Below are 72,089 nucleotides of genomic sequence, written 5' to 3'. Positions count from 1 at the left end.
AGTTTAAGCACTGTGTTGGGAGGTTTTTCTCGAGAAGGTGAACTTCCAAATAAATGTCTCCCCTCATGTGTGCTTTTTTTTTTTTGTGTTGCAAATGGAGAATCCCTGTCCCATTTATTGATCCATTGTCCTGTTGTGCTTTTTGTTTGGGAGTCTATTTGCTCTCTCTTTGGTTGATTACTCCTCAGGATGTAGTGAGTCTCTTCAACCCAAACTTCCTAAGGTAGCCAATGAAAAGAGGAAGAGTCATGTGGAAAACAGTTAGGGCGGCATTGATGTGGACTGTTTGGGAGGAAAGAAATGCAATGATCTTCAATGAGAAGCATAGGTCAAAGGAAGAAATTGTGGAAACTATAAAGATAAAGTTGCAAACTGGATGAAAACAATTGATCTCTTCCAAAGATTTACATTGATTGATATAATAAAGGCATGGAATGAAATGGCACACTCCTCCAAAGAGAAAGAAAGGTGATGGAATGGAAGTCCCCAACTAGCAATGTAATCAAACTAAACTTTGATGCAAGCTCTATTGGTAAACCCAGGATTGGCAGATATTGGTGGTCTGTTCATAGATTCTTCAAGCAAAGTGATGGCTATGTATTTGGGACCTTTAGGGGTAGGTGATTCACTAAAGGTTAAGCTGTTGGCGCTGCTACAAGGTCCAAAATTTGCTAAACAAGCAAATTTCAAAAACATGGAGGTTGAAGGGGGATTCATAACTGGTTGTCTCTTGGACTACCACCATATGTAGTGTTCCTTGGATTTATAGACATACTCTAAGGGAAATAGAAAGCCTGTTAAGAGACCTCAATGCCACTTTTACTTGGATTGGAAGGACTGCAAATAGGATGGTCAACACATTAGCCAAGCAGGGGGTCTATAGGCAGCAGCTGTTTTGGGCTTCATTGTAATTCTCTTTTAGTTATTGCTTTTCAGACTTATGCTTTATTGTAATTCTGTAACTTGTTCTCTCACTTATTAATAAAATTGTTCTTTTCTTGCTGATAAAAAAAGTCATGTGAAAAATGAGAATTAAGTTTCTTTTATTTCAGAGATTTGTAGGCTGAAATACAAAGATATTTGGGTGAAAATTTTCTCTGTCTATTTCTCTATTTTCTTTCTACTTTTCAAGGTAATTGTTTTATTATAGTTCTAACAGTTCTGGTGCTTAATTAGGTGTTGGAGACAGTTCCTAAAGCTGAGGAGAACTACTTTTTCGTTGACAAAAGCTTATGAAGCCTTAGAAATTAACGAAAAATCTGTGAAGTTAATGCCATTTGAGCAGCTTGCTTGGCGGATAGAGTCGCCCACAACCCTTCAGACTGTGAAAGCTTTACTTGATCGATTTGAGAGCCGATTCACTGTCTCGCATGCTACTTCATCTACTTCATCCAGTTTGGAAAACATTGATCACCTACTCAGACGCCTTGGTTCCCCACTCCGCAGGAGTTCACGTGGTAACGCATCCAAGGCCAAAGGGCCAAAGAAAGTGGTGTCCAGTACAGAAGCAGTTAAAAGTCTAGTTAAGTTGTCAAGATATCCAGTGAGAGTAGTGCTCTGTGCTTACATGATTTTGGGCCATCCAGATGCAGTTTTCAGTGGGCAGGGCAAGCGTGAGATTGCACTTTCTGAGTCTGCAGCAAATTTCGTCCAAGAGTTTGAATTGTTGACCAAGATTGTATTGGATAGCCCCACACAGAGCTCTCTTGAGTCTGCCCCTGCATTGCCAGGTCGGCGTACCTTCAGATCCCAGCTTGCAGCTTTTGATGCTGCTTGGTGCTCTTACCTATATTGTTTTGTGGTGTGGAAGGTTAAGGATGCTAGGTCACTAGAGGATGATTTAGTGAGAGTTGCATGCCAGCTAGAGCTCTCTATGATGCAGAAATGCAAGATAACTCCACAAGGAGATAATGGTGACCTTACACATGATATGAAGGCTATTCAAAAGCAGGTTTTACAATTACTCTGCTACCTCCCAGTTTGTTAAATAAGTGTCTGCATATTAAGTTAATCTGGGTATTTTCATGCAATTGGCAATGATAAGGTTATAAAATATATACTAGCACATTGATTTACAACTGTAAGATAATTTTGAACATCCATTCCAGCATATTCTTTTTGATGGTGCAAAGGAAATCTATAGAGTTGATGATTTATCATCTGTATTAGATTACTTTTAGCATTTCAGGAATTTGTGGTTTGGGATCAAGCATTGCCAATCCCCCCTTCCCTGTAGGTGCAAAAAAAGAACAAAAAGAACAAAACTTCTACACCTTGTATACTAGTTGTTATGTTTGATGGTTGAGTGTGTATTCTTCATGTTTGTGATGGTAATCCTGCTCCTTTCTTATTTATTATGAGCACTATGGATTTCACTTTATAGCTCCTTTTTCTGATGCTAGGTCACTGAAGATCAGAGACTTCTGCGAGAAAAAGTACTGCATCTTAGTGGCGATGCTGGAATAGATCGTATGGAAAGTGCTCTTTCTGACACACGGTCTAGATTTTTTGAAGCAAAGGGGAATGGGAGCCAGTCATTGTCACCAATTGTTCATATTCCATCCCCAAGTTTATCCAGCTCTTCAGCTGAGTCTTCCTTTTCTGTTTCAGATGAAGGAAGTAAGCCAGTTGAGGGTGGTGAGAGGCCTGGCCATGTTGTCCGGTCGTTATTTAAGAAGGATGCTTCTTCCCCACCTAAAGAAATTAAATACTCTACTCCTGTCAGAAGTGTGGCAGATTGTCAATCAGGTAGTTCTAGTGAAAATTTGATCATTGAGAATGAACTGCTTGTAAATGAAATCATCCATGAGCACCGTCATGCTTTTGCTGATAGTTTAAATAATGAAGATCAAAATGGTGCCAAGGTTGGTTTATATCTTTCAAATCATGTCCCCTTGATTTTCTTTCTTTATTTATATCAAGTAACTTTTTCATGTAACATGTGAGCATTGAAATTCTAACTTTTTCTAACTTGTTGAGAAGGTAAAAATTAGAGAGACAATGGAGAATGCTTTTTGGGATGGTATCATAGAGTCTATGAAGCAGGATGAGCTCAACTATAGCCGGGTAGTTAACCTCATGAAGGAAGTGAGGGATGAACTGTGTGAGATGGTTCCCCATCCCTGGAGACAAGAGATTCTTCAAGCCATTGATCTTGATATTTTCTTGGAGGTAGCTTTGGATACAACTATCTTGACCATCTACAGCCATTAATATTATGACTGCTTTAATAAAACTATTAATTAACAATTAAGTCATTCTGAAGGTGCTGAAGTCAGGAAATCATGACATGGATTATCTTGGAAAGATCATGGAGTTTGCATTAGCCACTCTGCTGAAGCTTTCTGCTCCAGCTGTTGAGGATGAGATGAAGAAGACTCACAAAAAGTTTATGAAGGAATTAAATGAGATCTCCAATGCTGGAGAAAAATCAAATGCTTTATTTGCCATTGTAATGGTTAAGGGTTTGCGTTTTGTGATGGAGCAGATTCAGGTTAGTTTATTGCTCTGTCTTTCACCTAAACACATTTCAATTGATACTTTGAGAATTTTAAAGAACATGTTGATGTAAGCTTGAAAGTTTGAAAATCGATTCCTCACATTAGATGTATGTATAAAGTCTATTACTTTGTGTTATAGCTATTAATACTGCTGACAACCTGATGCAGATATGAAAGCATGTAATCCATGGAGAAATAAATCAGTTTTCTAATTCCTTAGCCAATTTCAGAATATTTGGGTTGTACTATTATAGAGATATTGGTATTTTTTGAGTTTATTTATCTTATGTTTGTGCTTTGTCAATAATAATGTTTCAGAAAATAATACAATTCTCTGATATGGGGTGATTTTGCTCAACTCCTCTATCTGTATCTTTGTTAAAACCTGTTTTATATTCTGGCAGGAACTCAAGAGAGAAATTAGCAAAGCACGTATAAGAATCATGGAACCTCTCATAAAGGGTCCAGCTGGCTTAGAATACCTGAAGAAGGCATTTGCCAACCATTATGGGTCGCCCTCTGATGCATCAACCTCTATACCATTGACAGCACACTGGCTTTCATCTTTAAAGGTTAGTTCAGAGCAGGAATGGGACGATCATACAAATTCCTTGTCAGCCTTAACAACAATCTCCACAAGTTCTTCTCAAGGACTTCCTTCTGCTGCCCTTAGGACTGGTGGTGGCAGTGTTCTTATACCATCAAACATAAGACAAGAGATATCCTTTCCTCTGGCAACAACTACTGCTGTCACAGGTATTGAATGCAAACTATTTCCACAGTAAAAGATCTTTTTGTACTATGAAGCCACATTTTCCTCGGTAGTGGTGTTTTATTTTTATCAACTTTCTGGAACAGGTAATCCACAATCAGAATGCATGGGAGAAAGGATTGATCTGTTAGTGAGACTTGGCTTGTTAAAGCTAGTAAATGGAATAGAAGGGCTAACGCAGGAGAATCTACCTGAAACCCTTAAGCTCAATCTCTTAAGGCTAAGGGCTGTTCAATCCCAACTTCAAAAGATTGTTGTAATTGCTACTAGGTAGGTCAATGTAACTGTTCTATCTCTTTTTTACCTTTTCCCCAAGTTTAAATTATAGTAAGGTTCTCATTTTCATTTCTTTTCTCTGGGGTTATATGTTCCCATATATCCCACACAATATTTTTCTGACAGCATGTTGAACCTAATTAGTCCACATAATATTTTTCTGACAGCAAGTTGAACCTAATTAGTCCTTGCCAACAACAATTTTGTGCATTCAATTGAGCAGTCATAAACAAATAAGGGGTCATTTACTAAAACACCCCCATAGTTTTAATGGGTTTACTAAAACCTATTCTATAGTTTGTGTTTTACACTTTTACTAAAACACCCCCTATAGATTGCAACCAATTTACTCAATCAACCTTTCATTAGATTGAAGTGGAAAATAACAGTTTTTGCCTTAAGTGTCTGTTGGAACCAATTTAATCTACAAAAAATAAATGGAAATGTCATTATTGCCCTAGTAAAACATGGGCAACAACTCTTTTGGATCATTTTTATTCCCTATTTGAATAAGGAAGACATGCTGTTGCAAACCAATAACCTGGGATGCACTATTTGAAGTGCTAGGGGTACTTTTGGAATAAAATACCATAGGTTCATGCCCTTTAACATTTTCCACTCAGCATAGGTGGTCTTTCAGACAGCAATATAAAAGATTCAACCGAAGGTTGATTAAGTAAATCGGTTGTTGCAAACTATAGGGGGAGTTTTAGTAAAATGTCAACTATAGGTAAGTTTTAGAAAATACGTGAAACTATAGGGGGTGTTTTAGTAAATGACCCATAAATAAACACACACACACACAAAGATATGTTTAGGCTTTGAGGTTTGTCTCAGTTTTGGCTGTGGAGTTCTAAGTGGCGTCAAAGAATGCTGCCTGCCCCCAAATTTTTAAGAGGATACATAGCTATACATTTTGTGGCCATTGCATCCTTGTTTATTTTAGGACTCTGATAGCCTACATACTCTAATCTGGATCTTCTGTGTGATGCAGCATGTTGGTTTTGCGGCAGACTCTCCTTAGTGAGAATTTGGTGAGCAATTCTACTGATATGAAGAAAACAATATCTGAATCTGTCAAACAACTCTCTGATCTCCTGGACCGTGTAGAGGATGTTGGAATTGTAGATATCATTGAAACTATTAGTGGTGTCTTTGAAGGTGGGAACAATGTCCCAGATGCAAAGAATCTCCAACCGAGGAAGGATATAATGGTAACTATGTTAAGTAAAAGCCTAAGAGCTGGAGATGCTGTGTTCATGAAAGTTTCAGATGCAGTTTACCTGGCGATGAGAGGAGTGGTGCTTGGAGGAAGTGGATTACAGGGAAGGAAACTGTCAGAGATGGCTCTCAGTCGGGTAGGTGCTATAGATCTTACCGATAAGGTAATTGAAGCAGGGGAGGTACTTGTCGTGGTAGCAGGAGTATCTGATTATGTTCATAGACCGTGGTATGCCCACCTAATTCAAATTTAACTGTGATCTGTTCCAGAAGAAAGGAATGAAACTTTCCTGTTTATTCCATTGTACAGATATGTACATTATGTGTCTTAGGATAGTTGCATGTGTATAGGGAGATGGTATTTTTTGTGAAATATGATGAACAGTAGCTGTAAATAATATATTTAGACTGAACTAAAGGTTTCTAGGAGTTGGTTGGTTCTTTTTGTGAAATATGATGAACAGAAGCTGTAAATAATATTTAGACTTAAATAAAGGTTTTCCTTGCTCTATCACTGCATTCAGTTTCCTCTTTCAAGAATACTAGTCGTGACCAGCCATGCACGGGCTTTGTTAGAACATATTGTGGCGCAAGGAGTCCTGACCTATTATTATAAGATAGATTTGGGTAATGAAGGACTTGGAAAAACACTCATTTATAAAATGATATGTAAATCTTACATTGCTTAAGAATGGGAAATAAATGTCTTACCTTCATTTATAAAATAAGTATAAAAATTAAATGAGGCCTAGTTCTTACTTTTTGTGCAATGGGTCCAAAGCTTAGCCAAACCCAACTCAGCTTGTGCTTGTGCAATATTTTATTATAAGTATTATTTGTTATTTCATTTAAAATTTTCGAAACTATTACATCTTTTTTATTAGACCCAGAAAGCCCATAAGCCCCACTCGGGCTCGGGTTGGGCTGGCCATGGGCTTACAATCTAAGCCTGGAAGCCCTTATCATTTGGAGTTTGAAACAACAGGGTCTGTAAAAGATGGCACCAGTTTGGCATTAACCGAGTCCATTCAGTCTCTTCTTGTTTATTTATTTAATTATGTTCTTCAGTCTCTTCAAATCCAACATTTATTAGTCATTTACTGCATTCTCATGATTCTCCTTTGTCAAGCCGAGTAACCAACAAAACATCTCCCTTGACAAAATGGGGTAGGGATCTGCTACTAACAAAACGCTATCAACTCCATCCCAATAGGCCACTGTAGCCTCACATTGGGAACATCTCACTTGTCATTCATAAGATGTTTCCAATGTGCGGCTTCAATGGTCAATTGGGACATTGTTGGCACCGTATATTTGGTAGTTAATCTGAAACCGGCAAAATGTTCATGTACGCCTGCAATGGCTTGTTGGGACACTTATTGGACCAGATCCAGACTCGTCCTCAAGGTTGCCAGCATGAAATTTTACAATCAGACCAATTAATGCCCTAAATATTTGGTAGCAAGGTACTGCTACACTTGCACGATCAACCGTGTAAGTGTAACAGGAGAACCAATTTCAGTTCAGTTTTCTTTAGTTATTTTGGCCTCCAGGTTCCTTCAAATAAGGCATATTGAAAATGTTTTCCACTTCATTTTCAGAAATAGATTAGGGAGTCCGAAGATGTCAGTAGAAGCCCCGGGAAGAGTTATCTTTTCTGTTTAACAGCCTGTTCACCTTAGAATCAGTTCAGCCGAAGGTAGGATCCAGTGGCCAGAAGAGCACCACATTGTCGTGTGGTGACCAGTGTGCCCCCAACAGCCCTTGAAAATCTGGAGGGCTGAGTGCTGACCAGGACCTTTGGTCAATGGAACAATGTAGGCAAGGGAAGTTGGCAAAATGAATCCGTAACCTCGAAAAAAGGATTGGCTTTGAGGGGTGTTTATGGGGGTCTTGGTCCTGAACCCGTTGGCTGTTGGCGGATTGCTCGATCTGCTCTCACAGTGAGTGATCAGGGGGCGGTAGTTGATGGCAATGTTAGAGAGTCTGAAGATATCAGTGAAGGCCCCGGGAAGAGTTATCTTTTCCGTAACGTCCATTTTCAGAAATAGATTACAGGTAATTACTACTTCAGATTTAGAAAAAAGTGCAAGAGATGTGTTAAAACTAATAAATTAATACGACCACTGGTGGGAATGAATGAATGAATGAATGAATGAGAGATGAGGATGATTCAAAGGGGGGGGGGGTGATGCACTAGGAAAAAAAATTTAGCTTTTAAGAATTGAATTAGGAGACTCGGGACATCACTAGGAGGGTATTACCCTGGTCAAATAAATGTCCTAACTCCTTGAATTTACTGATACGTATCAGTCCATACGCCCCATACATTTCGATATTGAAACTTGGAGATGAGAGGAAGAAGATCCAATTAGCTTTACTATTGGTGGCGACTGGTTGGGTATCTGTTTGGCAGTGAACAATGTTAGGATTTCGGATCACATTCAAATGGTAATTAGAGCCAATGGGAAGGGCTTACCTTCCATTCCATATGTTTTGTACATGTGGACCCTTCATTGAAGGAATGTGTAATCCATCATATAGATGGCCGAATCATGCTGGATGGTTGGGTGAAATTTCAAAATTTTTTTTCGCGTTTTAGGAATCGAATTCCTAGTTTTAGAAAAACCGCATTTTTCAATAACCATTCTTGCACCAAAACCGGATCAAATTTGAAACCAAAAGGAAGGGAGAAGTATACCTAATACAGAATTCACAGATGTAGCTCCCAATGTGGCATCACGACCAAACTAAATCCCAAAACCAGTTTCCACTAAAGATGGCGCAGCTTTGAATGAAGCTGGTTCAACAATGCTGTTTCAACAAAACTGCAATCCAACTGTATGGATCGAACAAGGGAGGTGAGCATGAATTTTCTCTGCAATTTTCGTGCAAAATTCAGAGAAGGAACTAATCAAAAATCAATCCAAGAAGGGAAGACCGAATTAGGGTTTCTGGCGGCAAGAGTAGAGAGAGAGAACTGAAAGCAAGGAGTGATATGGAACATGGTGTAGCCGTTTCTGGTCACGTACCAATTTTTTGTGATGTATCATTTTTTTTTTGGCTAAGTGCCTTGTCATTTGACCTGCTCCCAGGAGAGGATGGTGGAGCTCCCTGGTGGTGAGCTACCTGGTGACGAGCTCCCTTGTGGTGGAGCTACCTAGTGATGAGCTCCCTAGTGGTGAGCTACCTGGTGACGAGCTCCCTGGTGGTAAGCTACCTTGGAGGACTCGTCATTTGACCTGCTCCTAGGCGGCTTGTAACTCAGGGGATGGTGGAGTTCCCTGGTGTAGCGCAACCTGACTGTCCTCTGCATGAGGTGATCTCCTCTCCTTTGTAGGCGGTGGGAGTTGAGGGACCTATGAGAATTGAATCAGAGGACCCGGGGATATTTTCCCGGCAGGGACTCTCCGATGCCTAAGTTAGCATTTTGATTGTAGGGAGCTTGGAGAGAAATGAGAGAGCTAGAGAGCAGGGATTACCTCCATTTTTTCATTCCCCCCTTTGTCTTTGGGGGTCGGAGTCCTTATATAGCGGTGTCCAGTCAAATTAGGTGTAATTGCCTCTGTCAAGTCAAGCATAACCGCCTCTGTCTCTTTGCCACAGTCGTTACTGCCAGAGCTGAGGTGGCGGGTGTAGGCAGCTGTTACAAGGTACAGCTCTGCCACGCAAGGGACAGCTCTCAGGGCAGGCAAGCACGGTGTCGCCTGGCGAGAGACGTGGGCGCAAGTCTCCGGATCTGTCAGGTACGATTGTCAGGCAAGAGATCTTCCCGCGATACGCCGAGCTGCCCCTAAGTGGCGAACTACCTATGCCGAACTACCTGTAAGTGTCAAGCTCTTCGTAAGACGCAAGGCTGCCTATAAGTGCCAAGTTGCCCCTAAGTGGCGAGCTCTTCGTAAGATGCCAGGCTGCCTGTAAGTGTCAAGCTACCCCTAAGTGGAGAACTACCTAGTTGTCAAGAAGCTGCACTTAGTTGGCATGAGGTGCCAGGTGTCATATTTTCACTAGAGGGTCAAATCCGCCCTCATCATTTGCCCCCCACTCCCAAGCTGAGAGTAACTCGGCGAAGGGAGTAGATTTCTCCTTTTGGCCTGTAAGTCGACGAGCTAGTAAGCACTGATCCAATTTCTTAGGCTCTAGGAGCTGCCTGTATGTGGCGAGCTACCTGTAAGGTGAGGAGGTCTCCGCCAGTTCAGTAGTGTAGCCCTTAGCCTCTGGGGGCAACTTATAGTTCACTTTTGCTGATTTTGCTCATGCTGAGGAAGCGACTAGGTATCTAGCAATAATGTGGCCCGTAGCAACTCGTAGTCCACTCTTCTTAACTTTGCCCATGCCGAAGAGGCGACTGGGTCTTAAGCAGTAATGTGGCCCATAGGCTTTGGGAGCGACTCGTAGTCCACTCTTCTTTGACTTTGCCCGTGTCGAAGAGACGACTGGGTCTTAAGTAGTAATGTGGACCATAGGCTTTGGGAATGACTTGTAGTCCACTCCTTTTTTACTTTGCCTATGCCGAAGAGGCAACTGAAGTAGTAACGTGGCCCGTAGGCTTTGGGAGCAACTCATAGTCCACTCTTTTTTGACTTCGCCCGTGCCGAAGAGGCGATTGGGTCTTAAGCAGTAATGTGGCCCGTAGGCTTTACCTATGAGGTGTCAAGCTACTTGTGAGGTGCCGAGCTGACTAGGTGCCGAGCTACCTGTGAGGTGTCGAGCTGACTAGGTGTCGAGCTACCCGTGATTGCGTTGCATCAGCCTCGTAATGCCGGTCACCCACTCCTATAAGAAGTTACTAGGAGCTCGACCTTTGGGGGCAGCACTACTAATTTTAGGTCACCAGCTCACACGGTAGCCTTGGAAGGCTTGATCAACAAGGGTGTCTATGTAGTCTGTTGGCCACCAACTCCCGCGAAAGCCACGAAGAGTTCATCTTTGTAGAGGGGACCGTGCGGAGAGGACTGATGAGGTTTTATCTGAATTGAAAGTTGGTAGAGCTGCTTAGTCTGTTGGCTCCCTGCATAGTCTTTCAGTTCATAAAAGATGTAAACAATAAAGCAAGAGCTTCAATTTCTAAAAAAGTGAGGACTTTGCTTTCTGAGAGAAGAGGACATAGCTTTTTTGTAGCGTATTTCCACAGACGGCGCCAATTGATGTAACCATTTTTGTTCACGTACCAATTTATTGTGATGTATCAATTTTTTTTTGGCTAAGTGCCTCATCATTTGACCTACTCCCAGGAGAGGATGGTGGAGTTCCCTGGTGGTGAGCTACTTGGTGACGAGCTCCCTGGTGGTGAGCTCCCTGGTGACGAGCTCCCTGGTGATGAGCTCCCTAGTGGTGAGCTACCTAGTGACAAGCTCCCTGGTGGTGAGCTACCTGGTGTAGCGCAACCCGACTGTCCTCTACATGAGGTGATCTCCTCTCCTTTGTAGGCGGCGGGAGCTGAGGGACCTACGAGAACTGAATCAGAGGACCTGGGGATATTTTCCCGGCAGGGACTCTCTAATGCCTAAGTTAGCATTCTAATTGTAGGGAGCTTGGAGAGAAATGAGAGAGCTAGAGAGCAGGGATTACCTCCATTTTTTCATTCCCCCCCCCCTTGTCTTTGGGGGTCGGAGTCCTTATATAGCGGTGTCCAGTCAAATCAGGCATAACCGCCTCTGTCAAGTCATGCATAACCGCCTCTGTTTCTCTGCCGCAGTCGTTACTGCCAGAGCTGAGGTGGCGGGTGCAGGGAACTGTTGTAGGGTCCAGCTCTGCCAGGCAAGGGACAACTCTCAGGGCTGGTAGGCACGGCGCCTTCTAGCAAGAGACGTGGGTGCAGGTCTCCATATTTGTCAGGTACGGTTGTCAAGTAGGAGATCTTCCTACGATACGTCGAACTGCCTCTAAGTGGCAAGCTACCTATGCCGAGCTGCCTGTAACTGTCGAGCTCTTCGTAAGATGCCAGGCTGCCTGTGGAGTGGCAAGCTACTTGTAAGTGCCGAGCTACTCCTAAGTGGCGAGCTACTTATGTCGAGCTATCCCTAAGTGGCGAGTTACCTATGCCGAGCTGCCTGTAGGTGCCGAGCTGCTCCTAAGTGGCGAGCTCTTCGTAAGACACCAAGCTGCCTGTAAGTGCCGAGCTGCCCCTAAGTGGCGAGCTACCTAGTTGTTAAGAAGCTGCACTTAGTTGGCATGAGGTGCCAGGTGTCATATTTTCACTGGAAGGTCAAATCCGCCCTCATCAGAACAGTTCGCCTCCTCTTTTTATAAGCCTTAAGGAGCACCACTCCTAATCGAATTAAGAGGTTCCTAATCCAAGTCTTTATTTGGATTTGGACTCTATCAATGGATAAGACTTATCCTCTTATGAGAATGGATGCTCCCAACCCATATCCAAACCTATATTCACCCAAGTCACATGACAACTTGATTAATCTCATTAATCACGGGTTCTAGTTGTTGGCCCATTTAGGTTCAATTTGTATGGTGTGAGACCCTAACAATGATCTCACATAAGCCCATATGTGTTCAGCCTAACCCCTGTGAAAAGGTCTCACCGAATTCACTACCAAATGCAATGAACCCCTGAGTCCATTAGGAACATCTTACAAAATATCACAACCATGCATTAGGAACATCTTCCAATGAATGACAACATACAAGTATGGTTAGATATTTCTAATGCACGATTGATAGTGGTGTGAGGTTGGTGTGAGCTTTTCTGTGAGGAACAAATCCAGATTCAATGCAGCCTTGGATTAAGCAAGGTTGAGAATACCAATGTGAAAAGCAATATATGGCACATGTATTAGATTTTCAAGGGCTCATTCTATTTTTATTTCGTAAATGGGTTTTGACATTGATTCTTTTTCTCCATCTAGGTACGATGAGTTTGATATTTTATGCAAGTTTATGATATCAGAAAAGCTTAGGGCCATATCACAAAAGAGGTGATCAATCAGGTGGTATTAATCAAAATCTTTGATTGGTTAAAGCTTTTCTGGTACCATGTCTCCCTAGTAAAAAGAAAAGAAAAAGAGGAAAAACTCGGACCACATTGAATGGTTCATGATAGAACATTTCCAGATAGGGCTGGAACTTGGGTGGATTCAGGTAGAAATTTTGTAAAAATTTGAATGGAACAACCTGGAAGCCTGGGCCCAATACATGTAAATTCTTTAAATCGGGGTACCTATCTTGCACCCCTATAAATACTGAGAATTTGGTTATGTGCCCACTTTTGAAGGGTAAATACCCTTCTTAGAGATGTCTTGGCTTAACTCTTAGAATTTCAAAACAGAAAAAATTACATTGCACGTATCAAATCTTTAAACCATGATTGATACAATACATCTCATACAAGGCATGTGTATCAATATTCAAATTACCTAAAATGTGGCATGATGAAATATAAAGAATTTTGGTTTTCCACCCATGCTGATAAGTATGGATCAAATTGTGTCAATTATATATATTGATCGATATGGGACGGTACATATTGATACAATTTTGAAACAAATTTGATATAATGCGATATGCATGAAATGCAGGGATAGGCTGATCTCTTGTTAGATCTATCATGCCTTTGGATTGTATTGATAAATCTATCAATTTTCTCAAAAATAATAAAAAATTAAAAATTAAGGAATCTACAAGTTACAAAAATTGATTTTCTTTTTTTTTGTATTTTTAAATGATTATAATGGAAGGAAAAAGTTGAAAGGTGGATTTATGCATGATCTATCAAATTTATGGATTTATCAGCAACTTATGCTTTTTTAAATTTTAGAAATAAAAAATAGTAAAATATTCTTCTACCAATCTTATGGTTTGCCTTATAGGAATAAAAATATTCTTAAAAATTGATAGTATGGTTTGTCTTAAAAATATTCTTCTACCAATCTTAACGAACTGATTTTTTAAATTGATAGTATGTATGTATATATATTTATATATTGTAAAATATTAATTAATAATTTAATTTGTAGTAAGAAATGACATACCTATTACTTATAGGAATAAAAATATTATTTACCAAATAAGTAATTTAAAAAATTATGCAGCCATTAGGTAAAATATAAGGAACTCAAAATTAAGTTGACTTATTTTTGGTAATTTGCAGAAATGAAAAATAATAATATACAAGATAATTATTCTTTTTTATCTTATTCATAGTAACTTCAACCTTAGATTTAGTAGCAAGTAAATATGAAAATACGCCTAGTATCAATGGACACCTTGTCCCCTTTCTAAGTTATGAAATCATTTCAATGACTTTTTATAATAAAATTGTCAATCACAGATTCCTGTCATACAATAGAACAAAATATCGGTACTTCCAAAATTGCTATTTGTCGAAACAGATAATGAAATTATGTCAAAAAAAGTAGCAGTATTATATTTACACTTCCCAGTTCCATGAAGAGAAGAATTTGTATTTCAAGATCATTGTAGTTTGGACATGTTACAGATAAAAGCCAATTCAACTACCTCCATGTCGGAAAAGAAGTGCTGAGCGATAAATGGCTGCTACATGAAGGAAAAAGATGAGTGCTATAAGGAGATCATCCAAGAGACCTATGAATCCCAGGATCCCTGTAGAATACCACCAATGTCAGATGTTATATAGAATCATTGATTAATTATCCAGGCAGTGAACAAGTTACAACAGTGGTAGAAGTAAAATACCTTCTGGAATGATGTCTATGGGACTCAAGATGTAGATAACACTTAAAAGCAACTGCAGAGAAGAGGCACACATTAAAATTTATGTTGAATGCAAAATGTGTAAAGATAACTATCAAGTCTATCATTGACTTTATGTCAAATAACTACTAACTTGTTCAGTAGTATATTAATAGTTTAAAACTGAAACTCTGGATTCTTAACAAACAGAAAATGAAGTGCAAAGTATGATGTCATTCTAATAGCCCAAGTTTCTAAGAGGTTTGAAACGTATGTCATAATGGATCAGAGCATATGTATGGGATGGGATACTAGCGTAGGGGATTATCTTTTTAGGCCTAAATAACTTCTTTTTTTACTTTTGTTCTTTTAATGAGCAAAAGGAACTAAGCATTTACTACATAATGTATTATTAAAATACAAACCTGACCCCAATTTATATGAAAGACAATTAGACAAACAAATCAAAACAACATATGGGCTGAATATATGATCAAGTAAACAACTAACCTTGATTGTGGGTCCCCCAATACTCCCCTAGGCATGCTTTCGCACCTGCATGCTCCGTGCATCGGCCTGTGGGCTCCCCATTCAACTCGTCTTGAAACACGGACCAAGGAGTTTGACATGCATGTGAGTCAATGGACGAGTAAACCTATAAGGCACAAGGAAGATGATTGACGGGATCCCCTCGTGGGTTGCACCACCGACCGACCTAGATCTTTTGAGAAATGTTTGAGTGAGAGAATACCTGTCGGGACCCGAAAGATGGTGAACTATGTCTATGTGAGGCGAAGCCAGAGGAAACTTTGGTGGAGGCCCACAGCAATACTAACGTGAAATCGTCATCTGATTTGGGTATAGAGGCAAAAGACTAATCAAATCGTCTATTAACTGGTTCCTCTAAAGTTTCCCTCAGGATAGTTGGAGCCCAGGTGCGAGTTCTATCAGGTAAAGCCAATGACTAGAGACATCAGGGCGCAACGCCCTCGACCTATTCTCAAATTTTAACTAGGTAGGACGATGCAACTACTCTATTGAGTCATGCCACAGAACCGAGAGCTCCAAGTGGGCCATTTTTGTTAAGCAAAACTAGTGATGCGAGATGAACCAAAAGTTGGGTTACACGCCAACCTAGAACCCACAAAGGGTGTTGGTCGATTAAGATAGCAGGACAGTAGCCATGGAAGTCATAATCTGCTAAGGAGTGTGCAACAACTTACCTGCCGAATCAACTATCCCTAAAAATGGATGGCACTAAAGCACGCGACCCATGCTCGGACGTCGGGGTGATTACCAAGCCCCGATGAGTAGGAGGGCACGGCAGTAGCCATAAAACCTGGGGCGTGAGCCTGAGCGGAGTGGCCATTGGTGCAAATCTTGGTGGTAGTAGCAAATATTCAAATGAGAACTTTGAAGGCCGAAGAGGGGAAAGGTTCCATGTGAACAACACTTGCACATGGGTTAGTCGATCCTAAGAGACAAGGGAAGCCCTTCAACGCGAGCTTCAAAAGGGAATCGAGTTAAAATTCCCGAATTGGGATGCAACGATTTACGACAATGTTAGGGACTCCGAAGATGTCAGTGGAGGCCCCGGGAAGAGTTATCTTTTCTGTCTAACAACCTACCCACCCTAGAATCGGCTTAGTCGAAGGTAGGGTCCAGTGACCGGAAGAGCACCACATGTCGCGTGGTGACCGGTGTGCCCCCAACAGCCCTTGAAAATTTGGAGGACCGAGTGTTGACCGTGCCCGGTCGTACTCATAACCGCATCAAGTCTCCAAGGTGAACAACCTTTGGTCAATGGAACAATGTAGGCAAGGGAAGTCGGCAAAATGAATCTGTAACCTCGAGAAAAGGATTGGGTTTGAGGGTTGGGCATGGAGGTCGCGGTCATGAACCCCTGGCTGTCGGAAAATTGCTCGATCTACTCTCACAACGAGAGCAAGTCACCATGTGTTGACTGGGGGGCGGACCAGGAACGGCTCCTTCGGGGGCCTTCCCCAAGCATTGAACAACCGGCTCAAAACTAGTACAAACAAGGGGAATCTTAGTGTTTAATTGAAACAAAGCATTGCAGTGGTCCCTACAGATGCTAACACAATGTGATTTCTACCCATTGCTCTGAATGTCAAAGTAAAGAATTCAACCAAGCGCGGGTAAACGACAAGAATAACTATGACTCTCTTAAGGTAGCCAAATGCCTTGTCATCTAATTAGTGATGTGCATGAATGGATTAATGAGATTCCACTATCCCTGTCTACTATCCAACGAAGCCACAACCAAGGGAACGGGCTTGGCAGAATCAACAGGGAAAGAAGACCCTGTTGAGCTTGGCTCTAGTCCGACTTTGTGACTTGAGAGGTGTAGGATAAGTGGGGCCCTCAGGTACAAGTGCAATACCACTACTTTCAACGCTATTTTACTCATTCCGTTAAGTTGGAGGCGGGGCATCGCCCCTCCTTTTGGACCCAAGGCTCTCGCCTCAGTGGGCCGATCTAGGCGGACGACATTGTCGAGTGGGGAGTTTGGCTGGGGCAGCACATCTGTTAAAAGATAACGCAGGTGTCCTTAGATGAGCTCAACGAGAATAGAAATCTCATGTGGAAAAAAAAGGGTAAAAGCTCATTTGATTCTGATTTCCAGTATAAATATCAACCGTGAAAGTGCGGCCTATCAATCCTTTAGACCTTCGAAATTTGAAGCTAGAGGTGTAAGAAAAGTTACTGTTTTGAAATGGTAGAATACTGATATGTTTCATTCTATTACCAATTGGCATATTTATACAGTAAGCTGCTACAAAAGAAAAGAAAATAGAAAGAAGAAAAAATAGAAAGAGAAAATAAAAAGTACAAAAATAGAAAGAAAAACTTTCTAAATCAATCACTCCACAATCCTAGGAATATATACAATTTTATTTTTAAATCTGAACCAGTAACCCCACGTTTTCCAACACTCCCCCTCAAGCTGGTGAATTGAGATCCTCCATTCCCAACTTGGCTATAATTCTCCGAAAGTCTACTATTGAGCCCTTTAGTAAGTACATCGACCAGTTGTCCTTTTGTAGACACATAGGGAGTGCAAATCAACTTGCTGTCCAGTTTCTCTTTTATAAAGTGTCGGTCAATTTCGATGTGCTTCGTCCTGTCATGTTGAACAGGATTGTGAGCAATATTGATGGCTGACTTGTTGTCACAATATAGTTTCATAGGCTCTTCTTGTGGAATCTTCAGGTCTTCTAAAATTATCTTCAACCAGAGTAATTCACACACTCCTTGTGCCATAGCCCTAAATTCTGGCTCAGCACTTGACCGAGCCACTACATTTTGTTTCTTACTCCTCCAAGTGACTAAGTTTCCTCCTAAGAATGTACAGTAACCAGAAGTGGACCGTCTATCTACTAGAAATCCTGCATAATCGGCATCTGTATATGCTTCAAGAGTCAGTCGTCCATTTCTTCTGAATAAAATTCCTTTTCCTGGATTGGCTTTCAAATAGTGCAGAATTCGATGAGCAGCCTGCAGATGAACTTCTTTAGGATTATGCATAAACTGACTTATTACACTTACAACATATGCAATATCCGGTCGTGTATGTGCAAGATAAATGAGTTTTCCAACTAGTCTTTGGAACATCTCCTTGTCTACACTTGCATTCTCGTTGGCTTCTCCAAGTTTATGATTGGGATCTATGGGCGTGGAAGCTGGTTTACATTCATATTTCCTGTTTCTCTCAAAAGATCAACAACATACTTTTGTTGAGAGATAAAGATGCCTTGTTTAGAATGTGCAACTTCAATTCCCAGAAAATACTTTAGTCTCCCCAAGTCTTTTATCACAAATTCTTTGGCAAGACAGTTTTTCAATGCTTCCTTCTCCTTTTTATCATTCCCAGTAACAATTATATCATCCACAGACTAATAGTGCAATAACTCCCCCTGAGGCTGTGTGTTTGATAAACAATGTGTGGTCACCTTGACTTTGCTTGTAACCTGTACTCAGCATTACCTTCGTAAACCTTCCAAACCATGCTCTTGGAGATTGTTTGAGACCGTATAGTGCTTTCTTCAACCGACAAACTTTGTTCCCTTTAATGCCTTCTCCAAAACCCGGTGGAATGTCCATGTATATCTCCTCTTCTAGATCACCATGGAGAAAAACATTTTTTACATCAAATTGTTGCAAATCCCAATTATAGTTACCAGCCAATGACAATAACACCCTTACTGTATTCATTTTAGCTACTGGGGCAAAAGTCTCCTGATAATCTACCCCATAAGTTTGTGTATATCCCTTGGCTACCAAGCGTGCTTTGTACCTTTCTAATGATCCATCAGATTTGTACTTAATTGTGAACACCCATTTACAACCTACCGTCTTCATGTTTCTTGGTAGATCCACAACTTCCCATGTGTTGTTTTTTTCTAATGCCTCCATTTCCACTCTCATGGATTTTCTCCACTCCTTATTAGAAAGTGCCTTGGCTAGAGTATTAGGAATCGAAATGGTGTTAAGGCTGGCTAGAAAACTTATGGGATTTAGAGAATCTTTGGAATGATACATATTTGGTTAAAGGGTACAATGGGCATTTGGTACATTCTCTGGTTCCTTTTCTCAGTGCAATAGGTAGGTCATACTCATACTCAGACTGTGAAGATGTAGGTTCAGGTTCCGAGCATCCCTCAGCTCTAGGATTAGGAGTTGAATCTTGGACTTGCACAGGTTGAGGATCTGGATTTTTCCTCCTAGAGTAAACCTGCATATATCTCACATTATCATGCACATCATTCGTGGGGTTAACAGTGTCCGAATTTGGTTCAATGGTCGGGTTGTTTGACTCTTGTTGAGACTCGGGAATGTGGGGCTCAGAGGAATGTGACTCAGAGGGATGTGATTCTTGACGGTTGAATGTCTGTGAGGAGGGTAATACATCTAGGGAAAGTAGATCCGAGGCCTTATCTTCCATTAATGAGGGCTCCCCCTGAAGATAAGGTTGAGTGAAAAAAGATTTTCCTTCCTCAAATGTGACATCGATGGAGGTGTAGAATTTTCTGGTGGCTGGATGATAACATTTATAACCTTTCTGAGTTGGGGAATATCCCAAGAAGACACTTGATTGCTCATGGGTCTAATTTTCCCTTATTATGGACATGAACAAAGACAGTGCAGCCAAAAATTCTTGGTGTGAGATTATTTGAGGCTCGAATATCATGGTAAAATTGAGAAAGGACTTGTATTGGGCTTCGGTTGTCAAGAACTTTAGATGGTAGTCTATTTATGGTGTAGGCAGCAATAAGGACAGCTTCCCCCCAATATTGTTTTGGCACCTAATTTTGAAAGAGAAAGGCTCAGGTGGTTTGCAAAAGATGGCCATTTTTAATCTCAACTACCCCATTCTGTTGGGGAGTGCTAACACAGGAGGATTCATGCACAATGCCTTCTTTTTTAAAAAATGGGGACAAATTCTGATTAAAATAATCTGTAGCATTATCAGATCGAAACCTTTTAATTTTCAAATCAAACTGAGTTTGGACCATGTTATGAAAGTTGGGAAGAATCGTACCCACATCAGATTTAGACTTAAGAAGAAAAATCCATGTAACCCTAGTGCAATCATCAATAAAGGTGACGAACCATCTGGAACCAGTAATGTTGGGAATTTGAGAAGGGCCCCATATATCCAAATGAATCAAATAAAAAGGAGTTGAAGATCTTTTATTGCTGATTGGGAAAGAAACCTTTTTATGCTTAGCAAGTTCACAAACATCACAATGAAAGGTTTCAACATCAATTCCTTTAAACAAGGAAGGAAGCATTGTTTTTAAAATAGGAAATGAAGGACGACCAAAACGGAAATGATGACGTCAAATTAAATCTTTATTGGAGGTAGATAAGAATGACTCGTGTGTGACATGCATAACAGTATGAGATGATTTGTTGGTTGCTTCAAGGTAGTAGAGTCCATCTCTTTCCTTAGCAAGTCCAATCTTCTTCCTCGAAACCTGGTCCTGAAATACACAGTAAGAAGGGAAGAACACAACATTGCAGTTCACATACATCTTGGGTGAGTTTATGTATAGAGATAAGGCTAGTGGATAACTTAGGAACATAAAGCACATTTTTAAGTAATAGGGATGGGGTAATTTGAATATTCCCAATCCCTGCCACTGTGGTGAAAGAATCATCAACAACAAAAATTTTTCTATTATTAGGACAGAGTGTATAGGTGAGAAAATGTAGTGAAGAGGGTGTCATGTGGTCAGTAGCTCCAGAATCAAGAATCCATGGAAAAACACTAGCCGAGGCATGTTATCCTAGAGATAAAGACTCACCTAAGAGAGCAAGAGAGGTAAAACCACTTCCTGATTTCAAGGATTTCAGGAAGCACCTTAGCCTTTCAATTTCTTCATCATTAAGGGGTTGTGGAGACATTATGGGCCTGTTGAACTCCTATTCAAACTCCTCGATTTCCCCATTCCTTACTGGATGTGGGAGGTTTCCCATGAAGTTTCCAGCACCGATCTTTTGTGTGTCTGGGCTTCTTGCAATAGGTGCACCAGAGGTTATAGTTAGAGTCACGGGTGGTTGCGTCACGAGCCAAGTTGTGATTGTTCTCACCCTTTGAACCACTGTAACTTCCTCCCCTTGCCACCATGGCTGAGCCTTTGAGATCTTTAGGCTCAAGCATGATTCCACAACGGCTTTCCTCAGCTCTGACGAGGGGTATGACTTCATTCAGTGGAGGCACTTCTTCTTTGCCAAGAATTTGTATTCGGACCTAATCAAATTCAGCATTTAGTTCGACAAAAAAAATCATACACCCTATCTCTTTCAATAAAATTCTTCAAGATCATAGCATCATCTACGCACTTTGTCTCAAGAACCTGATAATGATCAAGCTCATGCCATAAATTTTGCAACAGATTTGCATACTCTGTAACACTCCTGCTCCCTTGTTTGGCCGCCACAGTCTTCACTTTGACCTCATAGACACGAGCAACGTCATGGGCTTTGGAATAGGTTTGTCGGACAGCATCCCAAATAGCCTTTGCAGATGGAAGAAACATACAAGTATCACTGATCTCGGGTGTCATTGAACTCCACAACCATGACATAATCATGGAGTCCTCTTCGTCCCAAGCATCAAAATTTGGCTTGCCCAACCTTGGTCATGTTCCAAGGTGATGACTAATTTTTCCTTTTCCCTTCAAATAGGTATGCACTAGTTGTGACCACTTCAAGTAATTCTGGCCATTCAGTCTATATGTTGTCTGAATATTATTCTGCAAATCACCAGTGTGAGGATGAGAATTTGTTGCTCCATCGATTTGGACGAGAGCACTTGTTGCAGTCATGTCGGACATTGTTAATAGAGGAAAAATAAGGCCATTAGGAAAGGAGAATAAAAGAACACTTCTGGTTACAAATCAACACTGAAGGCCAGAAGAGAAAAACACAAAAAATTGGCAATGAAGGCCGAAAAAAATCTCAAGGTTGACAAACCTAGAGCTTTGATACCATGTTTTGAAATGGTAGAATACTGATATGTTTCATTCTATTGCCAATTGGCATATTTATACAGTAAGCTGCTGCAATAAATAGAAAGAAAGAAAAATAGAAAGAAAGGAAAATGGAAAGAAAATAAAATAGAAAGAAGAAAAAATAGAAAGAAGAAAATAGAAATTACAAAAATAGAAAGAAAAACTTTCTAAATCAATCATTCCACAATCCTAGGAATATATACAATTCTATTTTCAGATCTGAACCAGTAACCCACGTTTTCCAACAGTTACCATAGGGATAACTGCCTTGTGGTAGCCAAGCTTTCATAGTGACGTTGCTTTTTGTTCATCCGATGTCGGCTCTTCCTATCATTGTGAAGCAGAATTTGCCAAGTGTTGGATTGTTTACCCATCAATAGGGAACGTGAGCTGGATTTAGACCATTGTGAGACGGGTTAGTTTTACCCTATTGATGATATTGTCATGATAGTAATTCAACCTAGTACAAGAGGAACTGTTGATTCACACAATTGGTCACCGCACTTGGTTGAAAGGCTAGTGGCGCGAAGCTACTATGTGCCGGTTTATGACTAAATGCCTCTAAGTCATAATCCTGGCTAAACACACAATGCGTGCGCGAACCTTTCCCTTTTCCCTTGCAAACTATCAAGAAGAAAATTTTGTGATCTTGAAATTTGAACAAGCTCTTCATTCTGGATGCCAAAGATATAGCTTTCCTAATGAACTGTTGGAAGAGTCCATGGACCATCCAACAAAGAAAGTGTGCACATTACACAAACTTAGAAGTCATTCTCAATCTACAGCCCTCTCAAATCCTAACAAGAAGCCCATTCAACAGGTCTCAAGCATTACTACCCTTGTTCAATAACCCCTCCAATTGATCCTTAAAAACAACAGTCACCTCACCCCACTCCTCCCTGAAAGGCTGACCTACTCCAGAGGGCCCTAATTTTAACTAGGTAGCACCCAACAAAATTCAGCTTCTCTTGACCCTCAGATAAAAAGCCCCAAATCATTGTTAATTTTTTTTTCCTATTCGTTTTGTTTTGTTCATTGGTTATGGTGGCAGGATTAATTCTGCCAATTTCAGCCAAGAGTTCATGTACGTGAATGAATGAAATGGCTCATGCCCAGATCAGTTCAGTTTCTCAATTCCAAATTCTCTCTTTTCTCTTCTCTATTCTCTTCCTTGATTAAATCATCATAGCTTTATTCTTTGTATGTAGTTTCACAAGATTTATTTGGGGTTTCTTCTTCCGGCTTATTAACATGGATAATTGGGATCCACAGTCCCCTAGTGATGTTATTGCAAAGTGGCTTGTTCTACGGCAAAGCAAGAAAGCAAAAGTGTTTTGGAGCTGTACTCCTTTTTCAGTAGTATGGGAGATTTGGAAAGAAAGAATTAGAAGGATATTTAAAGGAAAAAGCAAGAAACAAAGAGACGATGATTTTGAACATAAGCTTCTAACTGCTATATTTATTGGGTCTTGATATTACCAGAACTTAAAGAAGTAAATAGGAAGTCATTTGGGGCAGGTGCTTGGTCAAGGTGACCATTCTTGGCTCAGCTCGCAAATTTCCAGGCTTGGGATTTGGGGAAATACTCAATGGTTGCATTAAATATTTAATGTTGTTCCAAGTCCCACATTGCTCAAGAATGGAAATGAAGGCTTTGCCTTCATCTATAAAAGGATAGGTAACCCTAGAGGTGTAAATTGAGCCGTGTTGGGCCGGCACAGCATGGCCCACATCCAGCCCATGCAAAGTGTGGGTCGTGGCTCCCTACCCCAGGATAATTTGGGGGTCGGCCCAACACGGCCCACGGCCTGAGCCCACACAGGCCCATGCCATGCTATGGGTCAGACCGGTCTGTGGGCCGAGCCTTGGGCCAGGCCAGGCCAAGCTATAGAAGGTCTATTTTTATATGAATTTTGACATATACAATAGTTAAATAAAATAGTATAATAAAGTTGAAAACAAAATTTTATACATATTAAAATTTGTGCTTGAGGCGCAAGGCGACGCACACGCCTTTTTGAAAAGTGCAAGGCACAAAAAAGGTGCAGGGGTCAATTTGTGCTTGAGGCGCAAGGCGACGTGCACGCCTTTTTGAAGCAAGGCACAAAAATATAAAAAAAATTGCTATATATAAAAAAAATGTCAAAAAACTCAAAAAATGCCAAAAATTCAAAAAATTTTAAACATAATATAAATAAAAAATATAAACTTAAATTTTAAAATAATGTTTTAAAAGACCTATTATCTAAAATTAAAATACATAAACATAAGATGTAAAGCATATTCAATTGAGAATTTAAAAATAAAACAAAACATATAAAACATTTTCAAGCATGTAAAACCTCTATTCTCTTTTTTCATTCAATTGCATTACTTCAAGTAGCTAATGTAATGTAAGACATATTACATTCCTAATTCTACGAGCCGCCTTTGTGCCATGCACCTCGAGGCAAGCCCAAATAAGTTCACGTTAGGTCTTAAATTCTTAGTTTTCACACAAAAAATAATGATTTTATAATTTTAAATGCTTTTTAAGAATACATTTTAGTAGGATGAATGAATGAACAACATTACCAAAAGGTGCACGCCTGTGAGCCTTTTGAACAACATTTTATTAGGCTGAGGCACACCAGGCGTGTGCCTTTTGAAAGGGTTGTGCCTAGGACCTAAGCTAGGCATGCCTTTTAAATCACTGAGCTTGCCGACATGCAAGCCACAGGCAGCACAGCCCGCTCAGTTGTGTCATGTCGTGCTGGCCCATGGACCTAAAACCCTAAGCCCAGCACAGCCCGCGTATTGCTATGTTGGGCCATGCAAGCCCAACTCAATTTTGTGTCGGCCGCGGGTGGCATGGCTCGATTTACAGCTCTTGGTAACCCAAACCAAATCAAGTCTAACAATTAAATGAGGTTTGTGCCTTGTTTTTTGTGCCATAGACCTAAAGCCTAGCCAAGCCCAATTTAATTTTGGCTTGTGTAATTTTTTGTATGTGTTACATTTAATTTAAATTTTTAAATTTAAATAATTAAATATTTATTTGATGTCAAAGGCCCAAAGTCATTACTTGTTAGGCCCAGAAAGCCCATAAGCGCAGCCCGTGCTCATGTAGGATAGGGCTTGGGCATACAATCTAGGCCCGAGTCAGCTTAAAGCCCTTACCAATGGTGCTAAGCCCGGCCCATGATCACCCCCATGCTTGGTCTTTGTTAGAGTTGGAAAATGTTGAAAGGGATAAATTCATGTTATGTTGTTTTTGTGTTATTATGTTTTTTTCTGATTTGAGGGTGATTGTGTATTACCATTTGTGGATGTAACCTTTACTTTTTTTCATTTTAATGAAATTTTCTTTTTTTATTTACTAAGAAAAAAAGATTGTTCTAAGTAGAACAACAAGAGTATGTACAACAAAATAGTTAAAGATCATATAATATTTGAACTTTTTTACTTAAAATCAATTTAAAAATAAAGCAAATAAATGCAACTTCTATAAATAACATCAAAACACCTTCATGACAGTGACTGAAAAAACTAAAAGAAAGGTCATTACTGAATCCTGGTTGCATCTGAAAATTATAACCATAATGTATATACTAAAATTATTTCAATTTCCTAGAAATTTGTAAAAAAATGTATACAATAAAAGCTTGTAGATAATAAGTTTACCTCATTTTCAATCTGCATCTACCACACATAGGGGTGCAAGTTGGGCAGGCTTGGGTTGGGAATTTGTTAAAATTTGAAGGGGCCCAGCCTGTGGGCTAGGGTCCAATGCAGTTCAAATTCTTCAAATTGGACACCTGACTTTGCACCCGTAACCATACAATTAAGAAAGAAAAGTTAAGGAACTGAATAATCAAGAAACTTCCTAAAGACCAACAAATTTGCACCATTAAAGGAATGCATGTGAAAAAATTGCATTCAACCACCTTTTTAACAAAACCAGCGGTGCCTTTGCACACTTGAATCACCGGTAATTCCAATCTTTCTCACGTGTGTCATCAACCAGTTTATCTTCACTGAAAATCTTCTATTTGCTAACAAACAAGATCTAAATCCAATTGTAACATATGCAACTTTGCCTTTAATCTCCAGCATAAGATTCACCATCTCAATGCTTTAAATTGGATCAAGTTTCCCAACCAATTTCAGTATCAATCATGAATTGTCTCAGTCTGAATTACTTAAAAATACATGGGATGTACTTCCTCAAGAATCTCTTTTGCAAGAACAAGCATCTTTGCATCTTTGACCTTAACTTGTTCAACTTGCTCAGCTACATCTTCTTGGACATTAACCTCAAAGCTTGTCAAAAGTGTTTGGCTACTACTTTAGCAATTCCAATTTGTTCTTGCCCTGTACCATGAATTTCAACATCTAGAACTTCTTTAGGTTCAAAAATAGGCTTAAGTTCACCAGGACTTCCAAATGGATCATTGTTTTTTTATGATGATCTATAACCATTTTCTCAACTTCAAAGGTCTGAGTTTACACACAAATTTAAACTTCCTCATCATAGTTTGCTTTAAATTTTGTTATCTATCATAGAAGAATGGAGAGAGAAGAGATGAAGAGGGTAGTGAAGTAAAAATGCCAACTCCAATGTTATATGAAGAAACTTTAAAATATAACAGTATACAAGAATGCCCTTGTGCCACATACCCACCTACCAAAAAAAAAGTGGGTGGTAGATGCCAATCATACCCAATTTGTTACACAATTCATTATGGCACATATTTGTATTGCCTTTAGTAAACAGTCAGCCAATTGCTCTATAGATCTTACAAAGGGAAGAGAAAGTTCTCCTCTTTCCACTTTTTCACAAATGAAATGCTTGTCAACCTCTATATGTTTGGTTCTGTGATGCTTGTTGAGGATTTAATCAGTTTTATGCAGATTTAGCAGGAATCTTTTATATGCTTATTGTTTAGATAGGAAGTGGGGACCACAACATTTTTTATGGGCCCTTTGTTGATTGCCTTTTAAGTGTTTTATGCAGTTTTAGATGCGCCCTATAAGGGCAAATTTTTCATTGTACTCCACTTTATATTTTTAATATAAATACTAGTTAAGGGGGCAGCCAAATTAAGGGCTCTCTTTTCTCTCTCAAACCTCTTCTTCTTCTTCTTCTTCTTCTTCTTCAAGAAAGCATCTTTTCTTTCACAGATTTTTAATTCAACAAGATTTCTACTTGGTATCAGAGCAAGGTTAGGGTTTCTTGGAGTTCCCCCATGCAACCTTAGATCAGCCAATTGCATGAGGAGATAAAGGGCTGATCGATCTACTTCAGACTACCCAGTTCCTGGATTCTTTTGGTGTATTTCAGTCATCAAGAAGGTGATCTAGGTTTTGGCATCAAAATCAAGAAGAACTAGAGTGCGGGAAAGAATCCCAGGAAAGTTGGACTCTTCATTCTTGATCTGATCTTGGGCGCTTGGACCTTGTTGCTAGGGTTCTGGATATTTTTGAGCTTTCTAGAGTGATCAAATCACTCTTCTCTCCAGTGGAAGACGGTGGGAGAAGAGGGTTTTCTCTCCAAATAGGGTTTTCTCCTTCCAGAAAGGCCAGTCGCCATTGTGAGTGAGATCGATCTAATCTTAGAGACTTTTTACCTAGTGTTTTGCTGTTTTTAAATTGTTTGAAGCTGAGATGGAGGGCTAGAGTACTAAGTAAAAGTCCACCAGTAACATGGGTCCAGGTGTTGGAGGTACAAGTGATATGTTTGGGTCTGGAATTATTACCACATTTAAATTGGATGGCACAAATTATTTAGAATGGGCACAATCAGCCAAAATGGCGATTGGTGCTCGTGTAAAACTAAGGTACATAACTGGGGAGGAAAAGAGACCTGATACAAATTCCTCCCAGTGGGTACAAGAGAATTACATGGTGATGTCCTGGCTATGTAATTCTATTTTACCCCACATTGGCAAAAATTTTCTATGGGCTAATACAACAAAGGAGATTTGGGACGGAGAGACTGAAACCTATTCCCAGAAGTAGAATGTAGCCAGAGCCTATCAATTAAGGAATCAGGTGATTAGTATAAAACAGGGAGATAAACCTCTTGCCATGTATTTCTCTATGCTGAAAACCCTTTGGCAAGAGATAGATCATTTCGAAATTGTGGTTTGGTAGTGTGAATGATGTAGCAACCTATCAGAAGTTGATAGAGTGAATAGGGTTTTTGAGTTCTTGGTTGGGTTAAACCCTGAATTCGACATTGCTAGGCAACATATCCTTTCTAGAGAGAGTGACACTTTCTCAAGCCTATGCCTTTGTTTCTAGAGAAGAGAGCAAGAGGAATGTCATGTTGAGACAACCTGGGATTGATTAGTCTGCTATGGTTAGTACAACTAGACCTAAGCCAAATGGAGACAAAGGGACCAATGAGACTAAGAGGGAGGACAAGAAGGACTTGGTGTGTGATTATTGTAAGAAGGCTAAGCATACCAAAGACACTTGCTAGAAGCTCTACCCATACCTCATACCAGCTCAAGTCAAGAACAAGAATGGAAATGCAAATGTGACAATTACAAGAGACTCTTCGGGACCCCTTACCAAAGCTGAATGGGAGACCATTGCAATAGAAGCAGTCAAAACCGAATCGGAAAAGTTTGGATAGCTTATGAGTAAGAAGAATTCAGCCGGTTCTAGTTATTCAGATGAACAACAGAGTGCAGGAGCCAATCACACCACCTCTTTTGCTCATACAGGTTACTCATATGCAACTGCAAATTATGCATCAACCTCAAGTAAGGAGGGACCTCCCTGGATTATAGACTCAAGAGCATCTAAGCACATGACTAACATACCTACCCTTTTCAATTCTTACCAATTATGCTCTGGTAGAGACAGAGTCTCTACAACAAATGGTTCACATGTCCCCATTGTTGGGAAAGGGGCAATTAGAGTGACCAGTAAAAAATTTAAATTGTTCTTTGACAAAACATGTCCCTAGTATCTTCTATCTTACATGTTCCTAGACTTCATACTAACCTTCTTTCTGTTAGTTCTTTGACAAAAAATTTAAACTGTTCAATGACCTTCCTCCCTCGTAATTGTGTTTTACAGGATCTAGAGCCAAAAAGGATAATTGGGAGAGGTCACGAGGTGAATGGAGTCTACCTTTTGGACGAGATACTGAGACATCAAAGCCATCACCATATTAGTAGCAGCAATAATAGTGGATCAAAGTTCGTTAGTCAGATTATGCTCTGGCATAATCGGTTAGGTCATCTTTCTTTCAGGTCACTAAAGTTTTTGTTTCCAAAGTTGTTTGAGATAAAGTGAGACAAGCTGATGGATCAAAGTTCGTTAGTCAGATTATGCTCTGGCATAATCGGTTAGGTCCTCTTACTTTCAAACTTATCACCCTCTTTCCGGAAGAGATAAAGTGAGACAAGCTGATGGATCATACACTTCCATAGCTGGTCAAGGAACTCTCTCTCTTCCCCTTGGCCTTACTCTTTCTAATGTTCTTCATGTTCCAAAATTCCCTATGAATTTGTTCTCAGTCAGTAGTGTTACAAATTCCTTAAACTGTTCTGTGACTTTTTTCCCTTCCTATTGTGTGATTCAGGATCTGACCTCAGGGAGGACGATTGGTAGGGGACGTATGGTTGATGGACTCTATATGCTAGAGAATACAGCTGGCCTTCATGTTACAGAGTCTATGAGTCAGTTCAGAAAGAGTAAAATGTATTTGTGGCATTGTTGTCTGGGTCGTTTGTCTTTTTGAGTCCTTGAAAGTGGTTTTCCCAGAACTGTGTAAATCGGTGTTTGTTTCAAGCATGGGAATATCCAATGCTTGCTTTCAAGCATTGGATTTTCCCAGAACTGGGAACTCAATTACCGAATATCCAATGCTTGCTTACACAATTCTGGGTTTCAGTTCTGGGAACCGTGTCAGTTAAGCAAGCATTGTAGAACTCAATTTCCTCAAAGAAATAGTAAATCTAAGTTTCATTTTCACATTGTGCATTCTGATGTGTGGGGCCCTGTTACCTTACCTTTTGAGAGTGGCTACAAGTACTTCATTACCTTCATTGACGATTAATCTAGATACACTTGGGTATATCCAATGCGAACCCGTGAGGAAGTACCAAAAATTATCCAAGATATCCAGCGAATGTTCTTCACCCAATTTCAAACCGAAATTCAAAGATTTCATTCAGACAATGCAAAAGAATTTTTTCATAGTGACCTCACAGAGTTCTTTGCTTCACATGGCTCACTTCACTGGAGCTCTTGTGCCTGCACGCCACAACAAAAAGGTGTGGCTGAACGGAAGAACCGACACCTTCTTGAAGTGGCACGGGGTTTACTACTCCACATGAATGTTCCCAAACGATTTTGGCTTGAGGCTGTCCTTTGTTCTACATACCTCATTAACCGAATGCCCTCTCGTTGGTTAAAGTACAAAGCACCACATCAGCTTCTCTTTCCTAAGGCCCCTCTTCTTTCTATTCCTCCTTGTGTTTTTTATTATCGGTGCTTTGTCCAAAACCTATCTCCCACCGGGGGAAATTGGACTCTCGTGCTATCCCGTGCATATTTCTTGGCTACTCATTCTCTTAGAAAGGGTATCGTTGCTTTGATCCTGTTTCTTGGAAATTCTCTATCTCCATGGATGTTACCTTCTTTGAGGATGAGCCCTTCTTTCCTGTTTCTCCTCAGGGGGAGTGTAGGCATGAGGAGAAACTAGTTCAACTTCCTCCTCTTCTTAATCTTTCTCCTTCTCCCCCTTCTCCTTCTGATCCTCCACCTTTCCGTGTTTTTTCTCGTCGTCGTAAAGGCCAACCAGGTTCAAGTGTTGTGGAGAATCCAGAAGTCATACCTCAAATGCCATCAAATTCCTTGGGGGATGATCATACTCACTCAGGTAACTTGATTCCCAACCTCCCTGTTGCTAATGATCTTGACCTTCCCATTGCCCACAGGAAAGGTGTTAGGTCGTGGACCACTAAACACCCCATTTCCAACTTTGTTTCCTATGAGAACATCTCACCTTCATTTCGTGTTTTTCTTTTCTTACCTCCATTGACAGTATCACTATTCCCAAGAATGTGGCAGAAGCTCTCAGTACCAGAATGGACGAAGGCCATGAAGGAAGAAATTGATGCTCTTCATAAGAATGGCACGTGGAAACTTGTTGATCTCCCTAAAGGAAAGGATCCAGTTGGATGTAAATGGGTGTTCACTGTTAAGCATGGGGCTGATGAAACCGTGGAGAGGTATAAAGCTCGTTTAGTGGCAAAGGGTTTTACTCAAGTATATGGAGTTGATTATGCATAAACCTTTGCCCCTGTTGCCAAAATGAACTCTATTAGAGTACTTTTTTCTCTTGCTGCCAATTTGAATTGGGATCTACATCAGCTCAACATCAAGAATGCCTTCTTGAATGGTTACCTTGAAGAGGAAGTTTATATGGTTCAACCCCCCGATTTTTTGGCTCAAGTAAGTGAACAAAAGGTGTGCAAGTTGAAGAAGTCTTTTTATGGGTTGAAGCAATCACCAAGAGCTTGGTTCAGCAGATTTCATATTGTAGTTCAGCAGAGGGGATACTGTTAGACAGTTTTGTATGCCCTTAGCTTCAATCAAGATGATGTACTTTATGAGTTTATTGTAAATGAATAAAAGTGCACATTTGATTCATGTTCCCTTGGTATGTTTCTGTGTAATACCCTTAAACTGGACATTTAATGAGACTCGTGTTAGTTTAGAATGTTCACAACAGGTGGGTCGGTCTGGGGAGACCTATCCTGACAAGGCTGACACTGTGGTGCCACCAAGTAGGTTGGAGTGGCCTGTCTCAGCTGCCAGGGTGAGACCCTAGGCACATACAGTGTAGGATTAATTAAATCTTAGAACTGGACCAGATTTCCAATATTGCCCTGGACCTTGGAGATTGATGGGCAAAATTGGAAAGTTACACTTGACCCCTAGACTTGATTATGATACTACACTAGGCGTCGGATTAGGTTGTCTTTGATATACCAATCAATGAGATCCTTAGCGGGGGTCGAAACCTGGGTATGTTGGGATAGTCTGAGAATTCATCTAAGTGGGTGATCATAGTGACAGGATCAGCCCCTTTGTCGGACAAAGGTAATGATCGGGGATGCACTCTCACTGATGGAAACCAAAACTGCCATCAGCCGATTTCAATCATTGAGATTTGTTTTGCAAAATATATTTTATGAGATATAAAAGTATGTATATTATGGTTTCTAAAAGGTTTGCAAAAGGTTTTAATTCCCAGGATCCATATAAGCAGAGAGTGCAACACTGTTCCTTGCAGTTGAGGGAGAGGTCCTCTCTTGTCAGGCAGTGTATGATCATTATGGGCTGAGAGGTTAAGTGTAAGACCATGAGGATAATACTTGATGGGCTAATCTTGCATCTGCCCACAGTCCCTAGGTGTTACAAGGTGGCTTGGCCCAGGGACCACTTAGGGTAAGTGTTGGGCCCATAGAGACCATGAAATGGTTTTAAAGGGGTGCACTGTCCATAACAGTGTATTCGGCCAAGCCTTGTAACAAAGGCTGGGCCGAACCCATGTGGCTGATGTGTAGATTAATGTTAGGGTCCCACGCCATACAAGGAAGCCCAATTGGGCAGCAATTTGGAAGGCTAAGTGAATACATAACCTTAAATGGGCCTTAAGCCCATTTCGAACTAGGTTAATTTGACTAGTCATTTAAAGGGGTGAATTCTGAGATGGATCAGCTGATAGGATTGGGCCAGACCCTATCCACTTAGAGAGTCCAAGATCTAAATAAGATTTAGATCTGGAAGCCTCCTAATTAGATTAAGAGATGGCTGATCTAATTTGCAGATAAGATAAGAGTTATCCCTTATCACTTAAAGGGACTTCTAATCCAAATATGATTTGGATCTCCAACTCCTGATGGGATTAGGAACTAATCCCTTTGAGATTATGAAAGGAGGAGGGGGCGGCAGCCTTTACAAATGCAAGCAATACACATTCTTGTCTTCAGAGCTGAAATCACAGAAGAGAGAATTCAGCACCCAGCAAATACTCCCTTGCTGCCTCCTTCCTGTCGCTGCCGCCTCCAGCAGTTCAATCTCCAGTTCTTGGGAGAAATCAAGATTTGATCTTGATACCAATCTTTTGGAGAAAAGATTGGTTGGAGTTGTATTCACAAGCCATCCAATTGATTCTTGCGAAGGGTCAAGTTCTTTTGGAAGAACACTAATGATTCTGCTCCACCCTGCACTGCGCCATCTTCAGTGGGAGCAGATTTTGGATCCTTCATTGGGCATGAACACCTCCATTGGGAGATACTGCTTCTCCGTACCAGGTATAATCCCTCCCTACTCCTTTTGGTTCAGATCTGGTTCAGTTTATGGTTCAAGAATGATCCTTGAAAATATGATTTTCTAAATAGGGAATTCGATTCCCAGTTGAAGGGAGAGAAAAATTTTTGAAATTCGCCCCCTTATTCTGCAATCTTTGGGCGCCCATGTGATGGATATCCTATCCCTTCAGATACAAGCAATGTCAGTCAGATCACACACTGTTTGTAAAAAGAGAAGGTAAAATGGCTGCCCTAATAGTATATGTGGATGACATAATTGTTACTGGTGACTGGAATGATGAAATTCAAAGTTTGAAGGGCTTCCTTGCCACTCAGTTCGAAGTGAAAGATCTAGGACCCGCCAAATACTTCCTTGGAATTGAGGTTGCCTGATCAAAAAATGGTATCTTCATCTCCCAAAGGAAATATGTCTTAGATTTGCTTAAGGACACTGGAAAGTTTGGGGTTAAATCAGCTAACTCTCCCATTGACCCCAACCATAAGTTAAGTGACAGCCAAGGTGAACCTCTTAAGGATGTGAAGCAATTTCAAAGGTTTGTAGGGAGATTGTTGTACCTCTCTATGACTCGTCCAGACATAGCATATGCTGTTGGTGTCCTCAGCCAGTTCATGCATCCACCTAGGTCCACTCATCTTGAAGCAGCGGAGAGAATACTGCGGTATCTTAAGAAGTTCCCAGGTGCTGGCTTATTATTCCAGAAACATGAACATTTGAGAGTTGAAATTTACACAGATGCGGATTGGGTTGGATCTCAAAGTGACAGAAGGTCTACTAGTGGTTACTGCACCTTTGTAGGAGGGAACCTTGTTACTTGGAGAAGTAAGAAGAAAACCGTGGTAGCTAGATCTAGTGCTGAAGCTGAGTATCGTGCAATGGCACACGAAGTAACCGAAAGTATGTGGATAAAGAATCTATTGGAAGAGTTGGGTTTTCCAATAAATAAACCCATGGCTCTACTCTGTGACAACAAGGCAGCTATAAGTATCGCTGCCAACCCGGTACTACATGATAGAACAAAGCACATTGAAGTTGACAAGCACTTTATTAGAGAGAAAATCATCACAGGCGAAGTATGCACTCCATACATTAGCTCTAAAGACCAACTAGCAGGCATCTTTACAAAAGGGCTAAACCATTCCAAACACCAAGGCCTCTGTGACAAGTTGGGCATGATTGATATCTATGCCCCAACTTGAGGGGGAGTGTTGATAGGTGTATTATATGTACTGTACACAGGTTTAGTGCTCGTAGGGGTATTTGTGTAAATTTGTAGACCTCTTGTGTTATACGGTCAGTATAGTATAAATACAATGCTTCATTCGATTGAAACAGTTCTTTTTGAGGCCTTAACTCAGTAGCCTCTTCTTCTTCTTCCTTCTTTCCTTTCTTCTTCTCGTAGTTTGCTACTATTGTCATGAACCAAGACACACTAAAAGGACTTGCCAGAAATTGCTAAAGAAAAACCAGAAGTCTTCTGGGTCTCAGTTAACTCATGTTGGAAATACGAGTGATACTCCTCATCCATCGTCAGATCAGACCATTACAATTTCTGCAGATGAGTATGCGAAATTTACCCAGTATCAAGAGGCATTAAAGAACTTCTCTCAGTGGGTCATTGATTCTGGTGCAACAGATCATATGACAGGTAATCCTAGTCTCTTTTCCACTTTCCAATCACACTTCTCCTTCAGTCACCTTAGCAGATGGTTCTATTTCTTCTGTCCGTGGTTCTAGCACTATCAATCCCACACCAACACTTTCTTTGTCATCCGTATTGAGTTTACCAAAATTTTCTTTTAATTTGGTATCTATTAGCAAACTCACTCGTACTCTTAACTATTGTATCTCATTCTTTCCTGATTAGTGTTTGTTTCAGGATCTTATGATGAAGAGGATTATTGGTAAAGGATGAGAATTAGGAGCTCTGTACATTTTAGATGCCTAGGAACCTCAGACCATTACCTATTCTAGTACTTTATCTCCTTTTGAAGCTCATTGTCGGTTGGGGCATCCATCTTTACCTTTGTTAAAGAAGTTATCTCCTCAGTTTCATGATGTATCTTCTTTAGATTGTGAGTCTTGTCAATTTGCAAAACATCATCGTCTATCGTCTGTTTCTTGAGTTAATAAAAGGGCTAGTCATGCTTTTGAGTTAGTACATTCAAATGTTTGGGGACCTTGTCCTATTATGTCTAAAACTGGTTCAGGGGGTAGACCAGCCTTAGACTGACCCCTCTGAACTAGTTCCAAAAAAAAAGAAGGGAGAGCGAGCTTCGATCAAGTTTTGAAACATTGATACAGGCAGATATGCTGGTAGGGGCGTATCGGCCTGTATCGAATCTTACTCTCCCTTTTTTCTCTTTGAAACTGATTCAGAGGTGTCGATCTAAGGCTGGTCTACCCCCTGAACCAGGTCACACCCCAATATGACCCCTATAGGGGCGTATCGTTAAGCCAACGATACGATACAATAGCCCAATACCGTATCGAAATTTTGAAAATTGGCTTCAATACAGGCCGATATGCCCCTACTAGCATATCAGCCTTTATCGATATTTTAAACCTTGAGTTCAGAAACTTCAGATGTTATCAATGGCCCTGAAGACTATTAGTAAAACACAAGTAACATGTTTACTTGACAAACTAGGTATCTGTATTCTGTACATCAGCTTGAAGAGCAGTGTTGAAAGGAGATATTTTCCAACTACATTATAGGATTGCTTTCAAGTTATCTATGTGAAGGAAAAGTTTTAATTTCATTCATTATAATGCTTAATCTAATAAAGTGTTTGAATAAGGATGGGCTTCATGTTTTCGCTCCTCGGTCTTTGTTTTTCCTCTCTTCTTCATATGTTTCTTTCTCTTCTATTAACCTTGAACCTCCTACAACTAGATCAAAGGACATAATTCAGCAATCATATTGGATAACCTAAACTCATAATAATGCTAATAGTAAAAAATTTCATTTATATAGATGCTTTGTAACTTAACTGCAAAAAACATGCGTGCCCTAAAAACAAGAGGAAGAGATCTTTGAGGATCCATCAGTTCTCGTAAGAGCCTCCGCATGAAAAACGGGAGATCCCGTAGCCTCTGTCAAGAAGAAAAAGAAGCCATCAGTTATGTTGACTTGAAACATAAATATGCTTTTCTTAAGGATTGTTACATTTAAATGAAGCAACAAACCACAAAGTGTGCTGTAAAAATTGCAAGCCTTGGGCACACCAATATCACAGACGAGAATCATTTTGTGGAGTGTAGCTTTCCTAAATCCAAGTTACCTAACTACTTGTTAGGTTTGGATGAATTAAGCTTGAATTTAATGTTTGATAGGTAACTTAATGTAAATGTCCCTAAAATTCCTAATATTTCCATTTCGATGGACAGAGTGACATGAAATTTTACCAGAATCGACCTCAATGAACACTACCAGCACTATGTGGAGTACAAAAGATAGTATTCATGACATATTTCCATTTCCACTTCCATGGGGTAACAATTCAAAATTTTACTGGAACCAACATATTCCCCAATGAACACTACCAGCACTATGCAGAGTACAAGTGATGGTATTATAACATAAGTTGGTAAAATATTGTAGATATGTGGAGTGACAATGTTATCGCCTGCCTAACAATATTGTAGATATGTGATAACATAGTTCCATTTCAGCAAGTTCAATATCCATTTCAATCATGAAGTTAAATATCAGTTTTTGTTCATGTAATAAATTATTTGGTTGGTCTATTAGAACCATTTACATTTTCTATGAGATTAAATTTTGCTTTAACTCATTCTTTCATTAAATTTTTAATCTTACCGTTTACAGGAGAACTTTGGAACGTATTCTTTTGTCTAAAACCTTAGTTTCTTAGCTTTGTTTAATTATTTGGAACAAGATAATAATTTTAAAAGGTGTGCCTATGCTTCTTTTATCATTTAACAAAATATCATTCCATATTTGTGGAAAATCCTATTCCCCCAAGGGTGGAAACATTTCATGGTTGGCTGCACTAGTGGGTAGCTTGTATAAAATCATTGCTAAAGTCTTGGCTGGTAGGTTGAAGACTGTATAGCCCTATCTTATATCTCAGAACCAAGGAGCTTTTGTAAAAGGGAGACAAATTGTGGATCAAATCTTAGTGGCAAATGAGTGTGTGGCAGCTAAGAAAAAACAAGGTGGCAAAGGTTTGACTTGTAAATTGGACCTAGAAAAAGGTTATGATATGGAGAATTGGTCCTTCCTGTTGAATTTAATGGAAAAGATGGGGCTAGGTGAAAGATGGAGGATGTGGATTAAAGAATGCATTAGCTCAGCACATTTTTCTATTCTGATGAATGGGGTAGCAAAGAATTTCTTCCAGGATAAAAGAGGACTAAGACAGGGTGATCCCTTATCCCCATTCTTATTCACCTTTGTGGCTGAGGTTTTGAGTAGACAAATCACCAAGGCTGATCAAGACAAACAGTCTGGTTGGAGGATGGGTAGATCAGAAATGGTGGTGTCTCAATTGCAATTTGTTGATGACATAATCATTTTCTGTGAAAGTTGTGATGAATCCAGTTGTGTAGTTGGAATCAACGTTGAAGGGGGGACATCCAAGACATGGCAAATCTGCTAGGTTGTGAAGTGAAAAATTGGCCTCTGGAATACTTAGTTATGCCCTTGGGTGGGAATCCGAAAGCGGAAAGCTTCTAGAAACCGATGGTAGATAGGTCCATAAAGAAGTTGGCAATGTGGAAGAGAAATTATATATCCTTGGGGGGAAGAATCACCTTGATAAAATCAACCCTAGAAAACCTACCCACTTATTTCCTCCACCTTTAAGATCCTAGTGAAAATAGCTAGGAAGTTGGAGAAGATTATGAGGGACTTTTTGTGGGAACCAAGTGATGAAAAGAAAGATCATTTAGTGAAGTGGGAGCAAATTTGTTACCCTAAGGAGCAGGGTGGATTATGTATGGGGAACCTATTAAAGAAAAGCAAGGCCCTTCTAGGGAAATGGCTGTGGAGATTCCCTTGTGAAGAAGAAAGGTTGTGGCACAGGGTCATTAAAAGCTTACATGGTGAAGCAGATAACGGCTGGGATGCAAAACTATCCCCCAATGCAGCTCCATTTTCTCCCTGGAAGGCAATCTTTGAGGTATATCCAACCTTTCTTCAATTTATCAAGTTTGATGTTGGTTATGGCAACAAAGTTTTAATCTATGAAGACCTTTGGATTGGGGATGTGCCTCTTATGATCAAATTCCCAAACCTCTACTCCTTATCAAACCATAAAAACAAACTTGTTGCTAGGTTTGGAGTGCTTTCAGATTTAGGGATCTCTTGGGATTTTGGTTTCAGAAGAGGGTTGAGGAAGAATGAGTATGAGTCTCTAGTGCTTTTTCTTTCAACACTTGAAAGGGTCTACTTGGACCAGTCTATAGTTGATTGTAGAGTTTCATCCCCAATTTCTGATGGTTTATTTTCTTGTGCATCTTTCTTTGGTTTGCTCACTCACATTGATCCTATGGGGGTGAACTTCCTAGTGAAAGAAATCTGTTCTAAACCGATCCCTTCAAAAGTACAAGCTTTCTATTGAGAAGTGTTCCTAGGGAAGGTAAACAATTGTGATGTGCTACAGAAAAAGAGGCCAAACAATTCTCTCTCCTCATGTGTGTGTCCTTTGTTTGTTCTCTCTTCGGATGCAGATGGGTTCCCCCACAAGATGTGGAAAGTCTATTCAGCCCCTATTTCCTGTGTCAATAGAAGAAATGAGGAAATTGCTTATGGAAAGCAGTAAGAGTAGCTACAATATGGACTATATGGAAGGAAAGAAACCTAAGAATCTTTTTTGGAAAAAGCAAAACAAAGGAAGAAGTTATTGAAGCCATAAAAATCAGAACTGCATGTTGGGTGAAGACCATGGAGATATTCAGAAACTACTTCACAAATAAGATCCTAAGAAATTGGGCTAAAGTAGCACAAACAAAGGTACCCAAAGTACTTGTAAGTATGGAATGGAATCCACCAGTACTGGACTATGATGGGAGTTCTCTTGGCAACCCAAGAAGGGCAGGCATAGGGGGTGTGTTTAGAAATCATATGGGTGTGGTGGTGGCACTCTACTCAGGACCAATAGGTTTTGGTGACAAATACAGGCTGAATCTCTAGCCCTACTTCAAGGTCTAAAGACGGCTGAGCAGATAGGAACAACAGACTTAGAAATAGGAGACTCACTATTGGTCATTTATTGGGCCAAAAACATCACATCAGTACCTTGGAAGCTCAAATTTATCTTCAGAAAAATTGACACACTTGCAAAGAAGTTCAACTCTCGGTTTGGTTGGGTCAAACGGAATGCAAATGGGATGGCAGATACCCTAGCAAAACAAGGGGCAAGCAAATAGATCTTCATTGTACTGAGCAGAATTGTAACTAATTACTGGAGATTGCAGTTTGTCCATCTGCAATCTTTATCTTGTTAGACAGTGTATGCCCTTAGCTCCAATCAACATAATGTACATTATGACATTTATTGTAAATGACTAAAGTACATATTTGATTCATATTATTGTGGTATGTTTCTGTGTAATACCCTTAAAATGGACACATATGAGACTCGTGTTAGTTTAGAATTTTCACAACCGTTGGATAGATCTATGGAGATTTATCCTGCCAAAGTTGACACTGATGTACCGCCAAGTTGGTTGGGGTGGCTTGTCTCAGCTGCTAGGGTGAGACCTGAGGTACATGCAGTGTGAGTTTTCTTGAAACCCTGAACCGGACCAAATTCTAGTATTGCCTTGGACTTTGGAGAAAAATGGGAAAAACTGGAATGTTACACCTGACCCCTAGACTCGATTATGATATTGCACTAGGTGTCGGATTGGGCTGCCTTTGATGTGTCAATCAATGAGATCCTTAGAAGGGGTCAAAACCTAGGTATGTTGGGGCAGTCCGAGAATTCATCTGAGTAGGTGATCGTAGTGACAGGATCAGCCGCTTTGTCGGACAAAGTGAATGATCAGGGAAATGCACTCTCTCTGATGAAAACCTAAATTGCCGGCAATGGATTTCAAATGTGTTCGAAATTTGGTTTTGCAAAATATATTTATATAGAGATTATACTTATATATTATGGTTTCACAAATTGTTTGCAAAATGTTTTAATTCCTAGGATCCATGTGAGTAGAGAGTGCAGCACTATACCTTGCAGCTGAGGGAGCGGTCCTCTCTTGTCAAGCAGTGTTTGACCATTAAGGGCTAAGAGGTTAAGTGTAAGACCATTGAGGGTTATACCTGATGGGCTAATCTTGCATCTGCCCACAGTCCTTGAGCCTTCATAAGATGGCTGGACCCAATGACCATTTAGTGTAAATGTTGGCCCCATTAAGAGCCCATAGTGATGGACTCAGGGGTTCATTGTATTCAGCAATGAATTCGGTCAGGCCTTGTAACAGAGGCTAGGCTGAACCCATGTGGCTGATGTATAGATCAATGATAGGGTCCCACGTCGTACAAAGAGAGCCAAGCTAGTTAGCATTAAAAGGAAGTGAGCCTGAAAGCTTAATGGTCCTAAAGCCCATTTCGAACTGGGTTAATTGGACTAATTAAATAGGGGTGAATCTGGGTATGGATCAGCAAATAAGGATAGGAGGTTAACTCTTATCCACCTAAAGAATCCATATTCAAATAGAGATTTGGATCAAGGAACTCCTAATTTGATTAGGAATAGCTGATCTTTATCTGCAAATAAGGGATTATCCTTATCGCCTAAAGAGTTCAGATCCAAATAAAGATTTGGATCAAGAGACTCCTAATCAAATTAGGAGGTCATCTCTTTAAGGCTATAAATAGAGAACATGGCAGATCTAAAAAAGACACACATACAACACAGAAGACAATTCAATTTGACTATTTCTGTCTTCAGTTCTTTTTCTCCCTGCTCTTGCCGCCCTACCCTGTTCGATCTCCAATTCTTGGAATTGATCAAGATTTGATCTTGATATTGTTTCTTGCTAGAAGAAACAATTCTGAAGTTGTGCTCACTACCCCATTCGATTCTTACTAAAGAATCAAAGGTTCTTGGTGAAGAACTGCCTGTTGATCCTACCTCATCCTAAGTTGTGTCATCTTTAGTGAAGGGAAGATTTGGTACACTCTTTAGGCGTGAACACTTGCGTTGTGATGAGCTTTTTGCGTGGATTCCGTATTAGGTATATCCCTCCCTAATCTTGGTTTTAGATTTGGTCCGGTTTGGTTACAAGAACGAACCTTGAAAAAACAGTTTTCTAAATTGGGAATACAATTCCCAAATGGGAGTAAAGAAATTTTTTGAAATTTCGCCCAACCTTCCCGCAGGGTTCGGCAATCCATATGATGGATCTCCTATCCCTTCATATCTATTGTAACTAAATTTCTTTGTTATTAATGAAAGTTTTTTGTTGATCAAATAATAAAGTAGAAGAAAATTTTGATTCAATAAAAAAGAAGATAACAAAGCAATAATTACAAGTGATGAGATATTACCCAAATGAAAAGAAAAATAGTGATTCCAGACAAAAAAACATACAAGAGACATCAATTCCCCCCATTATCAGAATTCATTACATTCCAAAAACCAGACCCAAAAGAATCTTTACTATCCCCCTCGAACTCTTGAAGAGAAGCAGGACCGGTGGTGATCATTTTCAGCCCAACTCAAAAATTCCAGGCTTGGGCCTACATTATGTGTTCAAGCCCAGCCCTAGCCTAGGCCAGCCCTGGGCCAAATACTTCAAGCCAAGCCTAGATAATTTATACATATGAATATTACATAACAAATAAAATAAAATACTATATATAAACTATTTTTTACATAAAAAGACAAGCCTGGCCTAACCTGGGCCCAGGCTATAGCCCTTATCACAGGTGTATAACCCGGCTTGGCCCGGCCCATGATAACCCCTAACCAGAACCCATTTCATAATCCTATTGCATATTCTAGAAGCAAGATGATCATTGGTTTGAACAATCTACTATGGTACTGATGTGGATAGAAAAATAAATTACATGTAGAACTTCAAGTATACGGAAATAAGCACAAGAAATACCAAGTTGAAATACAAAATAAGCTGGATTTTTAGGGGTTTCAAACCTAAACTGAAGTAAAACTCCTCCTGGAACAGTTCCACTATAGTAAGAATGGCAGCAAGCTGGCCTCCCATGCGAACACGTAGCGATAGAGGGATTGGAAGGTGCCAAAATGGGTCAACTCCTCAAAACCCAAGCTCCCAATACTTGAAAACCCTAGTTGGGGCTGAGCTACAGCTCAAACAAGAGAAAGAACCAAAAAAGACCCCTATAGAAATAGCCCCCTTCTATTTTATAAGACGAACCCAATGGCTTGTTGGACAAGCCAATTAAAATATTTACACATAAGCTCCTAGAATGTTTCCCTCTCACAAGCAACTCCTTAAGAACAAAACTAACTTCAAATGAACCCCCAAAAGACAACTTTTGTTTAAAAAGACCCAAGAGACCAAAACCCAACAGATATGCACCCAACTGCCCCTGACCAGAATCTGGCTTATAAAATGACAAAATTACCCCGGGTCCCAAACTGTCAACAAAGCTACCCAAAAACAACAATTTGGGGTCCTACTACAAAAAAAAACGCAAAACAAAATACATTCACATTTTTTCCATTTTTTTCTTTTGTTTTTTTGCATCATCATTCCCGTCGAGTTAAAAAGAGCTTGACAATGTGCGAGCAACAAATTTAGCAGCCTTTCACATGACTCCATCTAGCCTCATAAACTCCTCTTCCCTAATCCAAGAGTTCTCAATTGATGGCTTCCCTTTCCACTTGACCAAAAACCTAAAATAGGCCTCATTTCTAGTGTTGGTGACTCGAACATCTTCTACACTCTCTACTTGTTCAAACTCATTAGAACTATTGGCCCTTTGTGCTTGTCCTTGCCCAACCTTTGTTGTTGATTCTAGATCCCCATGGTAATAAAAAAGGTCTACTACATTAAAAATGGGTGAAATGGATAAATCAACTGGTAGCTCAATTTCATATGCATTGTCACCAAATCGTCTCAACACTTGACATAGACCAATCTTTTTTCTACTTCAACTTATGGTAAATCCCAACAGGAAACCTCTCAGGCCACAAATAAACCGTGACTAGATCGCCCTCAGGAAACTCTTTCATCCGATGATGCTTATCCTTAGCTTCTTTAAACCTTTGGTTGCTTTCTTTCAGCTTCTATTGTACATTCTCTTGAATCTCTCGAATGGATTCAGCTAAAGCTTCAGCATCATCACTCACTCGCCGCAACCCTATTATAGGGGCTAGATCAACACCACCTTTAGGTGACCGATCATACACAACTTCAAAAGGAGTCTTCCCTATAGATCTATTAATTGAATCATTGAAGAAAAATTCAGCTTGTGGTAAGATAAGATCCCATTGTTTTAAGTAGTCTCCAACAAGGCTCCTCAACAAGTTGCCTAAGCTTCGGTTAACCACTTCACTTCGTCCATTTGTTTGTGGGTGAAATGTACTACTATATTGTAGGGTAGTACCCATACACTTCCATAAAGTTCTCCAAAAGTGGCTAAGGAATCTTGTGTCATGATATGATGCGATAAATCTTGGCAATCCATACAACCGAACGACTTCTTTGAAAAACAAGTTAGCTACATGAGAAGCATCAGAAGTCTTTTGGCAACTAATAAAGTGGGCCATTTTAGAGAAAATATCAACCACAACAAAAATAGAGTGATTACCCCTAGTTGTTCTTGGCAACCCCAACACAAAATCCATAGTAATATCAGTCCATGGTGCTTCTAGTATGGGTAAGGGAATATACAAACCTGTATTTTGATGTTGTCCCTTAGATGTTTAGCATTTGTGACATCTATCAACATAGTAGAGCACATCCTTTTGTAGCCTTGGCCAAAAGTACCTTTTAGAGACCATTTCAAGTGTCTTCTTTGCGACCAAAATGTCTCTTGCAATGCAAATCAGCAATGAGTAATGACCTCAAAGATCCTGATGGAATACATAACCTATTGACCATGAATAAACAACCATCATTCCACACAAACTTGGCTCGAATGTCGTTGTCACCTGTTGCATAGCTTCTACAAATAGGGCCAAAATAAGGGTCATCTTGGTATTGGTCTTTGATGGAGCTGAATCCCACAACATTAGTAGACATTGTGGTCACCAAGTGAACTCTCCTACTAAGTGCATCGGCTACCCGGTTTTGTTGTCCAGCCTTATGCTTCAAAATAAAATTGTATTCTTGTAAAAAATCAACCCATTTAGCATGTCTTCCCTTAATCTTCTATTGGGAGATAAGGTGTTTTAATGCTTCATGGTCTGAATACAACACGAACTCCCATTGGATAAGGTAATGCCTCCAAAACTTCAAGACAAGTACAATAGCATAAAACTCAACAAAATAAGTGGAATACCTCCTTCTAGCATCATTGAGTTTCTCACTAAAGTAAGCAACTAGATGGCCTTCTTGACTAAGGACAGCTCCAACATGGGATGCATCACATTCAACTTCAAAGAACTTGTTAAAATCAGGTAAAGCTAGTATTGGAGCCTTGGTCATCCTCATCTTTAGCTCTTGGAAGTTTTTCTCAGTTGCAAGAGTCCAAATAAAATCACCTACTTTCAAGCATCCAATAATGGGTGCCACAATAGTGCTGAAATTCTTTATAAATTGGCAATAAAATGTTGCTAGCCCATGGAAACTACGAATTTCAGTTAAGGTTCTCCATTCTTGGTGCTGGCCACTCTTGAATCGCTTGAACCTTTTCTTGATCCACTTCAATCCCCTTGGCTGAAACAACATACCCCAAAAACATCAACCGATCTGTCATAAAATTACACTTTCAAATTTATATATAGCTGGTTTGTCTCAAGACTTGTAGGACTGTTCTCAAGTGTTCTAAGTGGCTATCATGATCTTTGTTGTGGATGAGTATGTCATCAAAATAAACTACCACAAACTTCCCCATAAACGGTCTTAGAACTTGGCTCATGAACCTCATAAAAGTACTAGGAGCATTAGACAACCCAAATGGCATAACCAGCTAATCATAAAGACCTTCCTTAGTCTTGAATGCAGTCTTCCACTCATCCTCCTCTCGAATACAGATTTGATGGTACCAACTCTTCAAATCTATCTTTGAAAAGACTTGTGAGCCAACCAATGTGTCTAACATGTCATCAAGGCGGGGCATGGGAAACCTGCATTTAATTGTAATCTTGTTAATGGCACGACTGTCAACACACATACGCCAACTACCATCTTTCTTTGGTGTGAGCAAAGCTAGTACAGCACATGGGCTTAAGCTCTCACGGATCAGCCCCTTCTCCAACAACTCTGTTACTTGTCTTTGGATCTCCTCATGCTCCTTAGGGCTCATTCTATAGTGGGGTAAGTTGGGCAATGCTGCTCCCGGCACTAAATCTATATGATGTTGTACATCTCTTAGGAGAGGAAGGCCATTGGATAATTCCTCAGGCATCACATCAGCGTACTCATGAAGTAGCTTCTTCACCATCTCTAGAATGTGTGTTTCTTTGCTAGCTTCTTTTGCAACCAGCACGTAAACAACATCCAAATTTCCTTCTTGAGCCAATTTGTTTGAGGTGAAGAGAGTAGTGGTTGGCTTGGTTTTCTTCTTTGGAAATGAATCAAGTTGCATTGGTTTAAGAGTTATCTTCTTATTGTCTTATACAAAGCTATATGTGTTCTTGTCCCCATGATGAATGGTCTTACGGTCATATTGCCATGAGCGTTCCAGAAGAATATGACATGCATCCATTGGGACAACATCACACCATATCGATTCTTCAAATGTACTACCAATAGAGATTAACTAAGCATTTAGAAGAAACTCTTACCTCATTTCCTTTGTTGAACCACAAAATACGATATGGTCGAGGGTGTTGAACAGTTTTGAACTGCAATTTATCCACCAGCTCTTGAGAAACAAGATTCTCACTACTTCCACTGTCAATGATCAAGTTACACAACTTCCCATCAGTTGTACAACGTGTTCTAAAGATATTCTTTCTCAACCAATCCCCTGGTCGTTGTTCTTTAGGTGCAACCATGGAGTGCCATATCACTAGAGCTTCACCCTCAATGTCCCCATCCAAGTTTTCTTCCTCTAAAGCATTAGCTTCAATAGTTTTAGCCACTTGTCCATCCTCAACATTGCCTATATCATCTTGCTATTCATCAATGACCTCATCAACCAAATGTGTTTGCCCTTCAATCCTTCTCTTAGGACATCCATTAAAACGATGTCCCAACTCCATACACCTGAAACATCTAACAGTAGGCTGCCCTTGATTGCTCTTTGTTGCATTTGGAGCCCCTTGGACTATAGACCATGTTTGATTGATCACATGACCGTTATCAACCCCAACACTTCGGCCTACTGATGAAGATGTACCTTGGACAGCACTTAGTTTTTGCCCCAAGCTCCGACTCAATTGAGCTTCAACCTTCAAAGCTAGTTGATACGCATCTTTACTTTATATGGGCAATGTAGGCTGACCTTATCCCATATTAGCAACCTCAAACCATTGATATACCTACGAACTTTTTGTTGTCTAGTTTCTGTCATATTACTCCGAAGAGTTAATCTATCAAACTCTTTTGTGTATTCCTTTACACTCTTTTCCCGTTGCCTTAAATGCTGCACCCTTTGGTAAAGAATTTGCTCATAATCTAGTGATAAGAATTGGGATTTCAGCTTGTCTTTCATTCTTCCCCAGGAATTAACCTTTCTTTTCCCTTCCTTTCTCTGCCCCTTTGGTAATTTTTCCACTAATCCAAGGCTGTCCCACGCATCTTTGCTATTACAAGCTTCACTTTTCTTTCTTCATTCATTTCTTTCCAATCAAAATAATTTCAATGCTCTATCCAATCAGTCTAGAAACTCTTCAAGTTCCAACTCACCGTCAAACTCGTTAATATGAAATTGAACACCATGACCTTGATTGGATTGTAAAGCTTGCACTATTCGGTCTTCCCACCGCTGGTTGTTATTCCTTTCATGCTAATCACCTTTAGGTTGCTCAATATCTTCACTAATAATGCCAATGGGCTGTTTATCAACTCTAGGAGCTTATCTTCTTCTTCCTAGCCCCAAATCACTTGCTACGTCACCATCATTAGCAGAATTTTGAGCTACAAGTTGAGCAAGATGTTCAATATGTTTTTGCAACCCTCTTATTGCCTCTTGGAAAACCTCTACAATGATATGTTGTGGTCTTCTACCACCCCTACCACGTCCACCCCTTGCAACCATGATAATATAGCAAAATACAACAAGGAGATGAACTTTGAAGCAAACCTAAGGAAAGAAGTTGCTCTGATACCACTTGATGTGGATAGAAAAACAAATTACATGCAGCACTTCAAGCATACAGAAATAAGCACAAGAAATACCAAGCTAAAACACAAAAAGAAAGTTGGATTTTAGACCTGAACCTAAAGTAAAACTCCTCCTAGAACAATTCCGCTATAGTAACGATGATAGCAAGTTGGCCTCCTGCGCGGACACGCAGCGATAGAGGGATTGGAAGGTGTCCAAATGGATCGACTCCTCAAAACCCAAACTCCTAATACTTGAAAACCCTAGTTGGGGCTAAGCTACAACTCAAACAAGAGCTGGCAGTGGATTTTAAACGTATTTGAAATTTGTTTTGCAAAATAAATTTATATATAGATATATATACTATGGTTTTATGAAAAAGGTTTGCAAAGGTTTTAATTCCCATGATCCATCCTGAGTAGAGAGTGTGGCACTGTACCTTGCAGCCGAGGGAGAGGTCCTCCCTTGTCGGGCAGTGTTTGATCATTATGGCTGAGAGGTTAAGTGTAAGACCATTTAGGGCTTTACCTGATGGGCTAATCTCACTTAAGTCCAGTCCTTAGACCTTCATAAGGTGGCTGGACCCAAGGATCATTTAGTGTATATGTTGGGCCTGCTAAGAGCCCATACTGATGGGCTCAGGGGTTCACTATGTTCAGCAGTGAATTCGGCCAAGCCTTATAACAGAGACTAGGCTGAACCCATATGACTTTTGTGGAGATCAATGTTAGGGTCCCACGCCATACAAAGAGAGCCAAGCTAGCCAGCAAAATAAAAAGGGAAGTGAGCCTGATAACTTAATGGGCCTAAAATCCAATTCGAACTAGGTTAATGTAGTTAATTAAATATGGGCGAATTTGAGATTAGATCTAGTTTTGGATCGGCAGGAGGATAAGATAAGTTTTATCCACTTAAGAGTTCTGATCCAAATAAAGATTTGGATCAAAGAACCCTTTCCTGATAGGATTAGGAAGCTAATCCAGAGAGATTTTAAATAGAGGGTGAAATCCTTCTGTTAAACACTTTTGCTAAATCCAAATCTTTTCTCTGTTCTTGCCGCCCTACCCAGTTCGATCTCCAGAGTCTTAGACTGATCTAGATTTGATCTTGATTCTGATTTTTGCTAGAAAAATCATATCTGAATCGTGCTCACACTCCCTTGCGTGATCCTTATTGAAGGACTGCAGTTCTTGTTGAAGAACTGCTTTGTTGATCCTGCTTCATCCTAAGCCATGTCATCTTCAGTGGAGGCAGGATTTGGTGACCTCTTTGGGCGTGAACACCTACGTTAGGAGCTACGTTTGTGGATTCCGTATCAAGTATATCCCTCCCATAATTTTTGTTACAGATCTGGTCCGGTTTGTTTCAAGAACGAACCTTGAAAAACGTAGTTTTTCTAAATCAAGGAATACGATTCCCGCAAGGGAGAAATTCGCCCAGCCACCCTACATGGTTCAGCCATCCATATGATGGATCTCCCTTCTCTTCACCAAACTGTCAACAAAGCTACCCAAAAACAACAATTTGGGATCCTACTACAAAAAACATGCAAAACAAAATACATTCACATTTTTTTCCATTTTTTTGGCCTTATCAGATACATGTGTCCTGAGAATGAAGATTAGCGTGGGATGCAAAGGAGGTGAAGTCTTTCTATGGGGTTAGTGTGTGGAAGGGAATTATGAGTTTTCAATCAGCTTTTTTGGTTTTGTGTCATTCAAAATTGGGGATGGTTCAAAAATAAAATTTTGGGAAGATGAAAGGGTAGGGGTGGATAAATTTTGTGATCTTTGTCTATAGTCGTACAATTTAAGCAAGAAAAATGGGTATGTTGTGTAGTGTTTTGAATTGATTCCAAGGAGGATTGTCTGGTGCACAAAGCTTAGGAGATCTTTATTTGATTGAGAGATTTGAGGAATGCACGGAATTACTTTCCAAGTTACAATCAATGAAGGTGAAAGCGGAAGGATGAAATTTAAGGTGGTGGAAGGAATTAGAAAGCATTTGCTAGAAATCAAGTAGAGAGGTAGGAAGTTAAAGGAGTTTGTGGTAATCCTATATTGCCTAGGGTTGAAGCTTTTGCTTGGCATGTAGAATTAGAAAGCATTCTCACATTGGGTCACTTTCAAAGTAGGGCAGTTCAGCTGCTAGGAAGATACTATTTATCATTTATTTAAAAATGCTGAGGAGAATGTTATTTATTTGGGATTTCTTCTTTGGTCTCTTTAAAACTGACATGATGGAACCAAGAAACCCAGGGGAAATCTTTTCTCAATGGCCAACATGTGGAGGAAATATTAAATCAAAACTTGCTTGGAGCTGTGTTCCCTTTGCCATTTGCTGGGAAATTTGGAAATGAAGAAATAGGGCAATCTTTGAAGACAAATCTAGGACAAGAGATAATGTTGCTGGTTTGTGCACAAAGAGGGTGGTGGAGTGGATTCTTATTCTTCCAGAATTTGAAGGAGTATCTAAAAAAGATCTTTTCTTATATCATTTGAAGGGCTACACAATGGGAGTAGCCCATCCCCCAACCTAGGTGTAGGCAGGACTCGATCCCAAGCTCCCCTACGACCAGCAAGAGACCTTACCAACCAGTCGGTTGGCACCTTGCAATATCTAAAAAAGATCTTGGAAATGGCTTTTGCTCTCCTTTTGAACTAGACTCAAGATGATAATGTTGATTGTAATGTGTGGTGGTAATTGTTGTTTGTTGATCTTTTCATTTTGAAGTGGATATTGTATTGGATGTACCCTTTTGTTTTTTCTTATTATTAGTATATTTTCTTTTCTATTTATTACCAGGTGCAGGCAAGACTCGATCCCAAGCCTCCACTACGACCAGCGAGAGACCTTACCAACCGGTCGGTTGGCACCTTGCAGTATCTAAAAAAGATCTTGAAAATGGCTTTTGCTCTCCTTTTGAACTAGACTCAAGATGATAATGTTGATTGTAATGTGTGGTGGTAGTTGTTGTTTGTTGATCTTTTCATTTTGAAGTGGATATTGTATTGGATGTACCCTTTTGTTTTTTCTTATTATTAGTATATTTTCTTTTCTATTTATTACCAAAAAGTGTTTTGAGAACGAGGGGGATGTCAGGCACTTGTTTGTCCATTGAACAATGACAGCCTTCATTTTTGTCTCATTATTTTTTTTTGATAATTCATTTTCGTCTCATTATTCAAGGATCAACCATTTCAACCAACTAGTCTTAAAGGATATTTTTTTTCTGATTTGTCACATTTCATGGAAGCAAGAACGCAAAAAATTTCTTGAGTTCTGTTTGTTTTGCCATTTGTTGTGGCGTTTGAAAAGAAAAAAAAAAATAGGTTATTGATGGAAAAGAGAAAAGGGGCTATAAATACTTGTCCCAATATTGGACCTATGATTGTCGAACATGTTAGTTTGCCAGAATTTTTTGAGGCATCTAGAGAGTCTTTGGGATCCAACTTCTGGACTACCTTGAGGTGGATTGTATCTGTACATGAATTTTTGGTAAGATCTGTAAATACTGTGCTTGTTCATCTTTGTGCTGTGCTCGATGTATTTCCTTTCTGCTTTCTTAGTGGATTTGCAAATAGCTTTTTTGTTAGGTGCCATCTCATCAACCTTCATTTGTGCTATTCTCTTTTCATCTTAAAAAATTCTCTTTTACTATCAAAGAAAAACAAAATAGATATGCAAGATCAGTTGGCAAAGAATTGGTTGCAATGAGATGAAGAAACTAATCAGTCAGACATTCATTAACTCTAGCAATCTATGTTTACCAGCCACAACAAGACACAACATGAACAAAGATGGAATTTGCACCAAAGTATCAAGTGTTTGACACATGTATGTCACTGTTCCAAAGTTACACATAATACACCTTAGCAATTTCTAATATTAACCATTTATGAAGAATTACAAGAAATTTAAATCTGAAATTAAATATATGGGTAGTTTCATAGTAGAAACACTGGTAAATGGTAACCACCCTCTTTAGAAGGTATAGATGCATAAGATCTGCACACGAGATAAAAGCTCTCAATAGGAAATAATACATTACCTGAATGAGACCTTGTGTGCCCCCACCAAATAGTCGATTGTACCTTTCAGTACTTGTTAGAACCCTCGAAACTTCTGGTTCATGACGATCTCGTGATGTTGTCTCACATGGTATCAACAAAGTTATCAAACGGCGGCATATAGGACATTTGCATGGCTGAAGAGCTGATCCATGTTGCCAAACACGTAGAATGCAATTGCCTGTAGTGTAGAATGAATGAATTGTTACATTTGCAGGACCAAGAATCCAGAAAGAAACTCCCCAAGGTCAATTGAGATATCCTAAGCATACAATGAGGACCCAAACCCAATGTGCAAGTACCAGTTTCATCCTCTAAGAGAACCAACCCTTGGGGTGTTATACATGAAAAATCCCAGAGGAGGAAATAGAAAGCAACTTTTTACCCAGCTCAGAATGCCCAGACCATACCAAATGAAATAGACCCAACCATCTCTTTTGGGTGCCAGGCCTCACACCAGGCCAATGGGCCTCTTAGTTTAGCCCATGTTTTGAGTCTCATCTTTGAACCAGGATGGAAGACACTAGAAGAAATTATTCCAGGGATGTGCTCAAAGATATTTTCCATCTTATTAGGTACCTTGAGGAGCAAGTAGGGTTAGGGTTTCTCATCTCTCTATAAATAATTGTTCTTTTTCTTTTTGGAGACAACAGAAAAAAAAAATATGGTGCTATCAAAATGAAAACAAGGTACAATGGATGAGGAAGTTGGCTAATGCTTTGGCTGAATGTTTAGCTAAACAAGGGGTGGTGAATAGGGATGTTCTGTATTGGGCTCAATGTAAGATGTAAAGTGAAACTTTGTAGGGAGAGACCACACCTCGCACCTCTCCAAGGGATGCTTGTAATTCTTTAAATTTGATATTCAATAAAATTTTTAATTATCAAAAAAAAAAGAACAAAGTGAAAAAAAAATAGTGCTAAAGTTCATGTAAAAATTAATCCATGCAAGATGGGAGAAATTCAAAGAACACTATATTGAAAAGTTCCTTAACAGGCTCCATATTAATAATTTAACAAGAACACCAGAAGAAGTCTAACCAAACATTGTTGAATGGTAAATGGACCAGCGACCCAAGATGAAAATCAAGAAACATTAGTACTAAGCACAAACCAACAAACTAAAGCTAAACACAAGATGCTAACACGAAGATAATTCCGCAAGGGCTATAAATAGACAATTGATGAAATCAAGGCCGAAAGAGACTAAGTTAAGATTCCATGGCATTTTAAAAATGAGAAGCACCACTGAAGAAAAAAAAAGTTGCTAGATCTTGAGGTTCAATGTGCAAGGCAAGACACTCCTAAATGAAGTTTGGAAAATGGAGGGAAAAAAAAAGATGAATATGGTCTCCAAATTGGTAGTGGATGGAAGCTCAATCACTAGGGAAGAGGTCAATGTTTACTTTAAATCCATCAATCAATGTCCCTTGGAGAGTAGACTTGTAGTGGAAGGGTTGAAATATCAAGTTTGAATAGGAGTCAGGTAGAATTGCCAGAAAGTAAGTTTGATATAGAAGATATAAAAAGTGTGGCTTTATCTATGGATAGGAATAAGGATCTAGGCCCAAAAGGATTCTCTATGGCTTTCTATCAAGAGCATCAAGGCATTCTAAAGCCAAACTTATTGGAGGTGTCCAAACTTATTGAAATAGGAATTATTGGCCTTGGGGTGAATGCCACTTTTATAGCTTTGATTTTGAAGAAACCAGTAGCTTTTCAGAAGACTTCCTTTATACCAGTGAACTAAAAGAAATAAATAAACCTGCAATGAGATTTAAGAAGAGAAACAGAAGAATCTATCTAGAATCCATTGATGATATTCGTAGGTGACAAAGCACTAGGACCAGGTGGTTTTGCTATGAAGTTCTATAAAAGATGCTGGAATTTTATTAAAGATTATTTGCTTAAGGTGTTTGAGGAGTTGTGTTGGGAATCAAGGCCTAGGCCCCTAGTCACTCGCACTTACCTAAGGAAGAACCTGGGCAAACCTTATCAGCAACTGACTACAATAGACAACACGTCAGATGGTCCCTCTACATGAGATCGTTAGAGTTGACATAGTTTGTTAGGATATTTTGTAACCCAACAAACCACTATATATATGGGGTGGCCGAATGAAAGGATGGGAAATTGAATCCACTCTCTCTCTCTCTTTCTTTTCTTCATTTCTGCGCAAGAGGAAGGGTCTCCCTTGAAGAGACTCCTAAAGGAGAGCAGTAGTATCTCATCAACCAGTATCAGACCGAGAACGGCCCACATGAACGATCGAAGATGACCAACACGCATTCAATGACCCTAGACAAGAGGGTGGACAAGATCGAAGTCAATCTCCACCAGGTGGTCGCGGGAGAAAGCTACCCCCACCACAAGCCGAGATAGTGACAACGAAGGATCTAGTTGGGGTAGCAACTAGAGGGGGAACTACATACCGGGGAGAATCACCAAACTGGACTTCCCGACATTCTATGGAGGAGATCCGATCCCCTAGATCTTCAAGGCCGAAAAGTACTTTTAATATCACGATGTACAAGGACTCCAGCGCGTGACCATCGCCTCCTTCCATTTGGAAAGGGAGGCGATTCTGTGGTTCTAGTGGTTCAGGCGCTCCCATCCCCAAATTTCATGGCAAGAGTTCACGGAGGCATTGTGCTTATGATTTGGTCCTACTAGGCACAATGACTATGACAAGATGCTCTCTAGGGTAAAACAGACTAGAATAGTGTGGGACTACCAAGTCGAATTTGAACAGCTTGCCACCAGAGTGTACGAATGACTGGAAAAGGCACTAGTATGTTGCTTTGCGGAGGGTTGAGAGACAACATCAAGGTAGAGGTGAAGGCCCTTCAGCCCACTTCTCTATCTGTGGCTGCAGGACTAGCAAGATTGCAGGAGGAGCGGCTAGATCGATTGAGGAAGGTGACGACCCGCCCATCTGGGCCCTTGTTAAAAACACCATCACGCCAAGATGAGCTTCTTCCTAGGCCTATGACAGAACCTCTTTGACTAGTTGTTGAAACCAATCAGCCCACCCAAGGACCCACACCTCTAACTTAGGGCTCAGTCCCCTTCAAATGCCTCTCTTGGGCTGAAATGCATGCCCAACATGAGAAGGGCTTGTGTTACAATTGTGATGAAAAATTTGGGCTTGGTCACCAGTGCAAAACCCAAAGGATGTTCTTGCTGCAATGGGAGGAGACTGGAGGGGAAGATGATGAGGAACTAGCTGAGGAGGAGCCAGACAGTACCCAATATGACAACCCCGAAATCTGTCTGCAAGCTTTGATAGGGTTGTCATCCCCCAAATCTATGAGAGTTGAAGGGAAGCTCAGGGGCTGCCGAGTGTCTGTTCTCATAGACAGTGGGAGCACACTGAATTTTGACAGACAAGTATTGGGTCGCCAACTAGGTATGACAGTTCTCTACACCTCTCCATTTGCTGTCAAAGTCGCGGATGGTAACCATATTGAATGTGATAGTATTTGTAAAATTGAAAAGCTGGTAATCCAAGGCCACACTTTCATCGTGGACTTACATCCATTGGATTTCAATGGGGCGGATGTAGTGTTGGGTGTACAATGGTTGAGCCAACTGGGCCCGGTCCTTTGTATTAGGACAAGAAATACCCGGCCCATTAACAGAAGGTCTGCAATCCATGATTAAGGGGGTTTTGGGAGGGAACACTTACTGCTGATGCGAATGAGCCCAATTTCCTATCGGGCCTTTACTAAAGCTAGACAATGAGGTCCAACCATCTAAGAAGGACCTAGGTGATATACAACGGGTGATAGGCCATTTCCCAAAAGTCTTTAAAGACCCAGACCAGCTTCCCCCAACTCGGTTCCAAGACCATCGCATACCCCTAACCCCGGGGACAACCCTTACCTACATGCGGCCCTACAGATACATGCACTTCCAAAAGGCTGAGATCAAGAGACTCATGAAGGAGCTCCTGCACAAGGGATGGATTCAACCTAGTACAAGCCAGTTCTCGTCCCCAGTACTCCTTGTAAAAAAGAAAGATGGGTCATGGCGTTTTTGGGTAGATTACTGGGCTCTAAATCATATCACGGTCAAGGATAAGTTTTTGATTCCAGTGTTACCCTTAAATTGGACACTTATGAGATTCTTGCTAGTTTAGAATGTTCACAGTCGTTGGATAGACCATGGGAGGTTTATCCTACCATGGTTAACACTAATGTGTTGCCATGTCTATTGGAGTAGGTTGTCTCAGCTACCAGGGTGAGACCTAAAGCACATGTAGTGTGTGTTTGTTTGAAACACTAAACCCGGACCATTTTCCAGTTATGCCATGGACCTTGGAGATAGACGGGCAAAACTAGAAAGTTACACATAACCCCTAGACTCAATTATGGTACTGCACAAGGTGTTGGATTGGGTTGTCTTTGATATGCCAATCAATAAGATCCTTAACGAGGGTCAAAACCTAGGTATGTTGGGGCAATCTGAGAATTCACTCGAGTGGGTGATCATAGTGACAGGATCAGCCCCTTTGTCGGACAAAGTAAATGATCGGGGACTGCACTCGCTAATGGAAACCAAAACTATAAGCAGCAAATTTCAACCGTGTTTGAGAATTGTTTTTGAAAAATATATTTATATGAATATATATATATATATTATGTTTTATGAAAAATGTTTGCAAAAGGTTTTAATTCTCGAGATCTATCCGAGCAGAGAGTGCAACATTGTACCTTGCAGCCGAGGGAGAGGTCCTCTCTTGCTGAGCAGTGTTTGACCACTAAGGGCTGAGAGGTTGAGTGTAAGACCATTTAGGGCTTTTATACCTGATGGGCTAATCTCACTTAAGACCATAGTCCTTGGGCCTTCATAAGATGGCTAGACTCAATGACCATTTGGTGTAAATGTTGGGCCCATTAAGAGCCCATACTAATGGACTCGAGGGTTCACTGTGTTTAGCAATGAATTCGGTCAGGCTTTGTCACAGAAGATAGGCTGAACCCATATGGCTTTTGTGAGGATCAATGTTAGGGTCCCATGCCATACAAAGAGAGCCAAGTTAGCTAGCAATCAAAAGGGGATGTGAGCCTGCTTACTTAATGGGCCTAAGGCCCATAATAAACTAGATTAATTGGATTAATCAGTATGGGCGATTGGATAGGGATATGGGTTTGGATCAGCAAATAAGGACAAGAAGATAAGTCTTATCCACTTAAAGAGTCCAAATCCAATTAAAGATTTGGATCAGGAATCTCCTAATTGGATTAGGAGTGCAGCTCTTTAAACTATTTAAATAGAGGAGGGCAAACTACTCCAGGTTTACACATTGCTCTCAGTTCTCCCTCTCCTTCTGCTCTTGCCGCCATATACCCTATTCAATCTCCATTCTTGAACTGATAAAGATCAGTTCTTGGTTCCAATTTTGCAAGAAAAATCAGATCTGAATTCGTGCTCACCTCCCTTGCTTGATCCAAGCCGTTGGATTGCAGTTCTTGTTGAAGGACTGTGTTGTTGAACCTACTTCATCTCAAGCTGCACCATCTTCGATGGAAGCGGATTTTGGTACCCTCTTTGGGCGTGAACACCTACTTTGAGAGCTACACGTGTGGATTCCGTATCAGGTATTGCTCTCACTTTCCTTTGGTTTCAGATCTGGTCCAGTTTGGATCAAGAACGATCCTTGAAAAATGCAGTTTTTCTAAAACTGGGAATACGATTCCCGGAAGGGAGAAGAGAAATTTTTGAAATTTCGCCCAGCCACCCTGCATGGTTCGGCCATCCATATGATGGATCTCCCTTCCCTTCATCTGGTTGTGGACGAGCTATTTGATGAGCTAGGGAAAGCCAGGTATTTCTCCAAAATAGACCTCCGATCCGGCTATCACCAAGTTCGGGTCCACCCCGAAGATGTATACAAAACGGCCTTTAAAACCCATGATGGACACTATGAGTTCTTAGTTATGCCGTTTGGGTTGTCCAACACCCCCTCTACCTTCCAGGCCATCATGAATGATGTTTTCAGGCCCTATCTACGACGTTTTATTTTGGTCTTCTTTGACGACATCCTTGTATACAGCAAGGATTGGGATTCACACCTTCAACACTTGAAACAGGCGTTGAGCTTGCTGAAACAACACCAATTGTTCGCCAAACTTCCTAAGTGTGTTATTGGACAGACTAAAGTCCATTATTTTGGCCATGTGGTGGCAGATGGACGAGTCATGGCTGACCCAAAAAAAAAAAATAATTTGAATACAGGATTGGCCCACTCCCAAGACAGTCAAAGCCCTACGCAGGTTTTGGGGCCTTACTAGCTACTATCGGAGGTTCATATGCAATTATAGGTCGCTAGCAGCCCCACTAACTGGGATTCTCAAAAAAGACTACTTCATTTGGACGGAGCAGGCCCAACAGGCTTTCGATTCCCTTAAATAGGCCATAACCAGCCCACCAATCCTAACGTTACCAAATTTCAAGGAGACCTTCGTGGTTGAATGTGATACATCCGGTATAGGAATTGGAGCGGTGCTCATGCAAAAAGGGAGGCCCATATCTTACTTCAGCAAGGTCCTCTCCATAAGGGTCCAAAACCGGTCCACATACACTAAGGAGCTTATGGCAATCGTGTTGCTAATCCATAAATGGCAACCATATTTGTTGGTCTGAAAGTTCATTATCCAAACTGATCAAAAAAGCTTAAAGTTTATATTGGACCAAAAAGCCCTCACCCCAAATCAGCAAAAGTGGGTAATGAAGTTAATGGGCTTTGATTTTTTTATCGAATATAAGCCTGGAGCCACCAACCGGACTGCGAATGCATTGTCATGGAAAGCTGAGTTGTCCTTGTTAGTAAGCTCTCAGCCCCATTACCCCCTATTTGAAGCTTTATGGGAGGAGGCCAGAAGCAACCCCAGCCTTGAAAAGGTGCGACAGAGCTATTTGCAAGCCCCCGCCTCTACCCCGGGATACACCATGAAGAGACCGACTTGTTTTTCCACACACCAGAAAACCTTGCTAAAACTTTATCATGACTCAATGTTGGGAGGAGTATTCAGGTATTTTTCAGACTTATAAGAGGCTCTCATCACATTTTTATTGGCCCAACATGAAAAAAGCAGTGGAGCATCACATAGCATAGTGTACAATATGCCAGCAACAAAAGTACTGGGCCCAATCCCCTCCTAGGCTCCTGCAACCCATCACTAACCTTCCACCCTCTGGGGGCAAGACTGTGATTATGGTGGAGGTCGACAGGCTCTCTAAAGTATGGGCACTTCATCACCCTATCACATCCCTACACCGTTGCTTCACTAGCTGAAGTTTTCATCAAAGAAGTGGCAAGACTCCATGGTACCCCCAAATCAATAGTTTTTGATTGGGACCTGACCTTCCTCAGCCAGTTCTGGAAGGAATATTTCCGACTACAAGGGGCAGTGCTTCATCGATCTACTAGCTATCATCCTCAGTCTGATGGACAAACCGAGGTGCTGAATTGATGCTTGGAAACTTACCCTTGTTATTTCGTGGGCTCCAGGCCCAAGCACTGGACAAAGTAGCTCCCGTGGGCCGAGTATTGGTACAGCACTATGTTCTAGGCAGCAATGGGAATGACACCATTCAAGGCAGTATATGGAAGAGAACCACCGCCTATCCTTCCCAATGAACTGGGCTCAACCGGAGTAGCAAATGTCGAGGCCCAGTTGTTGGCACGAGACGAGGTGCTCAGCCTCCTGAAGGATAACTTACACAAGGCCCAACAACTCATGAAAAAGCAATACGACAAGAAGCACAGGCCCGTCGACTTTCAGGTCAGTGACTACGTCTACCTTAAGCTGCAACCCTATCGACAGTCCTCAGTAGCTAAAAGGGCCTAGCATAAGCTCTCTCCCCGCTACTTTGGGCCGTTCAAGATAATTGAAAAGATAGGCAATGTTGCCTACCACCTGGACCTGCCCAAGACAGCCCGTCTCCACCCAGTTTTTCACATTTCATTGCTTAAGAAGTCCGTGGGAGATCCAACCAAGGTTACTGGCAACCTTCCAACATTCACCAAGGATGGAGGCCTTACCCTCAAACCTGCCAAGATACTGGATTACCATTGGGTTCATCGTGGAAAACGCATAGTGCAAGAAGCCTTAGTAACCTGGACAGGGCTCCCCCACCATGACTCCACGTGGGAACCATATTGGCAGCTGAAGAATCAATTTCCGGACTTGGACCTTGAGGACAAGGCCCATCTTGAGGGAGGGGCAACTGTTGGGAATCAAGGCCCAAGCCCAATCCAGAGGTCCAGGCCCCCAGTCACTCATACTTACCTAAGGAAGAACCTGAGCAAACCGTATCAGCACCTAACTGCAATATACAACACGTCAGATGGTCCCTCTGCATGAGATCATTAGAGCTGACACAGTTTGTTGGGATATTTTGTAACCCAACAAACCACTATATACATGGGGTGGCCGAATGAAAGGATAGGATATTGAATCCTCTCTCTCTCTCTCTCTCTCTCTCTCTCTCTCTTTTCATTTCTGCGCACGAGGAAGGGTCTCCCTTGAAGAGACTCCTGGAGGTGAGCAATATCTCATCAAGTTGTACAACAATGGAGTACCAAAAAGGAGTTTGAACGTTTATAACTCTAATTTCAAAGAGAAAGGGTGCAGCGGAGTCAAGTTCAGACCTATTAGTCTGGGTTGGCCAGGCTTACAAGATATTAGCAAAGTACTAGAAAAAATAATGAAGGTAATGGGATCAACAATACATGAATTATAGGTGCCTTTGTGCATGGGATACAAATTCTTGATGGGATTTTGGTGGCTAATGAGCTGGAGAATTTTGGAAGTTGGGGTATTATTAAAGGTGGACACTAGAAAAGCTTATGATCATGTAAGCTGGAGAATTTTGGATTATGTGCTCAGGAGGTGCAACTTCTTCCAATTGACCTCATTTGTCCTTGTTGAATGACACCACCCGACATCCTCCATTCTGGTTCAGGATTATCACCAGAAATCCTCACCCAGCCTTCAATAATGCTTCCTAATTTTTTCTAACTCAAATTTTTTCTAGAGGTTGTTCTCTATCAGAGTTGGATAGGAGGCTACTATCTCTTTCTTCATTTACAGTAAGTACTATTTCCATATATTCTATGGCACCTGTGCTAGTACCTTCCATCCAGACGCCTTCTTGCTTTCCGGAATGCAAACACTTTATCTCCCTCTAGAATCATCTCTAGTTTCACTCCCACCACTTTTACCTTAGTAGCATGAAGATCGAGATGGTTGTAAGCTTCTAGGATCCCCCCAACCGCCATTGCAATTTTTATAAACATGGCTTCCGTCCAGAGGTTGAAGGGAAGTCCCGGCAGCTTTAAAATGATGCTACCATCACTTACATTCTTACTGTTACTCAAAATACACCACCGGCCAACCATCACCAGCCCTTCTTCCGTTAACACTGTAGAGAACTCAACATCACCCACATCCAGGGTTGACTTCCCTTCATCAAATGACATTGGAATGGCACTCAATTTGATTTTCAGTCCCTCTACCACTTTCTCAAGAAGAGGTTTCCAGTTAGTTGATTTTATGTTCACTGTTAGCACCAACTTTTGATCCCAATATTTCTTTTGCATGAGCATCAGCAACCTGGGAATAGCCAAAGAGAGATACATTTCAGCTTCAAGATTCTCCTCTTGGCTTCCAGCTTCCTCTTTTTCTTTCTTATTTTCTTCCCCCCCCCCTAATTTTATCTTCAGCATCCATCGCTACTTCCTTCGCATTTCGAGGGTTTCTTACCTTGGACCAGAACTCCTGTAACTTCCTTAAGATTTCCCCTCATTTTCACAACATAATTTCTCTTTCCTGCCTTAAGGTTTTTGCTCCAGTTTAAAGATTTAATTGAGTGTACTTCAACATTCAGAAAACCTTGGAGCCACACCAGAACCTCTTCTTCCAAGAATATCATTGCTTCCTTTTCTTCTCTCATCTTCAACAAAATCACAGCCCGGCTTTTCATTTCCTCGATCAGAAATTTTTTTTTTTATCAGTAACAGAAAACTTTCATTAATTAAGGAAAAAGTTTAAAATACAATGGTGGGGGGAGGTAAACCCTCTTACCACACCCCCAACAGGAAATTTACAGAGTAGCCCGAAACAATTGACTTCTTCCCACCCCCTGTTTGGCCAAAGCATCTGCAAATGAGTTAGCACATCTTTTAACCCACCGAACACACACATCCATTCCTTGGGTTAGCCACTTGAACTGCCTTCGTTCATTAATGTATGCCCATAACCCATCGTTTGCCTTCTCTATCCAGCCAATTACCACTTGCAAATCTCCTTCGATAATCAACACTATTTATATTCAACTCCTTAGCCCTTTTTACCCCCCTCCAAGAGGGCCATAATATCTGCTCTAAATGAATCTCCAACTCCAATTGGTCCTGAAAAAAGGGCTATAACTGAACCTGCCTCTGTTCTGAACACAGCACCAACCCCTGATGGCCCTGGATTTCCTTCACTACTTCCATCAAAGTTGAGTTTGATAAAACCTACCATTGAGGGGAGCCACAGCGGATGGACAGTGATTCTGCTAGGAGCTGAGGCTGCTATTTCCTGTCATTGTTTTTCCTGACAATTCTTTCTTTTTCAACAAATATCCTTCGTTCCTTTCCTCCCAAATCGTCCAACAAACTGCAGCCCTAGTGCACCTCTACAAAATTTTTCTCCTCCTTTTGATCTGGCTACCAACTGTGTAGGTGAAGAAGCTTCAAATGTTAGATGGGGGAGCCCACTTGCAACCAAATAAAGAGAGAAACCGCTCCCAAATAGATGAAATAAAAGGGCATGATATAAGTAAATGAGAGCAAGACTCACCGTCGGCTTTACAAAGGGTACACCAGTGCGGGGACAAGCACCAAAAAGGCTTCTTTTTTTGAAGATGATCACAAGTATTAATTCTTTCCAAAGTTATTTCCCAATAGAGTGCTCCAACCCTAGGTGGGACCGGCCTTACCCACACTTCCTTAGAAGGGAAAGGAAAGGTAGAAGTAAGAGAAGAATGAGCCAAGGCATTGAAAAAAGAGGCACAACTAAAAGAGCCAGAAGAGGAAAGGGTCCAAATTCGAGAATCCCCCTTTGACGGTTCTAAGAAAACCTTTTGAAGTACCTGAACTAGGAACCACACCAACTCTATCTCAGAATCTCTGAGACCACGTCTGAACCCCAAATCCCAATTAAGCTGAGGTTCTGGGCCAACAAAAGAAACTAAAGATGAGGCGGTTAAGTTTTTGTACCTAGAAAGGGAGAACAGGGAAGGGAATTGATCCTTAAGTGGTGTTTCCCCCACCCACACATGTTCCTAGAACCTTACCATATTTCCAAAACACAAATTATACCTGACAAAGGGTAGAAAACAAGGAAGAATGGCATGGATGGCTTTCCAAGGTGTTGTTGCTGATGCTCTAGCCGAAATTCCTGCGTCCCAGCCATTTACCGACAGCCCGTGTATGCTCTTAATCACTTTTGTCCACAGTTTGTCTTGATCCACCGGCAATCTCCATAACCACTTAACCAACAAGGCTGTATTCCTCTTCTGAATGTTCCCAATTCCTAAACCCCCTAGCGACTTGCTTCTAATCACCATTTCCCATCTCACCCTATGATCCCTCTTTTCCTCTCCCGGTTCCCATAAGAAATCCCTCATTATCTTCTCTAGCCTTTTACAAATCCCCACAGGCATCCTAAAGACCAAAAGAAAGTAAACTGGCAAATTTGCTAACGTTGATTTGATCAATGTAATTCTTCCACCCACCGGTAGATAATTCCTTTTCCATGAGGCAAGCCTTTTTGAAAATCTATCCACCACAGGGTTCCAAAAATTCACACTTCTAGGGTTGCTCCCAGAGGTAAACCCAAATAATTCATAGGCCACTGACATACCTCACAACCCAATATTGTTGCACATTCAATTACTTCATTTTCCTTGCTGATACCTGCCACACAAGTCTTATTGAAGTTAACTTTCAAGTTTGTCATTTTCTCAAAGACTTGTATCACCTCCTTCATATTCCTCACCCAACTTAAATCACCTCCCTCACAGAATAGGACAGTATGATTGGCAAATTGCAGATGAGTAATAGGCACTCTTTCTCTTCCCACTCTCCAACCTCTCACCAAACCCCTTAAATCTGCTCTCCATAATAGAATTCCAAGCACTTCTGCTACTAGAGTGAATAAGAACGGAGAGAGAGGGTCCCCTTGTCTAATACCTCTGATGGCTAGAAAGTGGTCAACCACTATTCCATTAACCAAGAGTGAGCAATGGCAAGTACTAATGGAACCCTTAATCCACTTACACCACCTATCTCCAAAGCCAAAATTCCTCATTACTTCCACTAAGAAATCTCAGTCCACCAGATCATAAGCTTTCTCTAAATCGAGCTTGCAGATCAAGCCTTTCTTTCCAGATCTCTTTAGCTCCTCCACACTCACATTGGTAATAAGGATTTGGTCCATGATCTGCCTATCCTGAACAAAGGCCCCTTGATTTAAGGATATAATAGAAGGAAGCATTAATCTAATTCTTCTTGATAGGACCTTGGCAATAATTTTATAAAGGTTGTAAACAAGACTAATGGGCCTAAAATCCTTAGGTTGTATTGTTCTTGCTTTCTTTGGAATCAAAACGATGAAGGTAGAATTTAACCCTGGGTTAATTACTCTGTTAAAAAACTCATCAAACACCTTTTGGATATCCTCCTTCAAAATGTCCCAAAAGTCTCGGTAGAAAGCCAAAGTAAAGCCATCTGGACCTAGTGCTTTAGATCTATCCATCAAAAAAACTGCTTCCTTTATTTCCTCCAAGTCAAACCTTCTTTCTAACCACCTTTTTTTATCATCCTCAACTCTTGGCCACTCCAACTCTTCCACACAAAGTCTTCCAGAGAGAGGTTTTCTAAATATCGACTTAAAATGGTTAACAAGGGCTCTAGAAATTTCAGTTTGTTGATCAATAGTCTCCCCTTCAACTTCCAATTTGGATATGAAAATTTTCCTCCTCCTATCATAGGCTAAGGCATGGAAGAATTTTATGTTTCTATCCCCTTCCTTTAACCATGTTTGCCTAAATTTCTGCCTCCATGTGATCTCTTCTTTGAAAAGGATATCCTCCAATTCCTTTCTCAGCCTCCCTCTCTCTTGCTTTTCTCCTTCCCCAAATAGTTCATCATTTTCTTTATTATCCTCCATCTCAATATTGTCAATTACCTCTTGTTTTTTCTCTTCTAATCTCCCAAATTGTTGTGCATTCCAAATCCCGATTCTTACTTTCAACTCTTTAAGCTTATGCTGAAATTTCATACCCCCCCACTTATTGCTAGTATTAATCTCCATCCACCAGGCCTTTACCTTTTCTCTAAAACCTTGGTGATTAAGCCACATGTTCTCAAACCGAAACGGGGCTGGTCCATTTCCTCTTAACTCAACCTTGGATAAAGAGACAGGCCAGTGATCAGAGGTTAACCTAGGTAGAGCCATTGAGACCAACCCTCCCCAGTGGGCTTCCCAATCCATTATAAATAAGAATCTATCGATCTTAGAGCAAATTGGGTTTGATTGCATATTAGACCAAGTGAAGTTACTACTCACAAGGGGGAACTCCTTCAATTCTCAATTGTTTATGAATTCATTAAACTTCCTCATACTTGTGGTTACCCTTTGTCTCATCTTATTAGACTCCTCAACAAATCTTATCACATTGAAGTCCCCTCAAATACACCATGGTCCATCCCACAATCCCCGTATATCTTCAAGCTCTTCCCACATTTCCTCTCCCTATACCCATTAGGTCCGTAAATGCATGTTAACACCCATTCAAAACCATCATCTTCATGTCGAAATTTAAGAGACACTGTAAACTTCCCCATCAGTTCCTCTTTTCCCAGCAACATGTTCTTCCATAGTACCACCATACCACCTGAGGATCCCCATGACGGTGACATTGCCCAACCTATACCCCTAGACCTACATATACTTCTGGCCCATCTGTCATCAAATGTCGAAAGCTTAGTCTCTTGCAACAAAACAATATCCAGCTTCTCCTTCTTCAGCAATTCCTTTATTATGGCTCTCTTCCTCGCGCTCCCTAAACCTCAAACATTCCAAGTGATCATTTTCATCAAGACACTCTGATTTTATATCCCTTACCTCAGCCCCTTGATTTACCTGCCCCCTTCTCTTCTACCCTTCCTCTCACTAAACTCCCTACGACACTCCACATCAAACTTTAGCCTCTCCACCTCACTCATCTTCCTTTTTCTCACCTTCACCTCAGTTTTCTTGGTCCTTAAATAAGTTTTTAGGTCCTTAGGATTCTTCACCTTACATCCCAATTTCTCCACAATATTTTCTGCCCCGTCTTCTTCCTTTTTGTCAGCCACCAAGATTACCCCCCTACTTATATCTCCCTCTACTATGGTAGCATTTACCTCCTCAATTTTTTCCTTATTCTCTGTGTGTTTATTTTCCTCTAGCTCCTTCCTCGTCATTTCTTCCAAATGTTGTTCAATTAAATCCCAAATTCTTTCTCCCATCTTTTCTACAACTACAGTCTCATCCCCATTTCCAGTGTTAATCTCTTTTGCTTCCACGGCTGGTGGCAGATAAAGAGACTGGGAACTTAGAGAACAGACACTGTGAGTTCCATCTTGCAGAAGCTTCAAAAACTTCCTCTAGTCCTTTCTCCATCATTTAATCAGTTCTGATTACAGGTATTTGGGAGTCTTCTCCTTTCGTATTATGTTCTGATTACAGGTATTTGGATTTAAATAGCTTGTTTAGCTAAATCCATTGTAAACTTGCAAAAGCGGGGGGGAATTATGTGGCAATGCACAAGAGTTAAAGAGTTACAATTAACAATTTTATGAATAATGTGGAAAGAAAGGAATACAGTTATCTTTAATACGAAGAGGCAGCCCAAGGAAGCTATAATTGAGACTTGAGGGTACTATGGTGAGAATGGTGTATTGGATTAAAACTATGTTGATAACTTGATTTTCGCCCCATATTTGGTAGATGACTTGATGAGATCTTGGAGTGTGATCACGGGAGCTGAATGTTGTCTATAATTGGGTGAGAAGATCAACAAATGGGATGGCAGATGTATTAGCCAAACAAGGGACAGTGAGGCACCAAATGTTCTGGACAGAATTATAAATTATAAAAAGTGTCTCTAGGGTGGAATTTCCACCTATTGTAATACTTGATATTGATATTAATAAGATTTTTCTCTTACTGATAAAAAAAAAAAAAAGATCTTGGAGTGTGGTAGCGAGCACCTCAACCAATAGAAGGCTATGCCATATTCAATGGATGCCTCCAAGTCGTGAGTTGTGACCTTACCAATCTTAATTTTGATAGAAGCAACATTAGCAATCTAGGCCACTCAGGAGTGGGAGGGGTGTTTAGCAATAGAAATGGTAGAATCAAAGCAATGTTCTTGGAGCCAATTGGAGTAGAGAATTCATTAAGGGCAAAGTTACTGGCTATTTTGACACACTGAAGATGGAAAACTCTATGAATGTCAGGAAACTAGTGATCAAGGGAGGCTACAAAGTGGTGCTCAGCTGGCTTCACAGTAACATCCAGACTATGCGGCAACACAGATCAGTTATCAAGGAGATCAAATGAAGGATGATGGAAAGAGGTTTATTTTCAGCGGGTCAAAGGTCAGTAAATGGGATGGATGATACGCTGGAAAGGTAGGGGTTTATAGGCAGAAATTATTTTGGAGTGAAAAGTAACACTTAGATAAAGAAAATGGATAGATGGGATTAGTCTAGCCTATAAAAGGGTTGCATGTTTCTTTTACATATTCCATTAATTGTTTAATGCAATAAAGTCATTCAGTTACCATTTTTTTTTTTTTGATAAATGATAATAGATTTTATTAATTCTGAAGGTATAAGCATTACAAGCATCCCTTAGAGAGGCACGAGATGCTACCTCTCTATAAACAAAACAGAACAGAAAATATAACAAGAATATTACAGGTGAGCCCAAAACAAAGATTGTCTACTCACCCCATGCTTGGCTAGAGTATCAGCTAACCCATTTGCCGATCTCCTCACCCATTCTATCTTCAAGTTCATATCCTTGGTGATCCATAAAAACCTTTTTATCTCATCCCTGTAGCACCATATTACAGAATCTAGATCGTTTAACCAACCCATCACCAGTTTTGAGTCCCCTTCAATCACCAAGTTGGTTATGTTCAGTTCATTGTCAATTTGTGGTCCTTGTCAGGCAGAAAGCAATTCTGCCTTGAGAGGTCCCCAATCCCCCCACTGGGCCAGAAAACAAGGCTAACAGTTTTCCATCCATGTCTCTCACAACCCCTCATATACCAGCAGGTCCTGGATTCACCCTGCTGCTCCCATCAAAATTCAACTTCACATAGTTTTCAGGTGGGGGTAGCCATATAGCATTTGTCCTTTCCCTTATGGAAGAACCAGTGTTTTAAAAGTGCAAGGCGCAAAAAAAGCACAAGGGCCAATTTGCGCCTGAGGTGCAAGGCACAAGGCGAGGCTCGTGCCTTTTTAAGAAAGGTGCAAAATTACAAAAAAAAAATAAAAAAAGCTAAAAAATCAAAAAAAAAAGTCAGAAATTTCAAAAATATTTAAAATGCAACAAAAATCAAAAATGTTAAACATAATGTTAATAAAAATATAAACTTAAATTTTAAAATAAATGTTTTAAAAAACCTGTTATCTAAAATTAAAATACATAAACATAACATTTAAAGCGTATTCAAATGAAATTTTAATAATAAAAGCAAACATATAAAGCATTTTCAAGCATTTAAAACCCACAACCTCTTTTTTTCCTTAATTGCATTGCTTCAAGTAGCTAATGTGATGTAAAACATATTGCATTCTTGATTCTATGAGTTGCCTTTGTACCACGCCCCTCAAGGCAAGCCCGAACAAGTCTATGTTAGGGTCTGAAATTCTTATTTCTCACATAAAAAATAATGACTTTATAACTTTCATTGCCTTTTAAGAAGATATTTTATTGCAATGAATGAATGAACAACATTAGCAAATAGGGGGTTCTCGAAGCTTCGGTGAGCAAGCAGAGTTTTTACTTTCCATCTCACATCACAAATCACCCACATCCTCCTTCCACCAAGTTTTTACTTTCCTTACAAAGTCTAGGTGGGCGAGCCACATGTTTCCAAATCTAAACGAGGTAGGACTACTTAAGAAAGTTTCAGGACCTAACTTGATAGGGAAACGGTCTGATGCGACTCTAGGTAAAGTCCTAGATACTAGGTTCTCCTTGTAGTTTTCCCATTCTTCATTAAACAGAAACCTATCCAGTTTTGAGCAATAGGGAACTTCTTGAAGATTGGGCCAAATTAATCTAGCTTGAGAGAGGGAGTTCCTTCAACTCACATGAATCTATGAAGTCATTGAACTTCCTCATACTGGAGGTCACCCGTTGGTTTTGGTTTAGTAGATTCATTTGAGAATCTTATCACATCGAAATCCCCTGCCACACACCAAGGTCCTTCCCATAAACCCCTAACATCAAACAATTCCTTCCACATATCATTCCTTTCTTGATATCTATTTGGTCCATAGACATTGGTGAGAGTCCAAGTAAATCTATCTCTCATGTTTTTAAACTTCAAAGAAATCGAGAAACTACCAATCAGTTCCTCTACAGCCTCCACCACTTCGTCCTTCCACATGGTCACAATTCCCCCTGAGGCACCACAAGGACTACAGGACTATCCAATTCCTCTTGAACCCCAAATACTTCTGATCCAGAACCTATCCATCTTGAAGAGTTTTGTTTCTTGTAACAAGAAAATATCTAGATTCTCCCTTCTAAGTATGTCTTTAATAATTCTTCCTTTCCTCTCACTCCCCATGCCTCTAACATTCCAACTAATCAGCTCCATAATTGTATTTAGGATGCAACCCTTGTTATATTGCAAATTCCTTAGACTTGAGTTTCCTTCTTTCACCTCTGTCACTGAACATGAAGTCCCCCTCAATGTCTGACTTCAATCTCTCCACTTCTCATCTCTTCTTCTTTCTCTTTTTCTTCTTTTCCTCACTCTTCCTGCGGTAGGCCTTTTGCCAGTTCTCTTCTTTCCCTATTTTCCCACTCTCCTTATCCCTAGAAATCATTTCTTCCTCCTGGCCTAGATCTATCAGCTTATCCCTCTCTTCTGATTCCAGCTCCCTCTCCTTAAGCTCCTCGAACTCAGAGAAAACCAGATTCCAAATCCCATCAGCCTCCTCTCTGACCCCTAACCTCTCTTCCACTTATCTCTCTACTTCCACATCTTCCTTCTCAGACCCACGGGAATCTACACCACCTACAGGTTGGGAGAATGGCAATGGCGCAGTTACCTATTAAAAATAAAGTTTTCAAACTGACCCCATTGAACAAAACCTTTCAAAGAAAAACAAGAAACTTTTAAATAATTTTGAAGATTTATGGTTTTGGCCCTCAAGCTAGGCTTGTTTAGACAAAAGCAGTCCATGTACTTATTACAAGTCTTTTGAAGCCAAATTAGTTCTACATTAGATAAGAAAGAGTGAAAGTTATGTGCTCATGTATTGTGGGATATAATCGATCAGGGCATATTGACATGATATCCAAACAGATCGTCCAATTTTCCGTTTAAAATACAACACCATTGCCCACTTCTGGTAAAATCCAAGTCAAGCAATCAAAATCAAGGCCGGCAACCTCACAATTTTATAAACAATATTGACTGATGAAAAAAACTTTATAAACAATATTGCATTTTTTTGGCATTTTCGGACAAAACCAATACAAACATAGGTCTCCAGTCTCCTTTGCATAGTAGATGTTGAATCCAAAGAAAACCCTTCAATCAAGGGCAATGTGGAATCTGACCATGCGAATTTAAGCCCTTCCCTGATGCACAGACCTTCGTCTCAGTGGCACCTAACCTAATTGCCCCTAGAAAGCCCGAAAGAAATGCATCTCAAAATCCAACCCTTTAGTTTGCCTCAATTGAAACAATAATCCAACAAAGATTACAGCACATAGAAACTTATTCAATTTACCAATGTCTGTTCTTGAAGCAAGACCATACGCATGAAATTTCATTACCTAACAGAATCGATGAAATCCATTCTAATACATCAAGCAGGTTGGAAAATCTGAAACCCGTAAAGAATAAAGCAAAACCCTCCACGACCAACGGAATTAAAGAACAAAGAAAGAAACATCTGGTGTTGAAGAACGCACCGCAAAACCAGTGAGAACAATTGGCTTGGCAAGGTAGGTTGAAGTCGTCGTGACAGATGGAGCAGCAATCATTCTCTGGAGGACTCTCCATCTCTCTTGCTCTCGCTGTGTTGTTCAATGTTTTGGGTTGAGTCTCCTCTGAAGAGTGCTTCATCCCAAAAACCTCAAACCCATTTTCCTTTTACTCCCAGGAAATCCTCAAATTCAATTACTCCAGTTGCGTTGCCCGTCCGACCTTCGGTCTTGAACCATTGTTACGAGTCAATTAATCAATTTCAATTTGGGAAAGAGCCCAGATCGCTGGGTGCAACTCGGGCGGGTTATGCAGGGATGTGGTCGTGGATCAACGAGACTTACCCTTCCTCTGAATAGGACCCGTGCGATGTACGGACTTTATTTATGGGCAAAATTGAAGATGGAGCTCGACATTTCTAATTAAGTGGTGTTCATCTAATTTTAATTCAAGTATTAAGGTATTATTTTTAGGGGTTATGTCTATCCTATCATAATTTAAGTTGCACTTTAGGCTTAATTTGAAAGTAGTACAAATATAAATATATACGGTATAAATCCATATAAAATAATAAAAATATGAGGTTTTGCCTTTTATATATTTGTATTTGTATTCCTTTCAAATGGAGCCTTAGTAAGTTACCAATTTCCTATTCTTTAGATAAATTTGGAAAATAACTTTTTTATTAATTTTTATTGGTTTATTATTTGTGTATTATTTTTAGGTAAAATTATAAAAAAGCATCCGCTTAAAACAATTCTATAAACCACCCTTGTGTTTCAAAGGCCTCTCCTATAGTTTTGAGAAAAAAGTGCAAATATCTCCTTTACCTTGGCTTTTCGATAACAAAGATGTTGAAGTCTGATGATTGTTAATGCATTACCATACATTATTTAAAATTTCAACATTATCCTATAATAATTTATTTTTCCAAGTAACTTTCAAAGAATAATTCTCCTTACTCTTCTTAGAGAAAATACGGTAAAAAGGCTGAAGTTAAGTATAAATAATGCATTACATCAATATTTTT

The 72,089-nt window shown here is 40.3% G+C and overlaps 2 protein-coding genes and 1 pseudogene across 3 annotated transcripts in view; 2 read left to right on the top strand and 1 right to left on the bottom strand.

The window, feature by feature from the left end:
* The window catches only part of LOC148874386 (T-complex protein 11), a 12,639-nt gene extending 6,359 nt beyond the window's left edge, over positions 1 to 6,280 (top strand). Inside the window, exons 5-11 of the mRNA XM_088965192.1 lie at positions 1,177 to 1,951; positions 2,403 to 2,864; positions 2,983 to 3,171; positions 3,266 to 3,493; positions 3,905 to 4,256; positions 4,359 to 4,542; positions 5,543 to 6,280. Coding sequence (XP_088821318.1) covers positions 1,177 to 1,951; positions 2,403 to 2,864; positions 2,983 to 3,171; positions 3,266 to 3,493; positions 3,905 to 4,256; positions 4,359 to 4,542; positions 5,543 to 6,023 — 2,671 coding nt within the window. The 3' untranslated portion in view covers positions 6,024 to 6,280. The remainder of the gene's footprint in view (positions 1 to 1,176; positions 1,952 to 2,402; positions 2,865 to 2,982; positions 3,172 to 3,265; positions 3,494 to 3,904; positions 4,257 to 4,358; positions 4,543 to 5,542) is intronic.
* Positions 6,281 to 13,997: 7,717 nt separating this feature from the next.
* Positions 13,998 to 71,487, bottom strand: LOC148874384 (uncharacterized). 2 transcript variants are annotated; one of them, XM_088963796.1, is made up of 5 exons: positions 71,047 to 71,487; positions 51,758 to 51,957; positions 36,312 to 36,413; positions 14,440 to 14,491; positions 13,998 to 14,346 (listed from the first exon to the last, which is right to left on the bottom strand). In XM_088963796.1, exons 1-5 carry the CDS (start codon positions 71,198 to 71,200, stop codon positions 14,234 to 14,236), a joined length of 621 nt encoding a protein of 206 aa, XP_088819922.1. In that variant the 5' UTR covers positions 71,201 to 71,487; the 3' UTR covers positions 13,998 to 14,233. The 2 variants fall into 2 exon arrangements, with proteins under 2 accessions (XP_088819922.1, XP_088819923.1); XM_088963797.1 differs by lacking the exon at positions 36,312 to 36,413 and having other exon boundaries at positions 71,047 to 71,370.
* On the top strand, positions 14,565 to 17,216 carry LOC148874385 (25S ribosomal RNA; annotated as a pseudogene).
* Positions 71,488 to 72,089: the final 602 nt, after the last annotated feature.

Source organism: Nelumbo lutea, chromosome 1, assembly GCF_056320005.1.
Source record: "Nelumbo lutea isolate HS-2025 chromosome 1, American lotus-T2T, whole genome shotgun sequence".
In the NCBI taxonomy this organism is placed as follows: domain Eukaryota; kingdom Viridiplantae; phylum Streptophyta; class Magnoliopsida; order Proteales; family Nelumbonaceae; genus Nelumbo; species Nelumbo lutea.
The sequence above is the reverse complement of the archived record's forward strand: the minus strand, read 5'-3'. Positions and strand labels throughout refer to the sequence as shown.

Coding starts and splice junctions, on each gene's coding strand:
- LOC148874384 (XM_088963796.1), bottom strand. CDS start 71,200: ATGAAGCACTCTTCAGAGGAGACTCAACCCAAAACATTGAACAACACA. Junction 51,958..71,046: donor TTGTTCTCACTGGTTTTGCG/GTGCGTTCTTCA, acceptor TCTACACTACAG/GCAATTGCATTCTACGTGTT. Junction 36,414..51,757: donor GCACACAAGGTCTCATTCAG/GTAATGTATTAT, acceptor TCTTCTTGACAG/AGGCTACGGGATCTCCCGTT.